Source organism: Hypanus sabinus, chromosome 30 (genome assembly GCF_030144855.1).
Source record: "Hypanus sabinus isolate sHypSab1 chromosome 30, sHypSab1.hap1, whole genome shotgun sequence".
Taxonomy (NCBI): domain Eukaryota; kingdom Metazoa; phylum Chordata; class Chondrichthyes; order Myliobatiformes; family Dasyatidae; genus Hypanus; species Hypanus sabinus.
The window spans coordinates 30,044,573-30,116,661 of NC_082735.1; the positions used below are offsets into that span (position 1 = coordinate 30,044,573).

Consider the following 72,089-nt stretch of genomic DNA (forward strand, 5'->3'; position numbering starts at 1 on the left):
CTAAGCAAAAATATTATAAACTAAATAACTGTCGTAAAGACAGCACACTATGTGTGGCCTCATCTTGAGAGGAGGCCATGGACAGACATATCGGAGTGGGCTTTTATGCTGTGGTACCGTTTCCCAGATAGCAGCAACTGGAACAGTTTGTGGTTGGGGTGACTTGGGTCCCCAATGCTCCCTCAGGCCCTTTCACACCTGTCTTTATGAATTTCCTGAATAGTGGGAAGTTCACATCTACAGATATACCACTCTCTACAGAGTCCTACGATTGAGGGAAGCACAGTTCCCATACCCAGGCAGTGATCCAGCCAGCCAGGATGCTCTCAAATGTGCCCCGATAGAAAGTTTTTAGGATCTGGGGGCCCACACCAAATTTCTTCAACCGTCTGAGGTGAAAGAGGCGCCGTTGTGCCTCTTTCACCACACAGCCGGTATGTACAGACCACACGAGATCCTCGGTGACGTTTATGCCAAGGAACTTATGACGAGCAGATTTAGGCCATTTGGCCCATCAAGTCTGCTCCATGATTTCATGATGGCTGATCCATTTTTTTCTCTCAGCCCCCAACTTCTGCCTCTCCCCCCGACCCCCATACTCTATCCCTTATGTGCTGACCAATCAAGAATCTATCAACCTCTGCCTTAAATATAAAGACCTGACCTCCACAGCTGCCTGTGGCAAAGAATCCCCCAGATTCACCACCCTCTGGCTAAAGGAATTCATTCCCATCTCCATTCTGAAAAAGACAGATATTGAACTTTCTGGTTAGTTCAAGTGCATTTCTAAAAGGACTCCTCTCTATTCTGAGGCTGTGTCCTCTGGTCTTAGACATCACAGCCTTTGGAAAAATTCCCTCCATAGCCACTCTAGTAAGGCTTTTCTCCATTCAATAGTTTGTGGCATTCTAGTCTGGAGACCCAGGATGATACAAGAAAACCAGGTGTAACTTATAGAGGACTATCTCAAGAGCAAAGGAACGATTCTGAATGAGATCGGTAGCGGAATGGGATGCACGTCAGCTTTGCCAAGGTTTGCAGGCCATAACTTCCTACAAAGCGAAACCTAATGCCATGAATGGCAGTGGTGCTTCACTCCCTGATGAGGTCAACACCTTTTATGGACACTTCGAAAAGGAGGATAAAACTACAACTACTGTTACGGATTCAAGCAACAATAAATATATGAGTGAGGCAGGGGTTTTTATAACAAATAACACGTTTATTAAACACTGAAAACAAACCCCCAAAAGTAAACAAATCACTAACCGGAAATCAGCTGCTGTGCGGCAGCTTAAACAGTTCTTAAAGCAATGTTGCAAAAACAGTTCTTAAAGCGATGTGCAAAAACAGTTCTTCAAAGTAGTATTGCAAAAATTCAAAATGCTTACAGTCCATTTAAGGAGAGACTTTTTAAGACGATTTAAATTCTCTTTCACGTCATATTGTTGCAGTTCCCAGTCGAACTACTTTTCCCACGAAGAATTTTACTATGATGATATATAATGGTTTAAAGGCACTGACCTTTCCTTTACAACACTGTACTCAATCCTTTCTGCTATTCACAGGGATTAACATGAGCACAGTCAACGAATTCCTTCCAAATGAGGATCAAACAAGGTCGAACCTGTTTCACCGTCAAAATCGACTTCCCTCGATCTTTTAACTCCTGAACTCCGATCTTCACTCTCCACTGATTCTTAACTAGCAGTATTATAAAGAAACTGCTGGCAATGACCTTTTAAACCTTAGGCATTAAATAAATCTCCATCTTTCAACTAAACTGCATCATAACATTAAATCACGCAGTGGCATGAAGTCAACATGGCAAATCCAGCCACGAACTGCCCCTCCTCACAGGCAGGGGTCCTCCTTTTATACCCTGTAAAAAAAACCTGTCTCTACTGGCGGGAAAATGACGTCACTCCACCATCATAAGACCATTACCTCAAGTCCAGTATAGATTCAACACCTGTCACGTGACAAGTACACCACTGTCACGTGTCACAGGTATGTAACACTTCCCTCCAAAAAAAACATTTTTTGTCTGTCAAGAACCAAAATTTTAACAATTATTTACAAGAAAAACAAATGTATAAATTTTATAACATACACAATATACAATACAGTATCATCATATAACATCTTACAACTCACAATACAGTAGGAGTGTTACAATTGTAAAAAAAACCACTCCATAAAAAAAATTACATTGTACATTCAACATCGAGATAGACAATTAGCAACCACATTATCTTTACCTTTAATATGAGTTATCACAATATTGTACTCTTGTAACATCAAACTCCAAGTTAATAATTTTCTGGTATTGTTTTTCATCTTACTCAGAAAAACTAAAGAATTATGATCAGTGTAAACAGTAAGTGGTTTTTGAGTTGTACCAACATATATCTCAAAATATTCTAAAGCTAAAACAAGAGATAACAATTCCTTCTCTATTGTTGAATAATTTCTTCGATGCTTATTAAATTTCTTAGAAAAGTAAGCTACTGGATGATCAACCTCATCACCCTCATTCCTTTGCATTAATACTGCTCCTGCAGCCTCATCACTAGCATCTACAGCTAATGAAAAAGGTTTTCCAAAATCAGGTGCCTTGAGCATAGGTTGTTGACATTTCATTGTTTTCAATTTTTCAAATGCTTCTTGACAAGGCACTGTCCACACAAACTTCACATTCTTCTGCAAAAGGTCAGTTAATGGAAGGGCAACATTAGCAAAATTCTAACAAAATTTTCGATAATATCCTACCATTCCCTAGAAACTTCTGACAGTTTTTTTCCCCGTTGGAGAGGGAATCTCTGAAATTGCCCGAACTTTTGCCTGAACAGGAGCTACCTTACCTTGACCCACAACATAACCAAGGTAAGTCACAGTGGCATGTCCAAATTCACTCTTAGCTAAATTAATAGTTAAGTTAGCTTTTGAAAGCCTTTCAAACAATTTCTCCACCGCAATAATGTGTGCTTCCCAAGTATTATTTCCTGTCACTAAATCATCAATATAAGCATCAGTATCTTTCAATCCCTGAATCACAGCGTTAATCATCCTCTGGAAAGTACCTGGGGCATTCTTCATCCCAAATGCAAGAACATTATATTCATATAACCCAGATGGAGTTACAAATGCAGAAATCTCTCTTCCTCTGTCTGTTAATGGAACACACCAATACCCTTTCAATTAATCAATCTTTGTAAGGAACTTTGCTTTTCCAACTTTATCCACACAATCATCTACTCTAGGAAATGGATATGCATCTGTTTTCGTTACAGCATTTACCTTCCTATAGTCCGTACAAAACCTAATACTACCATTTTGTTTTGGCACCATAACACAGGGTGAACTCCAATTCAAGTTAGTATGTCTAATAATATTATTCTCTAACATATATTTAATTTCTTTCTCAGCAAGTTCACATTTTTCTATGTTCATCCTATATGGGTGTTGTTTAATAGGTTTGACATCTCCAACATCTACATCATGTGAAGCTATAGTAGTCCTTCTCGGAACATCTGGAAACAAATCCTTATATTTAAAAATTAATTCCTTCATCTGCTGTTTCTGCTCTAACTGTAAATGTGCTAGTTTCTCATCAATATTTTCCAGAATGGTTGAATTTGGTAACCTGACAGAAACAATGTTGGATTTAGAATGAAATTCAGATGAATCATCTATCATGTTCCTAGTTAAATCAAACTCATTCTCACTAACCACAACAGTCACAGTATCAGATTGTTTCTCATAATATGGTTTTATCATATTTATATGGCAAAGTTGTGTCGGCCTTCTATGATCTAGAGTTTTTATCACGTAATCCACATCATTGATTTTAGACACAATTTCATAAGGACCATGAAATCTAGCTTGTCAAGGATTCGTTTGCACTGGGAAAATAATCAACAACTTATCTCCAGGCTTAAACATCCTCATCCTAGCGTCTTTATCATACCAAGTCTTCATTTTCTCCTGAGCCAATTTTAAATTTTCCTTGGCTAAGCTACAAGCTTTATGTAACCTGTCCTTAAATTTCAAAACATAGTCCAACAAATTAGTGTGTATTTCCTTACTAATCCACTGTTCTTTTAATAAAGCTAAAGGTCCTCTAACTCTATGCCTAAATACAAGTTCAAATGGACTGAAACCTAAAGATTCTTGTACCGATTCCCTTACTGCATATAAAAGTAAGTTTATACCCTCATCCCAATCACTTTCATTTTCCACACAATATGTCCTAATCATATTCTTGAGGGTAGAATGAAACCTCTCCAAGGCATATTGCGACTCTGGATGGTATGCAGATGAAGTGATTTGCTTAGCTCCCAATTTATAAATGTAAAGGGGATTTCTTCTTTTTCTTTGTTACTGTGTATGTAATCAAAATGGCTTCTTTGTTTTGTTAAAAGTAGGAATGCTTCTTTGTTGCAAGAGAGTGCTGGAAGCTTGTTTGGGTTAAAATTTACTGATAACGAGAATTGTATTCCTTTGTAAAGCAATTGGGATTAATGTTCTTTCTTCTGAGTCTGTAAGCTATTGTTGGCGGGCTTTTGGGCAGATCGACGCGAGGGGGTGAGAGAGAGAGGACGCGATGCTGTAAACTGGGTGAGGAATGGACCCGGGGGGGTGGGGTCCAAGGCCAGGAGGTACCCTGAGGAGAGGAGACGACGATAGATGTACTTGGTTGACCACTTCGGATGGTCCTAAGCTGCGAGTCGAGGAGTTCAGAGGGGATTGAATGGTAGCCAGAAGACTTCAGTAATTGAGCTCCAACGGTTGTGCATGAAGTGGTTTGGACTTTGATAAGTTTGGTGCCTTTATTTTTTTCTTCATATATACTGTATCGTTATTAATCACTTAGTTATAGTAACCTTTATAAATTGTACTCATTTAATCGCATGTGGTGTATTGTCTGTTTTTGGGCGAGGCAGGGACATCACACAGCATCCACACCAGCTGATTACCCAGTTTGGCGGGGCCGAAGGCTGTTCCCCCTAGACGAGAATGAGCTGAGCGAGCCTGAGGCGACCCAGGGGGTTACATGAACTATCTGTTGAAACAATCCAGACTTAAAATTACTGCCTTGATCAGTTTGTATTTCCCTAGCTGATCCAAAATAAGTAAAGAATTTTATAAGGGCCTTTGTCACAATTTTAGCTTTTATATTCCTAAGTGGTACTGCCTCTGGAAACCTAGACGAAGTACACATGATAGTCAACAAATACTGATAACCAGCTTTTGTCTTTGGTAATGGACCAACACAATCTACAATAACTTTAGAAAACGGCTCACCAAATGCTGGAATAGGTTGTAATGGAGCCTCTGGTATAACTTGATTTGGTTTACCCACAACTTGATAAGTATGGCATGTTTTACAAAACATCGCCACATCTTTTCTTAGACCAGGCCAGTAAAAATGTTTTAAAATCTTGTCCACAGTTTTCCTTACCCCTTGATGTCCACCTAAAGGCACACTATGAGCTAAAGTCAAAATCTCATTTCAATAAACTTTAGGGACAACTACCTGGTAAACAATATTCCATTCATCACTTGCAGGAACTGTAGGTGATCTCCACTTCCTCATCAACACTCCTTTTTCCAAGTAATATCCTACTGGCACCTTCTCAATTTCACTATCTAGTAGAGCTTGTTCTCTTAATTTTATAATCTCAGGGTCTCTATTCTGCTCTGCTATCATCTCCTTCTGAGACAGAGATAAATCTTCATAGTCAGACTTACTCCAAGATTCTTGTTCAAACAATGAAGGTAAGAAAGTCTCTGACACATCCTCAAAACTCGAATCCTGAGTTGAACAGTCATGAGTAACAACCTGATTCTGCGCATCAATCTTTTTAGCCATAGCTCTAGTCACAACACAGGAAGAATCTGTGTTAGAATCCATCTCTGACTCCATTGTCAAATGCGCTTCAGGAAAAACTTGTCCACCTGCCAAGTCATTACCTAATAATAAAGAAATACCCTTCATAGGTAAGCTAGGCTGTAATCCTACTTTAACAAATCCTGTAACTAACCCTGACTTTAAATTTACTTTATGCAAATGTACAGGCATAAAATCATTCCCGAAACCTCTTATATAATTTACCTCACCAGAATCAGACTGTTCATTAAACTTCAATACACTGTCTAACATCAGTGATTGAGAAGCTCCAGTATCCCTAAGGATTTTTATTGGCACCAGAATAGATCCTTCTTTCAAGGATACAAACCCTTCAGTTATAAAATGATCATATCCCTTTCTAACTTGGTCAGACTCTAACAAAACCTCATTTGTGTTTATCGAACCCTGTAATTTTACAGGTGCTTCAGTGTGTTGCACACAAGCATCTGGAACTGCTTCCTTCCCTTTCTTTTTCAATCTGAAACAGTTAGCTATTACATGGCCAGGCTTCCTTGAATAGTTACAAATAAGACCAAACTGTCTTTCCCTCACAGGTTTTCCTTCCTCCTTACCTTTCTCATTAACTTCTGATTTAATTTCTGATTTACCTTGAGTCTCCATGTTATTTTTCCTCTTAAAAATTCTGCCCTGAGGAAATTTATTCTTATGGATTAAAACATACTCATCAGCTCATCTAGCAGAGTCCTGCAATGTATCAGTATCCCTCTCATTTAAGTAGGTCCTTACTTCAACAGGGACGCTTCTTCTAAATTCCTCCATTAAAATAAGCTCTTTCAATGTATCATAGTCCTAATTTACTTTTTTAGAAGAAACCCATCTCTCAAAACACACAGCTTTATCATAGGCAAATTCCACATAAGTCTTTTCCACAGACTTCTTCAAACTTCTGAATCTTTCTCTATACACTTCTGGGACCAATTCATATGCTTTTAAAATATGCTTTTTCACAATATCATAATAAAGTGCTTGCGCAGCAGTTAAAGCTGTATAAACTTGTTGTGCTTTGCCTTTAATTACACTCTGTAACAACACTGACCATTTATCTTTCGGCCTCTCTGAAATCTGAGCAATCGTTTCAAAATGTTGGAAATATCTTTCCACTTCTGTTTCACTAAATGGAGGGACCAATTTAAGTTCTTGACTAGCAACAGTTTTCTAGAACCAGAAGACTGATTCACAGACCTTAATTCCGTCATTGCATATTCAAAATCCCTTTTTTTCTGATCAACTTCTAACCTACAACGCTCCAACTTCATTTGTTTGATTTGCAACTGCATCTCCAGATTACGTATTGGAAACGACTCTAAAATCAATTAATCAAAATCACCTGAATCCACATATTGTGACGCAATTTTTCTCTGTATTAAACCCTTTGATGTAGTCTTCAAAATACCTTTAAGTTGCAATCTACTAGCTATCTCAGACACTTCAGTTTTTTTCGCCTTTGCTAACAACTCCGTGTCTGGCGAAGCCAGAAACTCATCAATATTCATTGTTGCCGAATACCACTCACAAGCCAATCAAACAAAAGAATCAAGTATTCCCCTTTTCCAAAACACCAATTCAAAATTTAACACGCATTTAAACTCAAATGATCCAATCCGGACGCAGCCCCCATATTTATGTTACGGATTCAAGCAACAATAAATATATGAGTGAGGCAGGGGGTTTTATAACAAATAACACATTTATTAAACACTGAAAACAAACCCCCAAAAAGTAAACAAATCACTAACATAACCGGAAATCAGCTGCTGTGCGGCAGCTTACACAGTTCTTAAAACAAGGAAGCTTAAACAGTTCTTAAAGCGATGTTGCAAAAACAGTTCTTCAAAGTAGTATTGCAAAAGTTCAAAATGCTTACAGTCCACTTAAGGAGAGACTTTTTAAGACGATTTAAATTCTCTTTCACGTCATATTGTTGCAGTTCCCAGTCGAACTACTTTTCCTATGAAGAATTTTACGAAGATGATATATAACGGCTTAAAGGCACTGACCTTTCCTTTACAACACTGTACTCAATCCTTTCTGCTATTCACAGGGATTAACATGAGCACAGTCAACGAATTCCTTCCGAATGAGGATCAAACAAGGTCGAACCTGTTTCACCGTCAAAATCGACTTCCCTCGATCTTTTAACTCCTGAACTCCAATCTTCACTCTCCACTGATTCTCAACTAGCAGTATTATAAAGAAACTGCTGGCAATGACCTTTTAAACCTTAGGCATTAAATAAATCTCCATCTTTCAACTAAACTGCATCATCACATTAAATCACGCAGTGGCATGAAGTCAACATGGCAAATCCAGCCACGAACTGCCCCTCCTCACAGGCAGGGGTCCTCCTTTTATACCCTGTAAAAAAAACCTGTCACATGATCTCTACTGGCGGGAAAATGACATCACTCCACCATCACAAGACCATTACCTCAAGTCCAGTATAGCTTCAACACCTGTCATGTGACAAGTACACCACTGTCACGTGTCACAGGTACGTAACACTACGATGATCCCTGCAGCACCCAGTGGCCCAGCGACCTCTGTCTCAGAAGCCAAAGTCAGACTGCCCTTCAAGAGGTTGAACCCTTGCAAGGCAACAGGCCCTGATGGAGTACCTGGCAGGGCTCGGAAAATCTGTGCCAACCAGCTGGCAGGTGCGTTCAAAGACATTTCCGATCTCTCATCTCAGAAGTTCCTACCTGCCTCAAAAGGGCAGCAGTGCCCTACTGCTACCATACCAGTGCCCAAGAAGAGACGGGTGAGCTGCCTTAACGACAATCAAACAATGGCACTTTATTGTTGAAGTGATGAAGTGCTTTGAGAGGTTCGTTATGGCTAGATTTAACTCCTGTCTCAGCGAGGACCTGGATCCTCTGCAATTTGCCTGCCACAATAGGTCTCTGGCAGATGCAATATTATTGACTCTTCATGTGTCCTTGGATGAACTGGACAATACATATACCTGCATCAGGATGCTGTTGATTTACTATAGCTCAGTGTTTAATAGAATAATTCCTGAAGTTCTGATTGAAAAGCTCTAAAACCTAGGCCTCTGTATCCCCCTCTGTGTCTGGATCCTTGACTTCCTAACCGGATGACCACAATCTGTGCGGATCAGAATTAACATCTTCACCTTGCTGGCAATCAACCCTGGCACACTGCAGGGGTCACACACAAAATGCTGGAGGAACTCAGCAGGCCAGGCAGCATCTGTGGGAAAAAAATACAGTTGACATTTTGGGCTGAACAACCCTTCGGCAGGACTGGGAAAAGAAATTGAGGAGTAGATTTAAACGGTGGGGGAGGGGAGAGAAACACAAGGTGATAGGTGAAACTGGGAGGGGGAAGTATAGGTGAAGTAAATAGCTGGGAAGTTGATTGGTGAAAGAGATACTGGGCTGAAAAAGGGAGGGATCTGATAGGTGAAGATGGAAGTCCATGGAAGAAAGAAAAGTGGGGGAGGAACCCCCGAGGGAGGTGATGGGCAGGTAAAGAGATAAGGTGAGAGAGGGAAAAGGGGATGGGGAATGATGAAGGAGGGGGGGGGGGTTGTGGGTGTGCCATGACTGGAAGCTTGAGAAATTGATGTTCATGCCGTCATGTTGGAGGCTACCCAGACAGAATATAAGGTGTTGTTCCACCAACCCGAGTGTGGCTCTCATCACGACAGTAGAGAAGCCCTTGGATTGACATATCGGAATGGGAATGGGAAGTGGAATTAAAACGGGCGGCCACTGGGAGATCCTGCTTTCTCTGGCGGATGGAGCGTGGGTGCTCAGCAAAGTGGTCTCCCAATCTATGTCGGGTCTCACTGCTATACAGGAGGCCACACTGGGAGCACCAAACACAGTAAATGACCCTCAACAGACTCACAGGTGAAGTGTCACCTCACCTGGAAGGACTGTCAGGGAGGAGGTGTGGGGGCAGGTGAACCATCAGGATGAAGATCAGTGGGGAGAGATGAATGCACAAGGAGCGTAGGGAGCGAACCCTGCAGAAAGCCGGAAGTGGGAGGGGAGGAAAAATGTGCTTGGTAGTGGGATCCTGTTGGAGATGACAGAAGCTCCGGAGAATTACATGCCGGACGTGGAAGCTGGTGGGTGGTAGGCAAGGACAAGAGGAACCCAATCCCTGGAAGGGTGGTGGGAAGATGGGGTGAGAGCACACGTGCGTGAAATGGAAGAGAAGCAGTCGAGGGCAGCATTGATGGTGGAGGAAGGGAAGCCCCTTTCTCAGGGGTAACACACAAAATACTCAAGGAACTCAGCAGGTCAGGCAGCATCGATTGAAACGAGCACAGTCAACGCTTTGAGCCAAGACCCAGTCCTGCCAAAGGGTCTCGGGCCGAAACGTCGACTGCACTTTTTTTCCAAGTCAGCTTACTCATCGGTGTAGAAGTTTGCCAGTCTTTGGTGACACACCAAATCTTGTCAAACTCCTCATGAAGTTTGTCCTAATTGTATCAATGAGTTGGGCCCAGGATCGATTGCCTGAGATGCCCATCTCCAAACAAGAACAATTTCATCACCAGCTGTAGGGTGATGACTAAAGACTAAAACAAACCTGGAACAGTAAACCATTTCCCTGCTACAACTAGCCTGCTACTGAGATATCTTAAACCAGGTACTGTGGTCAAGGTGCAATCATCAGAAATTGTTAAACGTTTGTCTTCAGTGAGATACGAGGGTGGCCGAACACACCGTCTCATCTGACTAACGATGAAGTCGTTTAATGGTTTGGAAGTAGATCAAAGACATCTTATAGTATTTCTTGCCAAGAACCACAAATTTGCAAACTACTTCATTCAAGGCAAGATCAACCACTGATGATAAAATAATTCACTGCTCTTTTTGTGGAGCCATCCAGCATAGAATAGCACCCCCCCGCAAGCTAGGGATGGTTTTGGGAACTATGAGAGGGGAATTATGGGCAGATTTGGGTTCATGGACAGAATGCGGGGGGAGGTAGGTGGCAGGTTGGAGCCTAGGCCTCTGCTCTGCACTCGAAAACACAAGGGCAGGTGATTCCTCAGGTACGCGAGTCGCCGGGACTGGTGTTTAAGGCCTAGCATTCTGGATCTCTGTCACTGGCAAGTCTCGAGTGCGAGGTCTGCAGTTTGGGGGTCCTCATCCAGGGTCCCCCTTCGTTATCATCAGTGATACCAAAGATTGAAGCCCGATAGGTCGTTCGTAAGTTGTGAGCTGTTGGCTGAACTCCTGAGGCTGCGTGTCCACTGGGGAAGTCGAAGGCCCAACGCCTGTGAGACCGCTGGAGGCTCGGAGAAGGCCTGTCCTGGGGTTGTGTGTGTATATTAAACAGGACTTGTTTTGCTGTTGGTGTTTTGTTACTTGTTTTGATTTGCGAACGTGCTGGGTGTACCACGTTGGTGGAATCTGTTTCTACACTTGCAGGCTGCTCCCCAACACATTGTGTACAGTTTTGGTCTCAAGGGTTAAGGAAGGACATCCTGGCTGTAGAGGAAGTGCAGTGTAGATTCACGAGGTTAATTCCTGGGATGTCTGGACTGTCTTATGCAGAGAGGTTAGAGAGACTGGGCTTGTACATGCAGGAATTAAGGAGATTGAAAGGGGATCTGATTGAAACATATGAGATTATTAAGGGATTGGACAAGATAGAGGCAGGAAATATGTTCCAGATGCTGTGAGAGTCCAGTACCAGAGGGCATGGTTTGAGAATAAGGGGTAGGTCATTTAGGACAGAGTTAAGGAAAAACTTCTTCTCCCAGAGAGTTGTGGGGGTCTGCAATGCACTGCCTCAGAAGGTAGTGGAGGCCAATTCTCTGGATGCTTTCAAGAAGGAGCTAGATAGGTATCTTATGGATAAGGGAATCAAGGGATATGGGGACAAGGCAGGAACCAGGTATTGATAGTAGGTGCAGGCTCGAAGGGCCGAATGCTCTACTTCTGCACCTATTGTCTATTGTTACATGATGTTGGCTTTTCAAAAATCAGAGAACTTTTATTATCAAAGTTTGTATGCAGTACACAACCCTGAGAATCGTCTTCGCCACAGACAGCCACGAAACAAAGAAACACCATGGAACCCGTTCAAAGAAACATTGATACAAATGATGTACCTTCTCTGTTTTGATGCGGATGTGGCAAAGGAACTTGAATTTAAATCTACGAGTTGTCAGTTGACTCCTTATCCTGTTCTTTACCACTTTCAAAAACAACGTTATCTTTTGCATCACAGGGTAACTCAGCAGGTCAGACAATAGAAGAACCAAAATCAGTGGAGAAATTAAGGCCAAAAGCATTAAATATAAGTACTACCAAGCAGTAGAAAATGTTCATGACATTAGCATACATGCTCGAAGAAATAGTGTTTCTTGAACGCAAAATGGACCACATTAGATTAAAATGTGTCAACCCTTGCAAAGTGAGAAAACCAACGAGCCTGTCGCCGGGTTACTGCAATCGCAAGCCTTCGGCTTTTTCCGTGGCACGGAAACGCGAGCTTCGGCAGTTTCCGCGAATCGGAAGCACCATTGTGACGTATCGGGTAAACCGGAAGTGAGCGACTGCCTGCTCCGGCAGCCCCTCCATAGACGGACAAGATGGATGCGGGGTTTTTCCGTGTAAGTAAAAGTACCTGCCAAGCAAAGTGCCCTAACCGAACAGCGGTCTGCGGGCCGTCTGTTACGGTAGCAGTTCAAACGCTTTATCGAAGTTCCTTGTGTCTTCTCGGGCTTGTTAACTGCGTGAGATGGTTTATTTTATCGCGGATTGGGCCTTAGCAACCGTGTGGCACGGCAAATGGCGGCGGACAGGCGGGCGGCAGCGACGGGAGAATCGTGTGTGAGCTGGGAAATCTGGGTTTTGTTTAATCCCTCTACATTGCGCCCTTATTTTCGTGCTGTATATTTTTGGCAGCTTGAATCTGTGGGCGTGTGGTACATGCCGAAAGTAAAGTCTAGGCAGATACGGTACACATTACATTGCTAAGGAATTGGCTCCAGTGCGGCAGGAGGTGGCGGCCAAGGCGGCGAGAGAAACCAGCCAACTGGCAGAGCAAATGTCTCAACGGCGTGGTTTCTAATGACAGGAAACCCATTTTCCACATTTGAAAACTTCTATTGTGTTTTCTGAATTATTTTAAGAATTTCTATCTTGGTACATTAACGGCATAGTTGTAAACAGGCTGGTGCGGTTAAACGCTTGGAAAATAGGCCAGATCAGCAACAACTCACGAAAATTTTGTGTTTACTGTACTTAGCTTAAAATGCAATATATTGTTCAAGTATTATTCATGATACATTTCAGATTGGAAAAACCTCTGAAGACTTTACATTTTAGTTTTAGTGTAAAATATGCCGATAACTTGGAGTGAGTTACAACGTTGAAATACATATTGGAATATTCTAAATTTCTTCATTCGAGATGATTCAAAAGCGAAACATTCTTAGCTTTATTTTATACTTTATATTGACTTAGCTTTTTGTTCTGAAATCAGATTGGAAAACTCATTATGAATACTCGCGAATTACACTTCATAAAGTTTTTAGTAGCATTTAAGAACTATTTTCAGAATGTGATACTATTTTTGGCTTAATCCCAGAATTGCACACATTTACATTTCTTGTCATCTCCACTCATTAATATTACTGCATCGGGATCAGAGTTAAGATTTAATATATCACTGGCATATGTTGTGAAATTTGTTAAACTTTGCAGCAGCCGCAGTACAATGTAATACATAAAGAAAAAAACGAATTGCAGTAAATATATATTTAAATAGTTAAATGATGCAAAAATAGGAATTAAAAGAAAAAGTAGTGAGGTTGTGATCATGGGTTCATTGTCCATTCAGAAATCAGATAGCAGAGGGGAAGAAGTTGCCTGTGTGCCTTCTGTACCTCCTTCCTGATGGTAGCGATGAGAAGAGGGCTGATGGAGTCAAAGTACATTTATTATCTGTTATATAACCATGAGATTTGTCTGCTTACCACAAAGCAAGAAACCAGAAAGGACTCAAATTTAAAAAAAAGGCTAACACTGTTGAGGAGGAGGAAAAAACCCACAAATCATGCAAACAATAAATGCAAGCCTTAGCATTCTGAACCAAATTGAGTCCACAGACCTGAATCCTGGAGCAACCTGAGTAGGCCTAAGCCTTGATCTCATTTGATTGCATAGTGGGGCAAATCACCATGAAGCTCACAGGCGGGAAGCTGGAGCAGTCTCACAACCTCTGTGTTGTGGAGAGAAGACTGAACATTGCGGAAGAGCAAGTGGAATCTGCCTGACCCTTGCCTCCGGTCCTGACATCCCGCCTTTGCAGTCTATCCTTAATGATGGACGCAGTCTTTTTGAGGCAATGCTCCTTGAAAATATCCTGGATATTACAGAGGCTAATGCCCATATGGGGATGATTAAGTTGACCTTCTTGAAACTCTGTTTTGTGTATGTTGGAAATCAACGGTGTAAAGGACATGCCCTTGAGTAAAATAATATTTTGTGTATCTTGGTGGGTTAACTTTTAAATAGTGTAGAAGTTGATGACCAAAGCTGGCATGGGTAAATAGCAAAATCAAAAAGTTGTAAGGAGGTTGACCCAAAGCTTGGCTAGCCTAATTTTGGAGATGGTTGTAATTTACTACAAGTTTAGAGTAGGGATATATTTTATGGAGATTTTAAATAGCATTGTTGGTAATTGAGAGTCCTTGTGAGTTTGGAAAAACCGTGTGAAGAGGTGGATGGCATCAAGTGTGTAAAGGAATGAGATTTGGATGAGCTGAAGTTCGAGCGTGGATTATGGGAGACCTGCTAGGTAAACACTAACAATTTTGAATCTAAAGGTGAAAGGTTGAATGTGGGCAGCTAATGAAATGTTATAGAATGTAATCAAATGGACTAAAAATGTTAGTCTTTATATTAAAGGAGTTGCTTGCAGTTCAAAATGTTGGGAAATGTTTCTGAAGTATTCTATTTGGTTTGTAGAACTGTTACTGGAAGAATATTTTTGTTACATTAGATCATCATAACAGGTTTTAAACACTCCAGTTGAGACCATTTTATTTCTATTTCCATAAGCTTGTTCTAGGTCATCTTGCATGTGAAATCATTGCTAAAGGCTGTTTTTTCTGCTCTCTGATGTAATATAAGCAATGTGACAAATGTAAGAGTTGTACGTTGGTAACTATTTACCTAACAACCAACATCACTGCAGCGTATTATATGATCATTACGTTTACATGGAAGTTACAGCACTCATGCGGTGCTACATCTCAGGAAGAGGGCATTAGATCTGTGGTGGCTGGTAGAAGGCATACAATCCCATTCTGCTTTTCATTATTTACCTACATATGTACACAGTATTCTTACACACACTATCCAGCCACCTTTCTTTTGCCTTAAATCAATGCTGAAGGGCAATTTACAGTAGACTGTTAACCTACAAGCATGTCTGGGATGTGGGAGGGAACTTAAGGAATTATGGAGTGACTCTATCATTAAACACAGATCCCTGGAATTGTGTCATAGTAGCTCCGGTCAGAAGTAACTGAATGCAAGTTTTTTTTTGGTTAGACAGCCCAACTTGCACTCAGTTTGTTTAAGGTAATTAATATAATTCATAAATATTTCCTCTGCTTAAACAATGGAGACCAAATGAAATACTTCCACATAGGAGAGTGGAAATTTGGAGCTTCCACTCAGTTTGTGAATGAATTGCTATTTTCAAGGCTGAGATAAAAAAAATTAGAGAATGAAGGGTTAAATGGATCTCGGGAACAATTAACCCATTACTTAATTGAATAATGAATTTTTGGGTGTTACGATCATTCACTTTTCACAATCTGCAGGCTGTTTGTAAGGCCAGCACGTATTGTCAAATCCTAATTGCTTTTGTGAAGTTTGTGTTGAGCCGCATATTTGATATTTTGCAGTTGTTCTGATGGAGGTGCCCCCACTAAGGTGTTGGTGAGGCCGTTCCAGAATTTAGATCCAGCAAGGATTAAGAAGCAGCAATGTATTTCCAAATGAACATGACCTACAAGTGGTGGTGTTCTATAAGTTTGCTACTTTGGTGTTGATGGTTGAAGTCATGGAAGTGCTTTAGATGAGTATAGAATTGCATTTTATAAAAGTTACAGTGATGCTTAGATTATGAAAGGGATCCTAGTCAAAGGTTGTTTGTCACACATAGTGCTGATTTACCAAGATGAATGCACCTCTGTACAAGTGATTATTGCTAATCAGCCGCTTGCTGCAGAATACCCAGTCTGTTTTCTGCTGTCTTAGCTGTGTCACTGACATGGTATTGGGGAAATAGTTAATGAATCTTCAGTTTACAGCAGATTGAAAAGTGTCATATTTATTTCACCTTTCAGCACTGGTCCCTACAATGCTGAGTAGTCAAGAGATGGTGGAAGTGTGAGTTATAAGTCAAAATATTATTAGAAAATAGAACAGTACTAAGCATTTGGCTTACAATGTTGTGTGACCCTTGATGCTCAACACATCCCTGCTCATGAAATATATTCTGAAAATTAAATTTATCTATCACTATGTGTTGAAATGTTTCAACAGTTGGTTAAGCCAGGTGTGTGGCTACAATGGTTAATGAACCCTCAAAGAATTTTGAATCTCTAATATTTGTAAACATAAATTACACTCATAAAATGTTAAAAAGTGACTTATTAATACCAGCCAATGAGTTAATGTATTTATATTAACTCAGTTAATTAAAAATATAAGGACCTGTAATCTGCTTATCTCCCTTGATGTAATTGCTCTTTGTTGAAATTGTCTATTTGAATCTGTGCTGGAATTTGGCAGTGCTGTTATAGTCTCAGGGAGAATTTAACCTGTGTTATGTACCCCGTAACTGGGTCACTTGCTGGCAAAGATAGAGAGGTTTGTTGAAGTCTGATGGTACTGTTTTTAACAGTATTTATTGATAAAAATACACAAAAATAATATCAATGCAAACATACAGATAATATACATTGCCAATACTAAATCTAAAAGCGTGGATATAATAATAATAATAATCAACAAGGAATAGCTCTGTCATTGTCTAGGGGATAATGTATTGTCCAATGGAAATATAAAAGTCACTTTAGTTCATTCAAGCTGCAGCTTTCTGGTTGGAGAGAAAGACGGGTTAAAACTTGCCCATTTCTTTTATGATGTCAATCCTTCGAGAGTCGTTGGGAGTTGATTTCCCCATTGTTAGCTAAAAACTGTTCTTCCGTGGTAAAGGACCACCGATTTCGGGGCAAATGGAAACGGACGCACGTGGCCTTCTCACCGGCTTTCGCTATTACGGGATCGCTAGCGTTTCTTCTGTTGCGTCTGAGGGGCTGTTCCCACAGACCCTCTTTTATCCTGACTCACAGGGTCTCAGATGTCAATCAGGTTGGGATGATGCAGTCCCTCCACCAAGCAGCCCACTTTGCCTGAGGGCTTCCACGAAGCACAGTACTTTAATACACAGTTCTGTCTCCAAGAGACAATGGCCGTTTCCCGTAGCTTTATATCGCGGGGGTGGGGGGGGGGTCAAGACATTCCAAACGTCTCTCTCTCATTTCCTGGGTCTCCTGACCCAAATCAATAGCGATCCTGCGATTCTCAAAAAGGAGGGGGCTGCAGGGGTAACACCGGGAAGCAGTCAGAATATGAGCACTGAGAATCACTATGGATGTTTGGGATTTATGTGATTGCATAAATGATTTGGATTGTCGATCTACCCTTTCCAAAAAAAAATTGAAACATTAGATCAAAAGCTGGACGCCAAGGATGGGACTTTGTCTCCACAGGTAACAAAATGAATGTTTGAAAATAAGTCATTGACAGTTATTGATAATGAATGATAAGAGTAGATAGTAATCTCCATTGTCATTTTCATCTATGAAGGTGACACTTCTATAATTCTCTTGAGACTGATAAGTTATGCTTTACTTAAAAAGCTGTCTTTAATATAAAAGAACAAGGTATTATAAATTCAGTAAATTGTATTTATTTAGTTCTCTATAATAGACCATAAGATATTGAAGCAGAATTCAGCCGTTCGCCCATCAAGTCTGCTCTGCCATTCCATCACAGCTGATTTATTATCCCTCTCAACCCAATTATCTTCTCCGCATAACCTTTGATGCCCTAGATAATCAAGAAACTATCAACCTCTGCTTTAAATATACTCAAATGACTTGGCCTCCACAGCCGTTCATGGCAATTCAGTGCCCTCTGGCTAAATAAATTCCTCATCTTTTTGTTTTTCTATTCTCGACCTAGACTCCCTCACTTTAGGAAACATCCTCCCACATCCACTCTAGGCCTTGAATTTCAGTGAGATCATCTCCCCCCCCCCCCCCCCCCCCCATTCATTTAAACTTCAGTGAGTACAGGTCCAGAGCCATCAAATGCTCCTCATACATAGCCCCTTTCAGTCCTAGGATCATTCTCTGGAACCTTGCCTGGACCCTCTCCAATGCTGGCACATACTTTTAGATAAGTGGTCCAAAACTGCTCTCAATACTCCAGCCTGACCAATGCCTCAACATTACATCCCTGGTTTTATATTCAAGTCCTCTTGAAATAAATCTTAACATTGCCTTTGACATTTGCCTTCATTACCGTAAGCTAACCTTTAAGGAATCCTGCATGAGGACTTCCATATCACCTAAATGCATGACCATACACTTCCATGCACTATATTCCATCTGCCACTGCTTGGCATTGCTTGATTAAATAATCATTTAAAATTGGGAAATAGTCCCTTTTGCTTCACTTTTCAAGAAATGTGATAGGGATAACTGAAAGTGACATGCACCACTGTAGATCTTGGGATTTGTTCTGAGTTGCACTGTGCTGATTTTTCTTGAGGTGCTTTGCCTGAATCCCACCCTGAAGTTATTGACGACAGGTGTGTGTCGTTTCATAAGTCCAAATCTACTCAAAAAAAGCAGCTACATCAACAAGTGAATGCAGGGATCCTTACGGGACCTTTATAAACTCTTGATATTGAAATAACTAGCAAGCTGAAGACTTATTTACATCAGTAATTGCATTTTTTCAGCAGAATAGATTCTAAAGAAACAGTGAAGCATGAACTTGGTATGTATCATGCAGATACCCTAACTAGTCTTTCAGAATTCTCTTGATTTGAGAGCCATTTAAAATTGCCTGCTATTCAATTTCTTAAGAAAGGAGATAGGGATAAACTGCAGTTATACACCATCCAGCCTAACACCTATTGTGACAAAATTACTAGAGCACATAGTTAAGATCGGCAAAATTAACCCTGATCAAAGAGCTTGTATTCATCAACAGTCAGTTATGACTGAAATGTGATTTTTTTTTTGGAGTAAAGAATAAACATGGTAGAGTGAATTTTGGAAACCCCTTATGCAAAATTTGGAGCTTCTTGGTGCTAGGGCATCTTTAAATAAATTGATAGGTTATTGATTAAAAACATCACAACTATTGAGTCTTTTTTACCAATGCCCATTACCTAAAGATGTATTTCTTTCACTGGAGACCTTCAGCTAACAATCTGGACAATTATTTTTCTTTGTTTTCTTTTCTTCCAGTTCCGATTCATCTGCTGGATGTATTGTTAATGTTTGTAATCACTGCTTAATGTTACTCTTTGTACTTGGCAATTTTGATGCTTTAATCCACTTTTAAGTCTACATATATTGGGTGAATGTTAGATAAAAGAATATAACTGCTGTGACTGGTGACAGATAATTGCAGTTGTTGGACATTTAATCATCCATGGTGGTGTGATATTTTTTCAGGATCTACTGTAAATAGTCCATAGGTAAAATCAACAAAGGATATTCAGCTGAACAATGAAACATTTATTTGTGTTGCACTCTAGCCTCAGCCTATCCTTCCTACTCCATCAGCACAACACTGGATTTTGTTCTGCATAGGTTTTATGGTTTATTGCACTTACACAATTTGTTGTAATGAATTTAACAGTTTGAAAGGAAGTTTCCTCTTTGAAAGGAAGTTATTTTCTGAATTAAATATTTGGCATTTAGTTTTACTGTTCACGACTTGATTTAACAGCAAGTTTGTTTTTACATAGAGAATTTAAATTCAACAGGACTTACTAAGGTGTTCAGCTGAGGAATATTAAACAGCATGTAACACCAAGCCATATTATAAAGTAATTAACTTTTAAGATCATAAAGGAAGGTTATAACAAACATTTTAAAGGAAAAATAAAGTGAAAAGTTTTAAGTTTAGAATTCCAGAGATTTATGGTAGTTGAAAGCAAACTCCAATTGGAGCAGTTAAAATAGGGAATGATTGGGAGGCCTGAACTGGAAGAGGGTCATACAGCTGCAAGAATAAGTTTGTGAACCCTTTGCAATTACTTGGTTTTCTGAATTAATTACTCATAAAATATGGTCTGATCTCCATCTAAGTTGCAAGAATAGATAAGCACAATCTGCTGAAGCTAGTAACACAAAAACAATAGCACTTTTCATCAATACTGGGTATGCCATTTAAACAATCATGGTCTTGGTTCAGAAAAGCATGTGAGCCTTTGGGATAATGTTTTCAATGAAAGCTATTCGGAGTCAAGTGTTCCAATCAGTAAATGCTAAAGGAGGTGAAAAAGAACCTGAGGGTAATGGCAGAAGACCTGCAGAAATCTGTGGAACTTGCTGAAGTCTCTGTTCATGTGTCCACTATAAGAAAAACATTTAACAAGAATGGTGTTCATGGGAGCAAAACTATTGCTCTCCAAAAAAACATTGCTGCATGTATCAAGTTTGCAAAAGACCACCTGGATGTTCCTCAACGCTTCTGGGACAATGTTTTGTGGGGAGATGAGACAAAAATTGAATTTATTGGCAGAAATGCACATTGCTATGTTTTGAGGGAAAAGTGCACTGCACACCAACGACAAAATCTCGTCTCAACTGTGAAGTATGGTAGAATTTGATTTTGAGGCTGCTTTGCTGCTTCAGGGCCTAGGCAGCTTGTAATCATTGAGGGAACAATGAATTCAATATTATATCAAGATATTTTACAGGAGACTGATAGGATAGTGGTCCATTACCTAAAGCTTAATGGAAGTTGGGTGATGCAACAAGACAATGATCCGAAACAGAAGAGTAAATCAACAGAATGGCTTAAAAAGATGATTTGTGTTTTGGAATAATCAAATTGAAGTCCAGACCTTAACCTATTCGAGATGCTATGGCATGACCTGAAGAGGACTGTTTATGCAAGGTATCCCAAAAATATTGGGATAACTGCAACAATTTTTATGGAGGAAATGTCTAAAATTCCTCCTCACTGTTGTGCAAGTCTAATCAGCAGCTACAGGAAACATTTGGTGTAGGTTATTGCTGCTAAAGGAGGTTCTATACACTTTTCCCAGCCTGGACTGTGAATGATTAAATGGTGTGTTCAATAAAGACATGAAAAGTACAATTGTTTGTTGCTTATTAGTTTAGGCAGATTGTGTTTGTCTATTATTGTGACTTAGATGAAGATCAGACCACATTTTTATAAATAATGCAGAAAATTGGGTTATTGCAAAAGGTTCTCAAACATTCTATTGCAGCTGCATTTTGGAGGTTTATAGGTGTGGGCAGAAGAGTTTAGGATGTCCGAAAGTTTATGTAGAAATGGAATGAAGGAATCTGGACAGCTGAGTGTAAGAAATGTCAAGTCTTGAGATAAGAGATTTTAATGGGAACATTGGCAGGAATGGAATTTCATTTTGTTAAAAGAGGACATATACGGTTATGTTGTCAGAATCTTTTACTCCATAAGATATCTATTTGCCTCTCTGGTTGACAGTCCTCCAACCTTTTAACAAGTATGTGTTGTGTACTTATAAATTTTAAACTGATGAGTATCACCTTGTCAGTCTGATTTTTGATTCTAGAGCAAATTCACTGTAACATATACTTTGCCAGTGTTCAAAGTTGGATTTTCTACTGTTGTTACGTCATTGCACATTAAAAGTGAACATTTTGTTAAAACTCTTTCAAATTACTTTGTACTGATGTACAAGAAAGGGTTGTTAATAGATTGTTAACTTGATGGTTCCAGTTGTTAAAATATTTCTAGAGAAAATAAATCATGTTGAAGTTATTCCATGGCACTGGTGGAAGAATTTATAACAATATTTTGGAGTTGAGTGTCTAACTTTTATTTCCAGCCATTAATTGTAAATTTCAGATATGACCAAACTGATGGTGATTTCTCTTCAATTGAAAATGCCACAGTATATCTAAATTTCACTAGCAGTTGCCATTTGTGTAATAGATATTTCACAATAGATAACATTAAAATAGATAACATTTGGGCAGCCACAATGTTTTATTTAATTAGTGACCTTGTTTGATATATTATGATTCAGTAGCAGGTAGGATATACATTTTTGACAGGGCATTGGAATGGAACAACTTATGCATGCTGCAACTGAACGCTAGTAAGTAATGTTAAGAGAATTGGAGGTTTGAGAGAAAGTCTGGACCAATATTATCTGCTTAACGAATGTGATTTTATGAATGAAAAAGGAGAATGAAGGAACTTTCGATAGGTTATAAGTAAGAAAATGGCAAGTTTTTGAACATCATGGAAAGGATAAGATACAGTGTGTGAAGTAAGTGGTATAAATTACAGTACTGTGCAGAAGTCTTAAGCACATGTAAAAAAAATTCTATAAAGCAAAGATGCTTTCAAAAATAATGAAAAGTTTATAAATATCAAAGAGATTACAATAAAGAGTAGTAAACAGTAAAAACCTAAATCAAATCAATATCTGGTGTGACCACCCTGTGCCTTTCAAACTGCATGGAAAGTCGATATGTGGGTTGTATATAAGCATCTTGGAAAACTTCCCACAGTTTTACTGTCTTGCTTGCCTCTGTCTCCAGGTAATTCCAGACAACCTTGATGATGTTGAGATCAGAGTTCAGTTGAGACCATATTGTCTGTGCATAACTCTATGTTCATTTCACTGAAGATAGTTCTTTATGACCTTGGCCATGTGTCTGGGATCATTGTCCTGCTGTAGAATTAAGTTGGGACTGATGGTATTGTGTGATGGATTAGAATCTGCTTGCAGTTAGCATTGAGGATTCCATTAATTCTGGATCAGATCGCCAATTCTATTTGCAGAAACGCAGCCTTAAACCTGGAGAGAGCCTTTGCCGTACTTCACTGTCGGTTGCAGGATCTCATCCATGTAGCATTCTCCAGCTTTTACACAGACAAAGTGTCTCCTGTTCAAATTCAGATTTTGACTCATCAGCACAGAGTTCCAGTGATTCCTTTGTGTTCAGAGCTGATAGCAGTGCTGGACTTCAGATTTAGAAGAGATATCAATTTGATGTATGTCTCATCTGTAGTTTCTGTGGCCAACCACTGTGTTTCTGTCCTCAACCTTGCCCTTTTCTTTCTGCTTCTTTAGAAGAGTGGACAGTTCATCTTAAAACTCGTGTCTTCTGTGAAACTTCTGCTTGGGAGAGACCTTGCTGATGCAGGATGACCATCTTGTGTCTTGTTGCTGTGCTCATTCTTGCTATAGTGTAAGAATTGATGATTTGAAGGCTAAACTTGTCACATCGGCAACATCCTCATCTTTTAATTTGGTTGTCCTTCACCAAGTTTAATTCCTCCTACACCTGTTCGTGTTTCAGTTAATCAATTTATTTCATTCAATTCATTATGTCATTAATTATTAGCATCCTGTTATCTTTGTTTAATCATGTGCTGGGCAATAAATCTCCAAAGTAATCAAGTTTTTATTTGGAAAGTGGTCTGTTATTTAATAAGTTGCTCTCTTTAATGAAATATAATCGGACTACCCCTGCGGATACCAAAAAAGGAGGATGTTCAAGTCCCTTATTTAACCTGTCTCAGTGTGGTGGACTTTAGGATCAGGTGGTGCCCTGAATCCACAGTGTTTTTGTTCACGAAAATAATCAATCTTGATTGAAAATAATGTAGAAATAATAGTGATTGGAAAGAGGTGATTGGGAAAGCGTCATTGGGAAAGCGTTAGGCTACAGTCGGTCAACGATCGGAACAATTTTAAAGGATAAAGTGAGCAAAGCCCTGCCCCGATGAAAGCTACAATTATTACTAAGCAACGCAGTGGTTTAATTATTGAAATATGTACATTTCTTAAGTGTTTTTTGTGCATAGAAATGTAAAATATATACTAAGACAAACGTTTGACTAACTGACGCTAAATAATACCAGATGTACCTGTTCCGACTTACTTAGTAAGAGAACTTCTGGTTTTTTATCAATCTCAACCCATGGTAACCTATGCACATCCTCCTGTATGCTTTAAATCATCTCTAGATTACTTACAATACCTAATACAATTGTAAATGCTATGGAAGTAATAGTTATACTGCATTGTTTAGGGAATAATGACAAGAAAAATGTCTGTACGTGCTCAAACAACAAGTGCTTGAAAGAGAACTGGGTTTTCCTAATCCGCTGTTGGTTGAATCTGTGCATGCGGAATCCACGGATATGGAGGGCCGACTGTATGCAAATGCCTCTAACACTTAATTGTTTTTGGTAAATTAATGTTTGGAAATCTAAAATTTGCTCTTTTCTACTGACACACTAAATATAGAAGACAAAAAAAAAACAAAATTTATATGGATAATGTAGGGTGCCTAAAACATTTGGCACAATACTACAGTAAATTGGGGTTCAAAGTTTTTAATTGATTTTATCAATTGAATTTGTTGTTTACCTATTTTGTTGAGCTCTCCATCCAAAGAGGAATTTACATTTCTCATATTAAAAGTTGAATTGTTGGATTTATTGATATAAATCTCTGTCTAAAGATAAGTGCATTAAAGATAATTGTCAGCTGACACTTCGTTGCAGTACTGAGGAAGAGCTGCATTACTGATGGGTACTATCTTTTGCCATTAAACATTAAATTAATGTTTTATATACTTAGCTGGATGTTGCTGATGCTGTGGTGCTGTTTTGAAAAACAAGATACCACCTATATCTTGGCCAATTCTTTCATTTAACATTTATTTAATCATTATCTAAATGCTGCTTGTAGTTTCTTGCATGCTTATTTATTGTGATTGCTGTGTAGCTGTGACAACACTTATATTTAATTGGCTGTAACACTGAAGTATCCTGAAAGTGGTATGAAAGGTTCAGTGCGACTTCTGTCATTCCAGAGGTTTGAATTTTCACTGAGATTGAACTTAGAATTTCTAGGCAAGTCTGGAATTAGTGAAATAAGAAATAGAGGAATTGAGATATAATCCAACTTTTAAAACAAATTATCTACAAGGCTCTTTATTTTCTGTTTTACAGGGAACCAGTGCAGAACAAGACAACCGTTTCAGCAACAAGCAGAAGAAACTTCTAAAACAGTTGAAATTTGCTGAATGTCTTGAGAAAAAGGTATTGTGTTCCAAGCTTATTCAATAACAGTTTTCCTTAATGGAGTATTTGGTAATGGTAAAACATTTCAAAACACTTCATTAGATCACCATCACATAAAATGTATCTCTTTGTGACATTATTTGAACAGATGGTAAGACCTGGATAAAGGTAAGTTTTGATGATATGTATCTGATGTGTGATGATGACCTCAAGAGGTGAGATGATTAAAATCAAGAATGCAAAAAGCACCCGAGTTGAAACGGTACTGGGACTTTGAGTTTAGCAAAGCTATAGAAAGATTAGAAATTAAGGGCAATACTTTGTAAATTATGCAACTGAATTCAAGGTGTCGCTGGCAGCAGTGATTGAATGAGCTCAAATTCATGTGGAGTGGGAGTCTGGTCAAGTCAGTATTGGGAGTTGGTCTGAAGGTGACATAGGCAAGGGGGAAGCTATGTTTGAGGCAGTGATGGAACTGATGAAACAGGTGTTGGAAGAGTAGCCTAAAGAATAACAGTGATGCTGTTCTTTAATGGTCATAATTTTATCATTTGCCTAAGATGGAGGCTGTTTGTATTCGTGTATAATTGGATGTTAAGCATGCAATATGAAAAACCATTATGGTGATAAGCTAGATAAAATTTTCAGCCTATTAGTAACTACTTAATCAATTAAGAACTTAAATCTATCAGGATGTGATGCTACGTTTTTGTTTTGAAATGACAGATGATAACTGTAGCAAAGATAGGTAGTGAAGACCATAAATTTTTAATTGGGATAGAAAAAGATTTAATTTTTAGTGTTCTACTTGGGTCTCCCAGAAGTATATACAAAATGACAGAAAATATAAAAAGAAATTCAACTTGTATACTAGTTGAATGGCTTTAATATTGGGGTTAACCTCTAAAAGAGTTGAATAAGTAGAATAATATGACATAATGGCAGCAAATTTGTATGTTCAAGATAGTTTGCTGTGTAACATAGTGTCCCAGTAAAATTATCAAGTATAGACAGTTATAAGAATGGAATGGTGCATGAATGCTCATCTAACAGTGAACTCTATATGATTTTTTTCCCTTTACTTCGGTGAGATGATGCAGAATATCTATAGTAAATCATTGAAATTGGTAATGTGTGAAACAACAGGGAGGTATTTGGGAAGGAAAGAATGGGAGAAGTTTGGAACAGTTTTGCAGGTGTGCTTTAGAGCATAGCGAGTTATCAAATTCAATCGTGGATATCAAGGGATACGTGGCAAAGGAGACTTTAATTACAGGCCAATCATGATTGCTTTTCGAACACTAGAACGAGTATGAGAGGTCAGGTGGTCTACTCTTGTTCCCATGTTCAAGAAGTGAATATCTTTGCACTTTTGATTTGAGTTCTATTTTCCACAGTTTTACCCATTTGTTTATTATTTGAATCTTCACCCAGAATTTTCAGCTGTTAAAACTATTTACTATACCATTTAACTTTGTGAAACTGTTTGCTGTACCACTTTCTGACATTACTAAACTTGGACAAAGGAAGAGAAATCAATTTATCTAAGTTTAAAAAAAAAGTAAGACTCCATACTTCCAATTTCAGGGTGGTCATGTCCTGTTTTCTGTCTCCCAGCAAGTTCTGTGTTTGTAGAAGTATATTGTCTCAAATTCCATATATTCATTTTTAAGCAACACACAAAATGCTGGAGGAGCTCAGCAGGCTAGGCAACACCTCTGGAAAAGAGTACAGTTGACGTTTTGGACCAAGAGGTCAACTGTACTCTTATTCATAGATGCTGCCTGACCTGCTGATTTACTCCAGCATTTTTAGTGTGTTGCTTGGATTTGTAGCATCTGCACATTTTCTCTTGTATCAAAGTTAAACTAGGTTTGCAAGTCATTACAACCCTACTTGGCTTTGTATCATTTTGTGCATGTGATCAACTGTTTTATGGCTATTAACATAATTACTTGCATTTGGTGTTGAGGTATAATATTAAATCTTTTAAAACCAACTGATTTCAGGTGGATATGAATAAAGTGAACTTGGAGGTTATCAAGCCATGGATTACACAGAGAGTGACCGAAATGCTTGGGTTTGAAGATGATGTTGTCATTGAGTTTATCTTCAACCATCTTGAAGAGAAGGTAATAATTGGAAACATGAAAGAGTATTTTAAAAAGTTATTGTGATGTGGTTTTTCACCTGGACTTACGGTGAAACAAAATTTTGTAAAACTGTCAGGTCTGCTTATTTTCTGCACAGTTAATATTGACAGTAAAAAAAAAAGTGGTTTAAAAAGCTGCAAGGATAGCTATAAATGTGGCAGGATTCTTTGTGGGCCATTCAGCACTTTTAGCTATTTTCACAAGGGTACATTGAGGTTCATGTCTATTTGGAAATCAATTTGGATTCTAAAATGGAATTTGATTGTCAGGGCAACTGGCTAAGTAGTCTCCAGAATTTAGAAGCTATATTCAACTAGTTTAGGTTGGTACTGTTATGTTTTTCCCCTCTGAATTCAAGGTAAAAATTGAATGTTGAAGAATTTTGTTTTGAATGCTGAATCAATTTGCATATACAAAGTTGAGTGCTCTTATTGAGTGCTTAATATACTTTTGTGAAACAGTTGAAGATATTGAATGACCCATCAGTTAGCCCTCAGGTAACAAAAAGAAAATCCATCTTGTATGTATTCTTACTTGTTTTATTGTATAATAAGCGCCTTTGACAGCATTTTTCTAATGATCGTGTGATTTATGATTTAAAAGGCCTGAACCAAAATGGATGTTATTCCGTCTGAAGTATAGCACCATCACCTTGTTAGGTCACAGCAAAGTGAATTCCAATGTCGCTCTGACCCTCCTCCCTTGATGATGCAGTGTGTGTTTGGAGGTGAGTTGTGTAAAGTGACCAGACGAAAATCCTCATGCCATTCAATGAAGAGCACTCGGACAAAACTTTACACTGCTCAGAAGTAACAAGTGGAAAGCAAAACAGTAGCCAGATTAGATGAGGAAAAATGTGCCATTACAGATAAAAATTGTTTTTGTAATCTGAATATTGGATATGGCTTAATAGTGAAGCTTTAGGCGTATTAATGACCAATGTCCAAAAACAATTGTTGTTTTCTTGAAACTTTCAACTAAAACTCAAGATGTTGGAATATTTTTGAAGGGCTCATTGTTTTATTAAAAGAAACTACTCAAAACTTCAACTCGCCACTGCAACCAAGGGATAATGAGACTGTCTTTCATTTCGGGGGAAAATGCTTAGAAGTTATATAGAAGGAAAGCCATGTTTGATGTTGAACTACAAGTGCTATATATGGAATTTGTATAGCCCTGAGAATCTATTTTCACATGACTGCAATGTATCCTCAACATTTAAATGTGTCTGATCTAGTTTGTCCAAGTAGAATTGTTCAGGTTTTTTTCCATTTGATGTACAACAAAAGAGCATCTATATTGCTAGGCAGAATGTTACGTGAAAGCAAGACGTTCATCTTGAGGGAAAAGTAAAGTAAAATTGTCCTTTTCATTGTGCTTGAAGTGTACATCTTAAAAGTGACCAACGAGTGGCAACAATGGTGTCTGGAAAGTTTGTAGCCCACACCATTCTGCGTGCATCTTGCCCCCTTTTCTCATCCCCACATACCCACGCACCATTACGGTAGGATGAAAGTAGTTTGCAAGGAAGGAAATAGTTTAGAGATTAGTGTTAGTCTGTAAAGTTGATAGTAGCTGTGTGTTTAACATTACTTGCAACTCCATTTTAGCCCTCTGAAACTTCTGGAAGGTTCAAATAACCATGGATCATATTAAAATATTCTTTGACAACTTTCTAAAGTATGCCATATACCAGCATGCTGTTTACTAGTGTTTAGATTTGGACAAGAGTAATGCTGGAATATTTCTATAAAATATCTAATATCTTTAATCTGGGGTAGACTTGCAGGTCTGGCTTCCTTTGCAGCCAGTATTTACCAAGTAGTTAGGTGGGTTTAGATATCTTTATTGCAAAAACTACAGTCAATTAAACAATGCTATCTAGGGTAGATTAAAATTCATAGTTTGAATCGCACGTAGAGTACCATTAGTAGCCGTGTGCTAGATAATGGTTTAGGATTGCGCTAGCTAAGATTTTGGATTACAATCAGTGGAATGCTAGTGTGTATATTTTCTATAGTCCATTATATTAGCACATTGTAACTAGTTCAGGAATTTGCATGTTAATATATAATATAACACTCAGATCTGGAGAGGTAGGACAGCTCTTTCATGGAGCATGAAGGCAAGTTTTATTTAAGCAGATTAAGCCAAAGTTTAATATAAACTGTTCATTTTTCTTTTATGTGGCTGTTTACTCATTATTGCTTGTTCGTCTCTTACAATTTAGATAAATGATATAACATTATACTCAAGGTGATTGAGTTGCAGTAGGGAGTCGGAAGCAACCCAAGGGAACATCTTTCTCTACAGGGGACTTGGAACTTTGGGTTCAGGAGTCGACCAGAAGAAATTGAAGACCTCAGGACTCTGTACATACTTTGTGGTGTTCTGACACGTTTGTGTGTTTTTTTTACTGGACCTCGTTGCTCTGGCAACCTATGTGCAGTATCAATTCATAAAACTCCAGAATGCCCATTGGCTATTGTCAGAAATAGTGAGAGGCAGACTGGCCTCGTAAATGGGATTAAAATGGATTGTTCATATTGAAATCTTAAGATGAAGCTGATATTCAGCCGATTTATATATAGGCTGATAGTTCAGGGAATTCTCATTGATGATGAACAGCATAGATAGAAAAGCTATTAACGTAATTTACCATTATCTAAAGTATTGCCTCTGTCAATTTTGTCTTTAGAATTTTGAGGTAGATTGAAAGTATTAGGGTGAATTGCTTTTGGATTTTTCCATATAACCTCCCTGCCTTCATCTTGTGTCTGTTGCAGAACCCAGATGCAAAGCTGATGCAGATTAACTTGACCGGGTTCTTGAATGGAAAGAATGCAAGAATGTTCATGGGGGAGTTGTGGCCATTGCTGTTGAGTGCACAAGAAAATATTGCAGGAATCCCTTCTGCTTTTCTGGAACAAAAGAAAGAAGAAATCAAACAGCGGCAGGTAATGTATTTGTATTCTGTGAATTTAATGGAATTGATGTTCGAGGGCAAGATCATTTATGTAGAGTGTTTGTTACAGGAATTGTCCTTTGCATTTGTGGATGAGCTGGCTGGTGGTGAAGTGGTATCTGCACTGGATTTCAAGGCAAAGGATCCTTGGTTTGAATCTGGCCGGCTCCTTGCACACTTTTCATCCATGCTGGGTTGAGTGTTGAGTTAGCAATTCAGCCTCGTAAAAAACAGACAAATAGAAAGGTTGCTACCAATGTGCACAAAGAGCGGAGAGGAACAAGTTGCGGATAAAAAGTAGTTTTGAGTAGTCTTCATGATTATCCGCAGCTCTCTACTTGCTTAGGGTATAGTTCAGCATAATTCTTGTTTCTTGATGTATCTTGATTGATGTTTGTGTATCAGTTTTTTGTCTTGAGAAGACATCTACTGCTTTAGGGTATGGCCAGCTGACTTGTTTTGGCTTTCAAAATCTTTTCTAATCCTTGACTTGAGGTTGAATTGGGATAAGCAGATTTTTTTCAAAGAATAGCTAATTTTGGTCTCATCAGGCTAGGCAGCATCTAGGGCAAGAGTAAAGTCAATGTTTCGGGCCAAACCCTTCAGCAGGACTGGTTTCCTTCTGAAATGTCAACTGTACTCTTTTCCTAGATGCTGCCTAGCCTGCTGAGTTCCTCGAGCATTGTGTGTGTGTGTTGCTGAGATTTCCAGCTCCTGCTGATTTTCCCTTGTTTGTGGTGGGGTGGAGATAAGTTTCTACTAAAGGAGGTGTAAATCCCTGCTTCCCTTTGCTAGCCTGCAGGTCACCTTTGGGCAAGGTGTAGCACCTGCTTAGCCTCCAGATCAGGTTCACGTGAAGCCGTGGGAGCAGGTAGTGGATGGCATATGAGTAGCTGGTGCATATCACAAGTCCGGGTTATGCAACTACTGACACCAGGAAAAGTACTGATAATGACTGGGGTCACCCGCCTTGTAAAGGCACTGACCAGAAGAACGCAATAGCAAACCACTTATGTGTAAGAATTTACCAAAAACAATCATGGTCAGAGACCATGATTGTCTTCATCATACGACACGGCACACGACGATGAGCTAATTGTAAAATCTTGGGTTCCTTTAAAAGAAATGGGTTTTGAAAACACAAAACCCAAATTGAACCATCTTGGCCGTCGGATCCCTGGTTTTGCCCACTGGATCGTAGTTTCATACATCCCAACTTGGTATGGCACTGACTTGTCCTTGACCTGCTTCATCCATCCTGTCCGTTAACTGGAATCAGGAGTAGGCTGAATTATCAAGTTGATGTCAGAATAAATCATGCATTATAGGGCTGCACTTGCGAGGGTCTCTGAGCAACGAATAAGCAATCACTTTGAAATTTGAAGAACCTGTAACACAACGTAACCTAGGGTTGGGGTGGGCATCAAACCTGTAAACTTAGATGCTTGTGTCCCAGTGGTGATAAACCATCTTCAAGTCCTATTGAATGTGGAATATTAGTGGTGGGTTAGAGTTGCATTGACTGGTGGTGTGTATACAAACCATTGAGCTTTCTGTTGCTAGTCTAGGAGGGAACACAAAAAAGAGGATAGGGAAGTGATCCCAAGTTGTCTGCATGCCTAACAGCAAGAAGGCATGCATTGAAGATGATAGGGGTGGATTCAAGACATTTGGATTGGCACATGTAATGATGGAGGGCTATGGACATTATGTAGGTAGAGGGATTTGTGTTTTGGTGTTTTTGATTTGCTTTTTAGCTGATTTGGCCCAACGTTACAGGCCAAATGGCCAGTTTCTGTGTGGTACTGATCTAGGTACTAAGATGGGAAGACATCTGTGGATACTTGTTATAAACTGCTATACAGAGTTTGCGTTCAGTCAAACAGCACAGAAAAAGGGTCCTGTGGTCAAACTCACTTAGAGACTCACATTCAAGGACTCAGCAACTCCTGTGCTCAGTATTATTTTTTATTTGCATGGTTTGTTTTGCCCATTGGCTATTTGTTAGTCTTTGTTTATGAATAGTTTATTCATAAATTCTTATTGTTTATTTCCCTGTAAATGCCTGCAAGAAAATGAATCTCAAGGTAGTACAGTGGTGCTAGAAAGTTTGTGAACTCTTAGTTTTTTCTCTATTTCTGCATAAGTATGACCTAAAATGTGATCAGATCTTCATGTGTATCCTAAAATTAGATAAAGGAAACCCAATTAAATAAATACCACAAAAACATTATACTTTTTCATTTATTTCTTGAGAAAAATGGTCCAATATTGCACGTATTTGTTGGAAGAAGTATGTGAACCTTTGCTTTCAGTAACTGATGTGACCCTCCCCTTCCTTGTACAACAGTAACTTCAACCAAATGCTTCCGGTAATTATTGATTAGTCCTGCATCTCGTCTTGGGCTTTGCGTGAACTGCTTGCTTCAGGTCCTTCTGCAACAGTTCTATAGGATTTAAGGTCAGGGTTTGGACTCGGCCATTCCAAAATGTGAAATTCCTTCTGCTTTAACAATTCTTTGGTAGACTAACCTGTGTGGTTAGGGCAGGCATGGGCAAACTGCGGCCCGTTAAGCTTTTTAATCCGGCCCGCAGAACTTGATGAAATTATATTAATAAACTTTGTTAACGTTTTTTCCCCGCAATTCTGGCGTTTTCCCAATAGATGACGCACTCTATATACATTGACCTTTGTTGAGGTGCAGCATATAACTCCACATTTGCGCTTTACTCTTTGTTCGGCTTGACCTATTTGTGTGAACGGGCGTTCAGCGTCATGAACATCAACAAAGTCAGCCACAGATCCAAGTTAACTGACCAACACCTCAGATCCATCCTGAGAATCGCCACGACAAAACTAAACCCAGACTTTGATGCGCTGGCTAAAAAGGGAGACCAACAACACTGTTCCCACTGAAATTAAAAATAAGTTTCTTCGTTGTGTTATGTAAAAAATGCATTTGAAAATACTTTTTTCAATAAGCCTTACATGTTGCATGTAATTTCTGTTAAGTGATGGACATGAGTAGTGCGCAGGTGCACGTACGTTCTCAAAATAAAAAATGCGCTCCAGATCAAATAACGCGCTCTGCATACTGTCGCGCTGTCACTGTTCTGTCCTTGTGCTGGTCGTTGTTGAGTTTTGGCACAGGGGACAATTGAATAAGAAGGAGCAGGACAAGTAGACCTGCATCTCCTACCGTTTTTGAAATAAAGACAGGCAGGAGGAGAGTGATGATGATAATATCTTGAAGGATAACAGAATTTTCAGTGCTTTAAAATAATAACTGTTACTATTAAAAAAAAGCTTTATTTTATTCATTTAATTTTCAGTGTTTTAAAAAGTCATTTCAATAAATAGCTAAATACCATGGGACTTCAAAGACAGATATTTTGTTGTCATGCTTTTGTTCATTTTCAATTGAAATTAAAGCACATGTTTTCTACATATCCCATGATATTTTATTTTCTCTTATGAGGTGTATTACCAAAACACTCCGTCCATCTGCTCCTGGTCCGGCCCCCCTGTCAAATTTTAGAACCCTTTGTGGCCCACAAGTCAAAAAGTTTGCCCACCCCTGGGTTAGGGTCATTGTCTTGCTGTATGACCTATATCCTTTTGAGCTTCAGTTCACGGCCTGGACACTTTCCCGTAGAATTTGCTGGGACAATTTAGAATTCATAGTTCTATCAATGATGGCAAAATGTCTGATCTACACTAGGAAATCAGACACAAGCCATGACACAGCCATCACTATGCTTCACAGATGGGTTGAGGTTCTTATGCTGGAATGCAATGTTTGCTTTTTGCCAAACATAATGCTTGACGTTTAAGCCAAAAATTTCTATGTTGGACTCATTTATCCACAGAACATTCTTGCATTATCCTTCTGGCTTATCCACATGGTCTTTAGCAAACTTTAGATGTTCTTCTTGGAGTTTGGCTTTCTCCTTGCAATCCTGCTATGCACACCATTGTTGTTTGGTGTTTGCTTGATGGTAGACTCATGAACACTAACATTAGCCAATGCAAAAGAGGCCTGTAGCTCCTTAGGTGTTACCCTGGGGTACTTTGTGACCTCCTGGAATATTTTGCATCTTGCTGTTGGAGTGATTTTTGTTTGTCGACTACTTCTGGGGTGAGTAACAACTGTGTTGAATTTCCTCCATTTGTATGCCATCTGCCTGCCTATGGATTGGTGGAGCCCAAACTCTTTAGAAATAGTTTTGTATCTTTTTCCAGCTTGGTTAGCATCAGCAACTTGTTTTCTGAGATTCTCAGAAATCTCTTTGATCAAGGCAAGGCATACTTCCAAAAATCTGTGTGGTGAAGATGAAACTTTGATAGTGAAGACCCAGGTTGCTGCTACTTAAATCGGGCAGAGCCTCGCACACTGTCACCTGGTTGTCATCTTGTTGATTGAAAATTCACTTTAATTACCCCTTTGAATGAACTGATAGAATTTGCTAGTACAAATCAGAATGCATAATTCCATCAATGATGGCAAGCCGTCCTGGTTCATATACTTTTTCCAACAAATGCATGTAAAATATTGGGTCATTTTTCTCAATAAATAAATGAACAAATATGTTTTATGTTATTTATTTAATTGGGTTCTTTTTATCTAGTTTTAGGACTTGCATGAAGATCTGTTACATTGTAGGTCATATTTATGCAGAAATAGAGAAAATTCTAAAGGGTTTGCAAACTGTATATGGTAACATGTACTTAAATAATAAATTTACTTTGAACGGTGAAGCTGATCCATGCTGATAAATCAATAGTCGACTAAACTCGTCGAAATGAACTATAGCTTGGTGCGATAATTCTAGTAGTCAGCATCGTTGGGCTTCTTATGGGCCCTGTAATTATAGGTTGTTTGGTGTCCAACCTGAGCTAGACATGTGTTGGGTAGTGAACGATGTATGATGGTTGCAAGTGAGACACATTTGGGTTGGGTTTTAATTTTTTATATCAACAGCACATTGTGTACTTTAATTTTTATGACCTTGATTGCTCATGACATTTTGGATTTTGAGTAGTGGGGGCGAGGAGAAAAGTGTGAGGAATTTGGGTCATATTTTCATGCAATCCAAGATTGCATCCAGAATGTTCAGTCATTTACAGTGTTAAATGTTCAGTAAATGGGAATTATCTTTCTTTAATTTTAGGAATTCTTGGCCATAGATGAAATTGAATTGTGAAATATTTGTTATGGAAACAATGTTGCTGTTTTATAACTGTACAAATTAATTGTTGCAGATTGAACAGGAGAAGTTGGCTACCCTGAAGAAGCAAGATGAAGAAAAGGATAAAAAGGATAAAGAAGACAAAGAAAACAGAGAAAAGAGGGACCGCTCCAGAAGTCCAAAGAGGTTATTAAGAATCAGTACATATTTGGTTACATTTTAGTGTAGTGCTTACAGTTTTTGATAAATTCATGTTTTGCCGAAGACGTGATGTGTAGGCAGCTTTGCACAGTGTCAGCTGCTGTTTTCAGTTTTTGTAGTGTTTATACCATGCTAAATATTTGCATTTATATGATGTATTCTCCCTATCTTATTACCATCCCAAAGCTGATAATGTTTATGTATCCAAATATAAGAAGGCTACTTAATTTATGTACTGTATAGTGTGTATTAAGAAATTCCAAATTTAGGTTGTAAATATATGTTGCTGGCTCTTCTAGAAACATACAATTTTATTTGAAAATACTGCAAAAATCTTGCAGATTTTAACAATTTTGGGAAATAGCTTAACGTTTTCAAAAATGTAAAATTTTTGGTAACTCTTTTATTTAGCTCTTCGTATTTCTTCTGGCTAATATGATTCTCTCCTATGATTAAACTTCCTGTCTTGCACTTTAATATTTTTGGAAGGCATTCTCTGTCTTTACCTTGTATCCATACTAAGTCCTCATTATTCGCATAGAATAAGGGCACAGAATTCACATGATTTACGGTTGCCTCTAAGGCCTTTCATTTGCATCCTGTACACATTTAAATATGTCATATAATGTTCAACATACATTGATAGATATTTCAAAACACTTCAGCACTGAAAGGAAGTAATATTAGTTAACAAGTTATTTTAATTAAATACTTAGAAACATTTGTTTTGAATCATAAGGTTCAGCTATGTTAATTGAGGCATTTCTTATTGTCACGGTGCCCAGTAGTCAGTAAGTAATCTGATACAAGCACTTTGAAAGCTAAGCATCCTAATATATAAAAAATGACTGTCCTCTTCTGTGTACATATTTTTAAATTTGTTCAAATAAAATTAAGATGGAGATTGTGGCTGACATTGAGTCTGCAGACAAGTCAGTAGATAAAAATTGGGTGTGTTTATTCCTCTTTTCAATCCTAGTCCTTTTAAAATTCCTTTTTCAAGTGTTGCTCACTCATTTTGAGTTTTGACTGTGCCATAACCTGGGCTATCACCTTAAGAGAAATTTTAATGAGAGTATGGAAGCTAGAAATCTGAAATATAAAACTGGTAAATTTTAGAATACTTAACAGGTTAGGTAGCATCTGTAGAAAGAGAAACAGAGTTAATATTTCATGTCCTTTGGCAGAACCAAATTCTGACCTCTGTCTTTTCGACATATGCTGGATGTTTATAGTGTTTCCTGTAATTTTGAACAGCCAGCCATCATTCTTTTTCAGTATTGATGTATCCTGTTACGTTGAGCATTTCCAGCGTGCTTTTTATAAAAATAAAAACTAAGGGTTTGCAGCAACTGGCTTTATGGTATTTCCGCATTGAGCATGTTAAATGTAGTCAGCACTTTTTAAAAGGCTCATTCATGAAATCCTTGTGTCAGTGCCAAATTACTTCAGTATTATAGTATTTGGACTCTGAAGTTCCTTCCTGAAAACTGTATATATTGCTTTTCTGTTTTCAAGAGATCTTAAATTATTGCCAGCAGTTTTAGTGTGAGTGTTCAGACTTGCTGATGACTTAAAAGAATCATGAAAATGATTGAATCATTAACTAGTGAATTGAAAATCATTTATACATTAACTTTTCAGATGGTGTAGCAATTTTTTTTATCCAGTGTGACGTTTTTCCCTGATATATTTATTTTAGAATGGGTGGGCACAACAGTTACTGAGTTTTCATCATCAGAAGTATGTCAGCAGTTGTTCATGGGGCAAATATTGCTGGTCCTAAAACTATAGAACACAGAGCATCGAGTAGTAAATGCCCTTTAACCCACATGATGTTGTGCTGACCACAATCAATTTAACCTTTCCCTCTGACAAAGCCCATAATCCTCCAATTTTCCTATACTTGTGTCAACCTAAGAATCTCTTTGATATCCCTACTGTATCAGCCTCTACCACCAACCCTGCAAGTGCATCCCAGGCACCTACCTCTATATATAGCAAAATACTTCTGGCTTCTCTCTTATCTTTCTCCACTCATATTGATGGTTTCTGGTATTGCGACTGTCCACTATTTGTGTCTTTCATGATCTTACACAACCGCTATAAAGTTACCTACTATCCTCCTTTGTTACAAAGCTCTATCTCTCATCCTGGTAGATCTCTGCACTTTAAAGCTCTCTTTAAAGCTTGCACATCCTTCCTATAATGAGGTGACTGGAATTGAACACAGTACTTATAAACTTATGTTAACTCTTACAGACGTAAGTCAAGATCTCCATCACCTAGGAGGCGATCACCAGCAAGAAGGGAGAGAAAACGTTCTCCTTCTAGGTCTCCTCGTCGCAGGACTAGAAGTGGGAGTAGAAGTGCTTCGCCACTAACTACAGCCAAGAAGCCAGAGCAGCTATCACCTGAGCCAGATCTCTCACTTAAAGAAAGAAAAGAATCTCCTGCACCGGAAGCAACTTCAACAAGGTTAGCTACTTTTTATTTAAGGCTTCCCTTATTGAAGGGGATACAATACTTTGTTTACACTGAGATATGGTATGAGTAAAGTTTTCAGAAATAGCCATTAAATTCAAGCCTAAAATCAAATCATCCAGCATGTGATGTGATGCAAACATCCCAGGTCTTGGTCTTACGGAACATCACTACAAACAACCTTTTGGGTACCTTAAGATCATTGGTTTTTGCTATGAAGCCATTTTTTAAAAATCCTGTTTGCTATTTTCCCTTGACTTCCATGAATCTACCTTGATAACTACTCATAGTTTATTCGAGTACTGTTGTCAATTCTCTGTTTAGGTCAAAACTCATGCTATTAACCTCATCTGTTTCATTGGGTATGTTTTGCACATTTAACTGAAATTCTTCCAGTTTAACTTGCATTGTTCATGTCACCTTGTACAAAGGTTTAAATCTGAAATTTAGCCATGCTACTTTAACCCACACAGAGTTGACATTCGTTTTGGAATTTATTCTTTTTTGAATCTTTGAATTAGTTTAAAACCCTATCTGTTCCGGTTATTTAGTTCACCAACTAATGCCAACGAAGATTAATGGAGCACATCTCAACACTGTTGAAGTGTCTGGTAGTGCTTTGCCCTGTAAATTAAATTGCTACCTCCCACTCAACTCTCAGCCATAAATTTAATGTCTTAGTTCCCATGCCAGTTTGCATCTGGATCAACTAATAATAGACATACTATTTGTGAAGTTCTGTATTTCAAAGTACATTTATTATCAAAGTATATATGCAGTATACAAACCTGAGATTCATCTTCCCCACAGACAACCACAAAACAAAGAAAACGATGGAGCTCATTTAAAGAAAAACATCACCCCCCCCACGTGCAAAAAAAACAAGCAAAAAACAGAATATCAATATAGTATGATTGTGATTACGTTGTGCGTCATGTTCTAATTCAGGTGTAGTCTTACATTAATTTTATTGGTAATTAAAGATGGTATGTCCTAGTGTATTATAAAAAGTAGCTGTTTGCTCTCAGTAAGGAAGAGAGATAGGGCCTGTGAGGCATTCACACTGGACTAGATCAAGAGCAGGCTATTATTGTGTTTACTTGTGGATAGCATTTTGTAAATTTAGGCGCTTTGTTTCACTGTTTTCCCTAAGGTTTGTAAGTTTGATTTTTGATGGACCTGTTAAACACCCTAGCATTAAAGTGCTAAGTGACTGCTGCCATTTTTTCTTTCATCATAACCCACGTATCTAATATTTTAATTTAAGATGTAGATGCTTCAAGTGGATGTGTTTGCATTATGTTGCGTTTCATGAAATTGTGGCTCTTCAGTTGCTTTTCCTATTGAACGCAGTGAAAATTATTGAGACACGTTTCTGTTTATACATTGTGTCATTATTTGCAATCCCTAAATTCAGAGAAAAATCTAACGTAATTTTCTGTTTATTTATAGTGATATTCTGAAGGAAATCAAACCCTCAACACCAGATGTTAAAGAGACTTTATTAGAACAGCCTATTAAAAAAGAGAAGGAAAGAAAAGAAAAAAATCGCCATCGCTCACGTTCACGGTCAAAATCAAAGTCTCGGTCCCGTTCACGTTCTCATTCACGGCCAAGGAGGCGCCCTCGGTCCCGGTCAAGGTGAATTATTTTATTTTATCCAGCATTGTTAATCTTTAAAACTGCTTTCCATCTTCTCCAGTTGCTATCAAGATTTTGTAATTTCAGGTCCTATTCACCTCGAAGGCGGTCTAGTCCAAGGCGCAGGTCTCTGCCTCGAAGGAGGAGTCCACCAAGACGGTTGCCCCCACCTCCACCACCCAGACACAGAAGAAGTCGATCACCTATTAGAAGGTATATCTGTTGGTTTTTCTGAAAATTATAAATAATGGACAGGATCTGGCTCCACTGGTAATCCATACATTTGCTTCTGCGGCTGGATGGAAGAGCAGAACCCGTTGGTGTTCTGCTCCCTTGAGATAGATAGCAATGACTCGTTGCTTGTTATCTGTGTTTGAAAGGTGATGCTTCAGGCTCAAGGTAGCTTTCATTTAAAGCTGCGAAGGATTAGAAGTTTTTAATTATTTAAAATATAAACGGAAGTAATAAGCTAAATCTAAACAAATTAAAAATGATGTACCCTTCTCCATAGTTTCCTAATGTTCAGCCTCATTGGGATTTTATGCCAGGTCTAAGCTTGGGTTGGATTTGAGTGGTGTTTCCAAACAATGCTGAGAATCCCAAATAATGGGGTCATTTATTCCTCAGACTTGAATGTTCCTATGTGTTTGTATGGAAGTCTGGTGTATAAAGGGCTGAATGCCAGTAGTTCAATTGGAACAGAACTCCAGCAAGCAGCAAGATTTTCACCCTATAATTATTCCTAGTTCAGAGAAGATAGCTCTTGATGTTTGTTTGCCTATCAAGTCTATGTATTGAAGATGGTTTGAGAGAAAGGAGACTGTAGATGCTTTGATCTGGAGCAATAAAAATATGCTACTGGGAATTCTGCAAGTCAGACAGTATCTGTGGAGGCAATGTGATAGATGCTGCCTGACAGAGAGTTCTGGCATCTTGATTTTTGCTTTTGGAAGATGAATATCAAGTTATAGATTTAATACTTTTGGAAGTAATATTATTTTCCTTGTGTTTTAGCTACTTTATCAGATCAATATTTCATTAAGCAAATTGCATTAATTGTATTAACTGGAAAACTAAACATTTTAATTTTAAAAATAAATCTTTATTACTACCTGGGGGTGAAGATTACATCTTGATGAACAACACATTTGCGGCTTTCCCATTTAAGTACTGTCCTGTTGACAAAATTGCAAAAAATTGTCATTTTGAAATGCACAATAACAAAGCAGGAGACATCCATGCAGGGCTTATCTATAATAACTGATAGAAAGGAAATCAGTCCAATCCAAATACATATATCTAAGAGCACAGAATATAGATGCAAGAACAGAATCACAAAATTCTGGCCCCAAAACTTGAGTAGAGACTTATTAACTATTCTGAGGCCCTTCCCGGTAAAGTCACCAGTTTAGTTTAAAAATAGCCTATAAATGATATGTGTAAAAGTTTGCATATTTGATCTTCTTTGTCACATTCACAGTTCCTAAATCAATCTTAGTTTTCATTATCCTGATTCTAAAATACAAAATTATTTCATCATAAAAAAACTTCAGTGTATAATATACTTTTTGGAATTAAAATTCCGCAAACCACTTTCAACTTATGCTGAAGTAGCCATACACTTATTTTTCTACTTATGGGCTTGATTTCTGAGTGACCAGTGCTAGAACAAAATCAAAATAGACTCAGCTTTCAATTCACTGTATGTGAAATATGGGATTGGTGCAGTGTTGCTTTGCAGAAGAAATATAATTGATTAGCTGAGGCTTTGCACCTTGCAGCCAAAAACTATATGGAAAAATGTCAGATCCTTAAGAAATCTGAATGTTTTGGAAAGGTTTGGCACAAATACTTTGAAGCTTGAAGTTCATTCAGTGTTTTTAAAGACACATTACTGTAGGACCTTGAACTTCTAAAGAAAAGGAAATCTCGGCAGTATTTTTTTTCCTTAAGGAATGCCTTTGAGTTCATGTTATTCACATAAATAATCTCAATCTTCATATCTTAGCTAATAACCTTCCATTTTATTTTGATATTTTGTGTAAATTTTTCATGATTTCATTGATCCATTTATTTTATTTCTAAACAGCTATGGGAATTAATTTGATATCTTGCTGCTTTTCAGTAATGGAGTGGGTAGAGAGTGGCATTTAAAATACAATTTTACAGTGTATTTCAACTTGATTCCCATAGGCGTCGATCTCCCTCAGTTTCTTCCTCGGGCAGTAGTTCCTCTTCCTCTTCCAGATCAAGGTCACCTCCAAAGAAGACAAAACGTATATCACCCAGTCCTCCCCGCAAACCTCGACGATCTTCCCCATCTCCTGCTACTCCTCCCAGGAGACGACATAGATCACCTGTGACTGTGACAAGTCCAGCTCATAAAGGGGCACGTTTGTCCTCTCCACATGTGAATCGTTCAAGGAAAGGTTATACTTCTGTTTCTCCTGCTAGGCCAGGTAAGTTTCATTGAAGTAAATTATACAGGTAATGTTGATTAGAATGTTTCTTGCTCCTACCTTGTTAATTGGTCAAATTAATTCCTTATAGCTAATGTGTTCACTGTTGCTGATTTTGCACTGTCACAGAAAACTTTCAGTGGTACTGTTCTTAAGAGCTAGAATCATGAACATTATGAAATTTTCTATTATTGGTTCTTATAATGGCAAAAAAAATAGATATGGTTCCATGGGGGTTCTGCATAATAACCCCTAACTGTAAGCATCTGCAGTATTTTTGTGGTGGCCAGGAAATGCTGTGTAACACAAGTAAATGAATAGGGGGAGAAAAAAGGTAGATTAATCAGTGCTCCTTAAGTGTGATGGATCTGGAAATGATGTCTTCAGAAATCAGGAATGAGCCACAAACCTTATTGCTATGGCCACTTTATTAGATATTCATCATAATGTTGTTCAAGCAGTGTCAGTGAAGTAAAAAATAACAAAGGAACTTGTCTTTGTACCCCCTTTGTACTGCAACACAGTCTAAATGGTTTAGGTAAAGGATTCTTCTGATAACTTATGCAAAGTTTTACAGACAAAAGCTACAGCAGCACCAAATGTATGACAAGTTACTGCAAGTTTAAAGACGAGTGATTATATGACCATAAACAAATGTAAAGATAAGTAAAACTATAGAAAAAAGGGAAAGCAGAAGTCTGAAACCTAACCTAACAAATATACTTGTTAACTAGATTCTTTAACTTGTTTTCTTACAGCACCAAAACGGAAGGGTAGTGTGAAGCATGAATCTGTATCTCCTCCTAAACCAAGAAGATCAGAGCCTTCAGATTCAGGTTAGTTTTGCGATACTTTGCATAACTACCACGATCTTTAAATGTGAAAGCCAAGAACCAAAATCCAAAATGCTATCTGTTAGCTTCTGCCAAGGAATATTATGCCAGAATCAGGTTTAATATCACTGGCATGTGTTGTGAAATTTGCTGTTTCGCGGCAGCAATGCATTGCAACACATAAAAGCAATTAATTTCAATGTGAAGTGTATGCATATAAAATTAAATGAGTTGTGGACAAAGAGAGGGGGAAATAATTGAGGTAGTGTTCATGGGTTCTTTGTCCATTTAGAAATCTGATTTCTGGAGGTGGGGGAAAGCTATTTCAGAAATGTTGAATGTGTGTGTTCAAACTCCTGTAATGCCTCTTTGATGGTATCAAAGAGAAGAGGGCAGGTCCTGGGTAATTGGGGTCCTTAATGTTGGATGCTGCCCTTTTTGAGGCTTGGCTTTTTGAAGGTGTCATGGATGCTGGGGAGGTTAGTGCCCACGATGGAGCTGGCTAGGTTTACAATTTTGTACAGCCTTTTCCAATCCTGTACTGTGGCCCCTCCATACCAGAAAGTAATGCAACCAGTTAGAATGTAATTTTGAGCTTTGTTACTTCCTTTGATGATTAGAATTCTAATACTAATTTCAACTTGGTTTTGGAGAATATTCAATTGCTTTAGTGCATCTACAAAAGAAAATCATTACTACATTTCCATTCTGTTCCTGGGCATTCATGGTGGATCAGATAGCTTGCATCCTATTTTGTGTTCTTGTTCTTGCCTTGATTTCTCTTCAATAGGTCTCAGTTATTTAATACTCATCCCTATATTTAAGTTCCTTCCTGGCTTTTCCCCTCCACAAAGCAGCAAACTTCCCCCAAACAGTAATAGCACCCTTGTGTTATAGATATTCAGGGAAGGCATTTTCACCTCATAGCTGGAATACAGTTCTTTTGTTCGTGTTTATTAAGATAAGTAGCTGGGAGATCTGAATGGAAGCCAAACTGAGCACTGGTAATCTCTTTTCTGGTGAGTAATTGCTGCTTCCCATCACCTTTCATCAAATTGCTGCTAATTAAGGCTATACTGATGGGGCAGTAATTATTAGGACTGGCTTTCTCCTTATTGTCAAGAGACCAAACTTGGGCAATTTCATGTAATTGGGTGTTGCAATTGTACTGGACCAGCTTGACTGAGGTGCCACAATTCTTGTGCTCAGATCTTCAGCATTGCAGCTCGGATGGTGTTTTGTGTGGAAGGATATGGACTATTTGTTGGAAGGCGAGATTAATCATGGGTGCATCCCCACTGACAGGCATGAGCCAAACAGCTATGTGACTGACACCATAACCTTTTAATGAACAGAGCTCTTAACAGTTTCTTGATAATCAATAAGTCTCAATATCTCTAACTCAAGGTCTTAAGAGGTGGAGGGTTGGTGGATGAGGCAGGGACAGATAAACAATAGTTGCAACCAGTTAGAGGCAGAAGATGATGGACAGGAGGAACTATTTGAGGTAGGGGTATTGAGATAGAGGCTGGTGGGTGATAGGTGGAAGCAATTCTGCCCAAATTTATTTCCATGAATATTTTCACCTACCAACCTCTCTCAATACTCCCTGCTCCCAGGCCCCACGTCACATCACTCAACACCATCTACCAGCCCTTCTTCACACCTCTTTATATCGGCTATCTTCCTTCTACATGCTCAGTCCTGATGCAGGTTCTCAACCAGAGACGTTGACTCTCCTTTTGCCTACATAGATGCTGCTTGACCAAACATATTGCTTCATGAGGTTTTCAGTTTTATAGTTTTGCTCCTTTCTGTGGGAGGGGAAAGGAATTAGTTTAATAACCCGCTTGAAAAGACAGTTAAAGCCAACCATGTGACTGTAGGACCCAAATCCGACTGGATAGGTAAGAAAGATTAGCTTTCTTTTTTAAAGGTTATCAATAAAGCTGCTTGAGATCTGTTTTCTCTGGATGCATTAAGAGAACCCTTCTGGCTTAGGAGTTAAATTAGCCATTCTGTCAAGTTGAAAGTGTATGTAATAGGTGGGAGCAATAATGAGATTGGCACTTTGAAAGCAATTATTAATTTTTGTATTGTTGCAGAAGATGATAAAGGCGGCAAGACTGCAGGAGTGGAATCAGTGCAGCAGCGGCGCCAGTACCGCAAACAGAACCAGCAGACCACTTCTGGTAGGACATGTTTGATTTTTACGTTCAGTTTTCAATATGATACCCCTCCTACAAGTATTAAACGTTAGAAGATTTAAATAGTGTAAGAGTGGGTGAACCTATGTGTTGATTCACTGTGAAGGTTTACTACAATCTGTCATTAATATCTTTTAATCATTGGATTGGAATTGTGGGAGGCAGATCCTTTAGAATGTTTGCTCGATTTATTCAAAATGAGCTCCACTAGCTTCCATTGATTACTTATGGTTTCATCCATTCTGAGAGATCTGCATTTCTGCTGTTAACACTTTATTACCACTGCTGACTGTTATCAATGATCAAATTTCCACTTTGGCTTTTGTTGCCTTTTTAATTGGCTGAAACTGGGGAACAAAAACCCCAAGCTTTAAAAGTATATATTCAAATTCGTGTATTGTTTATGAGCAACCAAATTCTGACGTATTTGCCTAGCTAATAAGAGAAAAGCTGTGAATGGTTTTGAAACCCATGCTTTACATTGTAAAATGGTATTACTCACATTTGAGGCTAGTCAGTAAAATCAAGGCTGTTTTCTATGAGGTCTGTATCATTAAAAGTGACATTGCTCAGTGACAATGCTTATTTCTAGTGAAGGTAGAAGGAAATGAAATTGAGGTATTGAACAGCTAGGGAATGAAACAAATACAGTGCATTCCATGGACAGTTGTTCTTCCAGAGGAAGATACTTCCTAAAAATATGGTTAACAACTAACTTTACATTTGCATTAGTGGTTTTGTTTGATGAGTTTAAATAACTGATCTTTGTCGTGCTAATTGGTTTAATTAGGTTAATATTGTCTTACATAGAGTCTGGATCTTCCTCCTCATCTGAAGATGAAGCACCAAAACGTTCAAATGCAAAGAATGGGGAAGTTCGAAGAAGACGCCATCGTTCATTGTCACGGAGTATGTCTCCTTCCCCTGCAATGCGAAAGAGGCACAAGGACTTTTCACCAAGGTAATGTGCAAATACCTGTTGTGCAGAACTTCTATTATGTAACGTTTCGATTCAGTATTCTGAAGAAAATGTGAAATTAAATTTTAAAAGACGCCATCCTGACCTGAAATCTATTCTCTCTTTAAGGTGTCTGCCTCACCACCATGCCTTGATTAATATATGGTTTACGTTTTTTGGAGGTTGGTGATCCTAGTCCCAGGATATTGCTACATGAGTTGCTTAGGGTTGATCTTCCTTCCAGCACGGGGTCAAAAGATTGCACACTGTTCAGTTCTATTTGGAACTCTGTATATGAGAAAAAACACTCTTTGCCTTAGTGCAGTAAGCAGGACTTCATATTTCTGCCAAGAGTGACCATCTCTAACAAGAGAGTGCATAACAACCTCCCAGTCACCTTTGATTCGGAGCTTTGGATTAGGCCAACCACTTAAATATCTTGACTATTAAAATAGACAAAAGTTTGTGTAACCTGTGACAGGTGCTGTCCTGACACATCTACAAGGCAAATGTGAGAAGCAGGTTGGAATGCCGTCCATTTGCTTGGCAGAGTTCAACTGTAAAATCACTTTAGAAGCTCTACATCCAGGATAGAGCAGTCTCTTTCAAGGCAACAAATGGTATCATCCAGAACAAAGCAAGTAGCTTTATCAGTACCATATTCACCAGAATAAATACTCTCTCTGCACCCCCATTCCATGCTCCACCTACAGTCTGTCATGATTGGAATGCGAATCATCCACAAAATGCACTAGCGGAACTTGTCCCAGCTATACAGCAGTATCTCCCAAACCCCGTGTTTTTTTTAATAACCTATGAGAGAATTTCCCAAATTTTAAATGATAGAAGTCAGCCATTTCTGAGCAGTGGACAAGATTATTTTGAAAGTGGGTCTTGCTCCATCTGGTACATTGATAGTTTTAAAGCTTCAATTATCAAGAGGAGTTACATTAAATGAGTTCTATAAATTTGACTTGTTCCTTTACAAAACTCAAAATATAAAATGAAAAAATGTGTCATTGCGAATGGGAAGATCCTCTTTTCAAGTATTGGTATCCTTTAGATAATTCATTAGAAAAACTTAAGTTAGTACTAGATGTTGTTTTAAGCCAAAAGCCAAGAGTGCAGCAGTTTTATTTTACTGATTGGTAATGCTGTTTTAAATGAGTGCTAGATTGGAAATTCCCAAATTTGGATCAGTTCCCTGCCAGGGCTGTGAGGGCAATAAATTATGCTGCTGCTCTTCCTGGCTACTCATCGTGGTGGATATTCTAAACAATGGAAGTGTGGGATACAATTGTAAAAATTGCATTGTAGTTATAAATTAAAATCTCAATCTACCAGAGTGGTACTGTCTGTATAAAATATTAGTTTAAGATGCTTCCATTAGAGGCTTATCTGTGAAAAACACAGCTTGGTTTTGTTTTCTCTTGCTATCAGGATGCCGCTTGGAAAGAGGTGGCACTTCCCAGTGGCGAGAAGGTTGGTTTGAAAATGAGTTGCTGTCTGATCACTGAAAATTTTAGTTTGCTTAAGGTTCTTTTAATTAGTAACCTCAACCCAACTACTAATTAATCATTGTATATGAGATTAAATGAGAAGATTGTGTTAAATCCAGCTTATATGGGATGCTAAAGTAATTCTTGTGCTAAACTTTAATTGAACTGGATGTGAAGAGCAGTCAATTTTCTGGACCAATGCTTGAAATTGATTTTCATTAAACTTTGCAAATAGAATCTTTAAGCATAAATTTTAAATACTAATTCAAATTCTTGATTAATTTGTTTTTGATTAATACTGCAAATACTTGGGAATGTATAAATACAGTGAAACCCACTTGTACCAATTTTATCATGTTTGGCATTTAGGGTTAGAAGTCTAGTACAAAAGGCTATTGCTCAGAATTGAAACTCCAGAAGTGTATTACAAGCATGACGTAAAAATGTTAATTTGGGTAGTTAGAATCAGATATGATCTATTTGAATTTAAGATTGTAGGTTCCATAAGTTTGTCATAACTGGGGGAGGTAGTGGGGATATGTTCCCACTACCTACTAAATGCTCCAACAGCCCGCATCTCAAAAAGCCTCTGACACCTGTCCTTCACATGTGGCTTAGCTGCTAAGCCTGATGGAACTGTTTTTACTGCTGGAGGAGGGGCAAAAGTGCATTGGTGGTGCCTTAACACCAGTCACTGCGTTGTGGCTTGTCCCACTCATGGGGAAGGCTTCAGGAGTAAACCCCAAGGAAAAACCCAAAGCTAGCCTCCCTAAGGCAGTCCTAGTTGAGTTTGATGCTGAGAGGCAACTCCTGCGATGCCGTGGGTGTCAGACTGTTTCGGTCACTTGTTCCTTTGGATTCAACAGCTGTTTGGAGACAGGAAGTCTGCTGCACGGGCAACAACAATTTCGCCATATTGTGCTGCCCTGGTTTTCATGTCACCTAGATATCTGGAACTCTGCATCTATGGTCAACACCGACCAATGGAGGGCCTCTTAAGATTGTAGCAGCAGCAGAAGGAACAATGTTTTCAACTCTGCTTGTCCAGAATCTCTAATTATAAAAGCAGTAATGTTGTAATAATATTGCTGCAAGTAGTTGTTCATTAGTTAGATGAGTTCATCCTGAGAGCATACTGTGAGATTTTTTTCATTCTTGAATATGAATGATTTCATTTAGTGGAATAGATGGTAACTGTGCACGTTCAGGCAAATTGAAATAGATTAAGGCGCAATGGGAAACATTCTGAAGGAAACCCAGTGAACAAAGAAAAACATGCTGGAAGTCCAAAACTTAAACAGAAAATTGTAGAAGCATTCAGCAGGACAAGTGGGCATGACCAGTGGTGTGTTGTCAGTTTTTTCTATTTTTGCATGCAAAAGTCAACAAATTCGACAGAAAACATGTGGTTTGCACTGTATTTGGAACCCCATAGTGGTGTCAGACAGCTTTATTTAGTGTGAACAATGCATAACCCATGAATTATAATTAAGTAAAATAACACCATGTCAGTAATGATATTCTGTATTCTCTGGCTTTTACTCAGTCTCAACATGATTTAAAAATAATAAGGACAGTTGATTTTGCTCAGCTGAGAAAATTGTATTATTTTAAAACAAAGTTTAAAACAAAACTCATCACATTTTTGTATAATTACCAAAATTATACCACTTTGAGTATACAAAAGACTCAACCTTGAACTTTTGAAGAAATGCACATGAAATTTGTTTTTTATTTGAATTAGAGTCATTTGCAGAGCACTTTTGAATATTCTTTAAATAATCAGGTGTTCTGCTTGTATCTTTGTAAGATTTCCTTCCAAAATATTCACATCTAATTTATACATTTTTAAAGACAACATTCTTTATTTTTTTTCTATCGATGGAGTCTTTGGATTTTTGGAGTAAAATTCCTTGAGTAGAATTGGCCCCCTGAATTGATGGACATTAAATCTGTTTGTACAAGTTATTGATAAACAGATTACCCTTAAGAACTTCCTTGCCTAAGTACACTAAGGCTAATTGTAGCATCTCTGTGAACATGGGCAACCAAGAATTTAAATTTACCAGATTATAGTTATTAATTATCCAAATACTATGCCAAAATTTCAATTTCTAGTTACAATTTGTACATACTAGGGCTTTTATTGCATCCAAATTTGAATCATACTTGTATTTTTTTTGTGTTCTGTTATACACATTTAACAACAAATGTAAGAATTAAATTTAGTACTCATTCTTTTTTTTCAATATGAAAAAAATGTGCTGGAGCTTGATAATTATTTGATAATTGAAGTATACAGAAAATCATTTAGTGGCTATTGTATAAGAGGAAACAGATGTTGTTTTCAAAAAGTTATTCTTGCCATAATTTCTAAAGGAATTAGATAAATTGCTTTAGCTAAAACAGTTTTATGCTTTGATATGGGTTTTTAATGGGGACAGGTGAGGGATCTATAACTGTATAGTTTGCACTGCTTCCTGTGTAAGTATTCACATGCTGATGTACAATATATAGGAGGAGGAGAAGTCCATCACCACCACCAAGACGCCGGCGTACTCCAACTCCCCCTAGAAGGCGTAGATCACCATCTCCACTAAGACGCAGGTTAGTAAATGTCCTGTTGCATTAACTGGGAGGCATGTGGATGAGGTGATAAAACAAATAAAATTTAGTTATAATGCATGTGGTTTTGATTCTTTCACAGTCCTATATATATGGGTGTTAATTCTGCATGGATCTTGCAATTTTGTCGACAGATCGAATTTAAGTTTATACAGACATGGAAAACATAGTAAAATTTATGCTATTACTGAAATAGCATTGAAATGTTTCCATAAAATTTCTTGCAGTGTAGGAAATGGTCTTTCTTGTCAGATCATGCCGTGCTTTTTAAATTAATAGTAGAAATTAAGCTACTGTAATTTATTTTTTCAAGGTACCAGTAAAGAACAAACTTGTCATTTCATTGAGCCTTGAGTTCAACATTTTGTAAACAGTGTGTCCATTCAAAACAAAATTTTTGCTATAATCATTACTTGTAGTTTGTGATTTGTCAGTCCAGAGCAACGTTGATTTAAGTTATGTGGCGATTTTGCAAAGTCAGTAATCAATTGCACCATGTTCATAAGACGTAGGAGCAGATTTTGGGCCGTTTGGCTGTCATTGAGTTTGCTCCAAACATTCGATCATGGCTGATTTATTATCCCTCTCAACTCCATCCTCCTACCTTCTCTCCATAACCTTCAATACACATACAGATCAAGAATCTATCAAGCAACCCACACTTTTAAATATACCCAAAAACTTGACCTGCATAACCATCTGTGGTTATGAATTCCACAGATCCCCCCCTCCCCCACAGCTAAAGAAATTCCTCATTTCTGTTCTAAAGGACTGTCCTTTTATTTGAAGGCTATGTCCTCTGACCCAAGATTCTCTCCCACTACTGGAAACATCTTCACATTCACTCACCAGGTCTTACAATATTTGGTAGGTTTAAATGAGATCTTCCTTCCTTCCATTCCTGGGATTATTCTCCTACGTCTTCTCTGGACTCCAATGCCAGCACAACCCTCACATCCTGGAATTGGGGCCAAAAACTGCTCACAATACACCATTATTCCTAATCTTTTCCTTTTGATGGTCAGACTATCTCCTATCCAAGTTGTTATCAGTACAGTAATACCTGTCTTGTTAGCAGTCTCATGTATGCCGTATTGTCAAAGGCCAACTGAAAATCCAGGTAGACAATATCCACTGATTCTCCTTCGTTATCCTGCCAGTTACTTCCTCAAAGGACTCCTTGTCAGGCAAGATCTCCTAAAGAAGCTATGTGGCTTTGACCTATTTTATCGTATGTTTCCAAGCACCCCCAAACATTTTTAAAAATGGGGTCTAAAATCTTACTAACCACTAATGCCTGGCCTATAATTTCCTGTTTTTTTGTCTTCCTCCTTTCTAAAAAAAAAGTGGGGTGACATTTGTAATTTTACAGTGCTCTGGATCCATTACTGATGCCAGTGATTCTTGAAAGATTATTAATGCCTAAGTGATCTGTAACATTGCCTTTCTTGCATGCTTTCTTTTCCAGTTGTAGTTTGTAACCAAGTCCTAGATTGAAAGGAATAGTCAGTGAACCTGCAAAGGTCAGATCCAATAGTAAGAAAAGTCTAGGACCAGAGGGGACGGCCTCAGATTAGAGCATCTGTTTGGAACAGAGATGAGAGGGGAATTTCTTTAGCCAGAGTATGGCGAATTTGTCAAAGTCATTGTCACAGATAGCTGTGGAAGCAAGTCATTGAGTTATATTCAAAACAGAGGGTGATAGATACCCAAAGCAGAAAAATGAGGTTGGAAGGGAAAATAAATAAGCCACAAACCACTGGTGGAGCAGACTTGATGAGGCAAGTGTCTTAATTCTGCTCCTATATCTAATGGTTATGGTCGTGGGGACTCCTTGGAGACCTATATATAACCCCCATTAGGTTTTTTTTTAACTCTTACAGTTTCTAAGCTCTACCCAGAAGGATTCTACATCGGCAAGGATTCACTTCTTGCTTAGGATTTGATTTCTTTTTTTTAAACCAACAGAGCCATGCCACCTGCTCTTCTCACTGCTTGTCTTTTCCATAGGATGTGTATCCTTGATGTCCAGGTCTCAGCTGCAATCTTCTTTCAGCCGCGACTATTGTCCACAATATCATACCTGCCGATTTCTAGCTACACTATGTACTCATCTACCTTGTTTCGTACACTGTGTACAATCAAACATAACCGCTTCAGTCCTGTATTTACCATCCTGCTTTTCAGGTTTCCATTTGCTTTCAAAACAAATGGGGTTATTTGCAACTATATTTGCCTTATTAGCTTATCTGAAGCTTATAATCCCACTTTGAGTTTTGTTTATTCAGTCTCTTCAAATTTGGAAAATGCCTAGCGGCAAAAACACATTGTTATACAGCACTGAAAAAAATAAAGGGATCTGGGGAGCTTTTAGGTTGACTTATACAATGTTTTTAAAACATTTGAGGTGCAAAGAGAACTAACATTGTTTTGATTTCTGAGTATGTCTTTGTTGAGGTATCTTACTTTGTTTTAGTGGTACCTTTGTTCTAATGGCATTCCCTGCTCCTTCAAGTCCCCTTCACCCAGTGTATTTACCTTTTCTGCATTTCTTCCTTTCTCACATGTTATGTAGTCATTAATTGCTCTCCACTGAGACGTTTGGTTGGTGTTTTCTTTGCAGTATGATTAATGTAGTTTAAATTTCAATCTTTTTTGTTTTCTGTATTCTGATACGTCTTGTCTAATAAACGATTAGAGCTGTTATCTTTCCAATTTAAACTCTAGCTCCTTGTTGACAGCTCAGCTGCTTAGATTTCACCCCAGTATACCTTTAAAATAGTATTCATGTTATGTTTTGAATTATTTTTTCATTTCTATGGCCAATAATTCTTATTTTCATGCACTCTTAATGGAATCAGAGGTTTGTACTTAACAGAATGGACTGTCAAAATAAATTGAATAATTAGAACCACATGAATGTAGTTGCTGCAAACAGTTACTAATTTGATTTTTATCTGCACTTTGCTTTTAGATCACCATCACCACCCCCACGTAGACGTTCAGCCTCACCGAGGCGCTATTCCCCTGCAATTCAGAGGAGGTATAGTCCTTCACCACCACCTAGGAGACGGGCTTCTCCATCACCAGCACCAAAGCGTCGTAGTTCTCCCTCTCCCTCTTCTCGGCGCAGGAGAGGATCACCACCAAGCAGGTCCAACAGAGATGTTCGCTCACCACCACACAAACGGCATTCACCATCTCCACGGCCTAGGCCAATGCGTGGATCCATTAGTCCTCCACCAGCACGAAGAGTATCAATCTCACCACCACCACCACAGCGACGTCATATGTCCCCATCCCCCAGTAATAGGCCTATCCGGCGAGTTTCACGCACCCCAGAACCGAAGAAACCTAAAAAGTAAGGATGTTATGTATTAAGTATTAATAGTGTTTTCATTATGAAAGTATTGGAATTTTATATTATTGTCTTTATAATTTTGATTAAATTTTTAAAAGGAATGTACATTCTCACTTTGATAGTTTGTGGTATTTCTAGTTTAATATTCTGAGTTCAGAAGTTACTTACAATTAGAAAATTTCTTTGTAGCATTTTCCTCATACATAAATTGAAGCAAAGTTAATTTACTTGTGTTTATTTTAGTTGCTGGTATTCTTCAACTTTAGTAACAACCTCTCTGTTTTCGCTCATGATATGTTGTTACTTCATCTGCACATTAATTCAATTCATTTCATATCTTATTTGCTATTGATTCTAATAATTAGACCATTTCACAAATGTTGCTTTGTAATATTTTTTGAATTTTAGTCACATACTCGTTCATTAGAATAATTGTTGTGGTGGATACAATTCATAGATTCTATAATTTTTGTGAATTTCTCAGGATTTCACCAAATCTACAAGTTGTGCGGAGGGCTACATCATCCAGATCCATATCTCGATCCCCTGAGCCTGCTCCCAAGAAGCGGCCAATGGCTTCAGTCTCCAGGTCACAGTCTGGTAGTAGATCACCAACGCCTCTTCTTCCACCACCTCCAGTTAAAAAGCCAAAGAGTGCTTCTGTTAGTCCATCTCCTCTCAAGGTGATATTATATCTCAATACTCTGCTTTTGGGGTGAATTGTGTACAGAGCTAAGCAGGGAGTTGAACAACTTAGCAAAAACCACCCGAGCAGAAGCTTTCTTCAGGGTTTTTAATGAGAAAACTTTATGAAAAAAGATATTGTTGTTTCAAGGAGAAATAAAGAGTGGGTGTCTTTCTACCACATTTACTCCAAGTTGAAATCCAAATTAACCTGGGCAGTAAATGATATTAAACAACTTACAAACAGGAAGCAATGTGTGTACAAAGTGAACTCCATACAAAACTTAAAGCCTCTAGAGGCAGAACGTAAGGTTTTGTAAACAGTGATCTAGAAATGGAAGAAAAATGATTCTCATTAATGAAACAAGCTCCACAACTTTAACTTTGAATAGAGCATATGTGTATATATATATTTTCTAACTTGTCCTGTTCAGAAGCTTAGTTTTCATTATTTGTTATTGGTATAAATTATATCTTGCAACCATTGGTGCCCATTTAAATCATGTAAAATGTAAGTACAGAGGGTTCGCACCTAGCTTCTTGAAATAATGCTGTCTTTTGTCTTCAAGATTTCTGACCAAGAAACTGGAGGAAAGAAAAAGAAAAAGAAGAAGGACAAGAAACACAAAAAGGACAAGAAACACAAGAAACATAAGAAGCATAAGAAAGAAAAGGCTGCAGTCGCACCAGCAACAGTTGAAGAAGGAAAAGTTGAACCAGTTGAAGCTCCAGTAAAATCACCTCAGCCAGAAGCTTCAGAACCCACAAAGGTGTGTTTATATCTAAAGGTTGAAATCTTTGATGAAAATACAGTACTCTAATTTCTCTGCTCATAATTGCAATAGACTTCATAATTGTACACTTCAGAAATGGATGCCCTTATTGGTTTGTACACATTTTTAACTTTATTGCTTGTCTGGGGTTGCTGTTCCTTGATAACCAGTGGGTTGAAGAGCATTGATTGATGCCTTTAATGTGGATTAAATTTAGGTAGTAATGGCTGATTAATGTTTGTGAAATTCCTAAACTCAAATTGCAAATAAGAGGGGCAAGAGGAGCTCTGTAAAGTTGGCTAGGAGTAAGTCTGATTAATTTTGTTGATTCAAAAATTTAAAGTACATTTAGTATCAAAGTATGCATGCAGTGTACAACTGTGAGATTCATCTTCCCACAGTCACGAAACAAGCACTTTGGAACCAACCCCTTCAAACAAAAATGCCAAAACACCTTCCCGCGCCCCTCCCATGCAAAAAATTGCACAAACAGCAACAAAAAAAAAAGAAAACAGACTAAAACACAAAATCAGAAGGCATATTTCAGTACAGTTCAGCTCATTAGGACTCATTTGGGAAGTATATTTATAGATATTTCTCTGGAGTGACACAGTCTCAATCTCTGTTTGGCCCCTGATACTGTTGGGTGGTATTTGCATATTCTTAACTGTGACTGTACAGGATTTTCTCGGGTGCCCCCATTTTCTTTCACGTTGCAATGACGTGGATTGGTACATTAATTGGTCTCTTTTATAGATGGTAGAATATGGAAGGAGTAAATGGAAGAGGGGAAGAATAAAATGGAATCAGTGTAGGAGTACTATAAGATGGATCTTAAAGGGCAGTTTAAACTCAGGCTGAAATCTTATTTCCTTGATGTATAACTATCTAAACATTGCTATTCAAAAAAACTTTACCTGTATCTTTTATTATAAAATTTCATTCTATTTAAGTTAAACCTTTGAGCCTGGAAGCTGAATATATTTTCTCTGTCAAAAGTAACATTGTAAAGTAATTCCTCATGATTAATTGATTTTTACAGGAATCAGAAAGTGAGGAAGAAAACCTAGATGATTTAGAAAAGCATCTCCGAGAGAAGGCTCTGCGGTCAATGAGGAAAGCTCAAGCTTCACCACCATCTTGAAAGAGTACTGAAGTAAACTAACTTAAGGAGACTGAATGGATTAGGCACAAGGGCTTTGTACATTTTAAAATTGGCTGCTATAATGACTCCAGTACATTAAAGCATCCGCCATACCATTCATGAACACTGACACTGCCTCTTACCAATACTAGAATTATATTTCATAAAGGTCAGTCATAATGATTTTGTGTTTTATCACAGAACAAAATTCTTCAGCTTTGATTTTTCACAGCTGTATCTTTCTTTAAACGTAATATAATTTGGAAAGTCTTTTGTCTCAATTTGTTGGTGGTTTTGATCCAAGAGCTGCAAGTTGCTGCACTTACATGAGATTTATTCTTTAGCATCTGGCACAGCTTTTTGAAGAATAGTGTTTCCACTATTAACAACAAATCATGGTTTCTGCCAACAGAACATGGTCTTAGGAGCAGAGCCTTAGGGAAGTTTGTGGCTCAAGGTCTTCTATCTCCTTTCTAAGTGGTCTGCTTAAGATTAATAAGTCCATTATGTGCATTTGATTTTATAAAATCACTTTTTAAATAGAATAAATTCAGTAAATTTAGGGTGATTCAGCTAGATTTATGCTGAATTGACTAAATTTATGTTTGCAGCTGAGCTCTGAAAGGGTTACATTTTAAAAATTACTTTGCAGTTCTTGTCATGGCTATCATTATGTAATGGTATTTTGTCACATCGTTTATGTAAGTGTACAAGTCCTTTGTGTTTAATCCACTAATATGATCTGTTGTGTAGTTTTTGCAGAGTTTGAGTTTTTCTTGAGCCGTTTGATTGTCCACAATATTCTTTACAAAGAGCTTCACGTGAAAATGTGCTGTATCTAGAACACTGGAAGTCTCTTTAAAAATGAAAAATGTTAATAGGAAGAGGAAGGTACTGCCGGGATCTGAAGGATTAAAGTTTCCTGGCTGACAGTAGCTTTGGATTGTACTTTGCTTTGTGTAACAGGTTGGTTTCATCCAAGCTGTTCGTGTCTTCTACTGTTAAGGTTGTTCTGAAAGTAAAAACTTGTTTAGATGCTGTTCTTTTGTGGGAGCTTAACAAATCTGTAATGACTATTTTGAATTTGTCATCTTTTGACTCAAAGGGTTTTGTTTTTTTTATAAACGTTGAATTATAAAGCTGTAAAAAGCTGGAGTAATAAATGGAAATTAAATTTCTAAATTCAATTTTCTTCCAGGCTTTTTGTTTTCTTGCAGAGTTGTAGTTTTCAGCAAGTGAAGCGCACTCCTTTTGTGATAAATTGTGCTATTACTATTTTGGCCAAAATTGTTTACAGCAAAGGAATTTAGCCCTGAGTGTATGAAAGTCTTAATATCTATAGAGGTTTTTCCCTGTACAAAGTTTCTGGGACAATTGGGCAGATATGTGGGTCAGAAAAGGATAAATCTGATTAGTGTTGCTAGGCATCACAATTGGCATGGATGAGCTTTTATTTATTTACCAATACAGCACCGAATAGGCCCTTGCAGCCCTTTGGACCACACTGCCCAACATCACCCCTGATTCAACCCTATCTTAATCACGGGACAATTTACAATGACCAATTAACCTACTGACAGGTATGTCTTTGGATTGTGGGAGCAAGCTGGAGCACGAGGAGAAAACCTGCAAATTCCATGAGGAGGATATATAGGCTCCTGACAGGTGCCGTCAGAATTGAACTCCAACAGCCCGTTCTGTGATTCTGTTGCACTAACCGCTGTGCCACTGAGACGCCCATTTCTATTCTACACCATAACTCTTCGTATGTTATTTTTCGACCCTTTATATTTCAGGAAAATGGGGGCAAAATTTTGAAATGTTAAGTGCTAAATTACCCAAATTGGTTAACTAATTATCATAAAGGACTTGGTGTTTGCTGCCATAAAGGGATAAGTCAGAGGTATAGGTTTAAGCTGTTCTCCAGAAACTTTGACCTAAAAGTCTGGGCAGTGCCATACTGAGGGAGGTGACTTGTCTTTTCAGAGGTGATGTATTAATCTGAGGTCCTGTCTGTCACTGGTTCAATGGTTACATTTACTATCAGGGAATGTATATAATATACAGCCTGAAGTTCTTACTCTCTGCAGAGATCCTCGAAACAGAAAAACCCGAAAGAATGACAGAAAAAAATGTAGGAACCCCAAATCTCCCTGCCCTTCTCTCATGCATAACGGATCCCGAAGAAGAACAGCAGGGGAGTGATTCTGAGGAGAATTAGATCCATAAGGCCATCAAGTTATTACAGGGTGCTTCAGGTGTGAAAATTACTAGCAGCAATTTCAGAAGGAAAATATTGAAATTACCCATCAGTGGTTAATTGTGATTCTCCATGTTAATTTGTAAGTTAGTCGTGTGCCCTTTTATGTCAACACATAGCCTGCCCACAGCTCCTAACCCTAACCGCCTGTCTGGAATGTGGGAGGAAACGCACACGGTTACAGAGGGAACGTACCAACTCCTTACAGGAAGTTGTAGGAACTGAATCCCTTACTAGCCACGCTGCCCTGTTACCCTCCTCCCCTGATTTATTGCCAAATCAGCAATGTAGCTTTATCAACACAAGGCATAGATCAGATTTTGCCAGTTTCTCACACCGTGAATTAAAAAAAAACTGCAGGCTAGAAATTACATTTTTTTTATGCATTCAAACACTTTAAACAACCCAGATAAGAAAGGAGAGAGATTTCTATAGATGCTTTCACATCCATATACTTAATGTGTGCTTAATAAGCAAACACATTGTTTCCATATATCAATGTCTGTAATCAAGGGTAGCTGGTGGTTTGCCAGAGTGTCCTACAAAGGGCCCTAAGATGAATGAACTTGTAATCTCGGGTGGAAACAGGAAAGATGATTGCCTAGGTGCCCTAATGCAATTTGTGTGAGAAATACTAGTATGCATTTGAGCAGGTAGATTAGAAATGGCAGCGCGGTACCGTAATGGTTAGCTCAATGCTTTAGTTGAGCTAACAGTGCCAGCAACTCGGGTCCAATTCCCGCCACTGTAAGGAGTTTGTACGTTCTCCCTGTGACCTTGCGGGTTTCCTTTGGGTGCTCCAGTTTCCTCCCACAGTCCAAAGGCACAAGGGTCAGTAGGTTAATTGCTCATTGTACATTTTAGCGTTAAATTTGGGGTTTCTGGGCAATGTAGCTTGAAGGGCCTATTCCACTCTATATTTCAATAAATAAATTCAGTGGTTGGTTTAAGGTTGAAAAGTAGCTCATGGTGGTGCAACATTGTAAAGAATTTTATTTTTAATTGTTTATATTTTAAGAGTGAGAAATGAACTCTGTTTCTTCAAACTCTATATGAAATTACTGTTACTGATCCGTGGGTGGCGGTTAAGATTCAGATAATAATTTCTCTGAAAAAGTTGTTTTAATTTTATTAAATACATTGTAAAAGAAAGTGGTGTTGGGCCATCACTTTTTACATTATTCTTTGCTGCCAAAATCACCACATCGAAAAAACCCTGTGTCTCAGAAAAACAGGACTCAAATGCGCCATTCACTTTGGACACCAGGACCAGGATCATTTTCCACATTGACCCAGATTTTCTGGAGACTTTTTTTGACCTGAATATGAAGACTGAACTCTGGTCAGCTGACTGAGGTAGCGTTCTGAAGAGTTCTCAAATGGAGCCTGAACTTGTAGCTAATCAGCAACATGCTGAGGGAATCTGGTTAAACAATCTGCTAGTTTGCACCTGGCACATGGGCAGTTTTAATATTTACTTTGATAGTTTCAAAGGACCAAACCATATGTTATTGTAGATTTATGAATTGTCTAAATTACTTTTTCCCTTACCTTTGAATAGTTTAAAGCTATGTTTAATTGTTTTAGAATGTCAAAAATGTGATTGCAAAGAGCAATGGCCAAAGTGTCTATCAGTTATTTTCCAGTTTTATGAATGGGGCTTGTTCTGACACCATTTGACAAAGTGCCACATAAAAGGCTGGGTTTTGCGATTAGAGTTCATGGTGTTAGGGGAAGTGTCCCGGTATCAGTTGTGAGCATAGGTGGGTCTGCGTGGTAGAATGTAGTTAGGGAGTATTCCAGTTGCAGTTCTTGGTTCTCTACAATTTACACTCAGTGGCCACTTTATCAGCAAAGGAGTGAAACCCGATGTGGTCTTCAGTTGCTGTTGTCCAGCTTTAAAGTTCGATGTGACGTGCATCCAGAGATGCTCTTCTGTACACCACTGTTAAAATGTGTGGTTATTTCAGTTATTGTTGCCTTCCTGACAACTTGAACCAATCTGGCTATTCCATTCTCTCAAATTATCAAAGTATTTTCCTCTGCAGAACTGCTGCTCACTGAATGTTTTGTTTTCCAATCATCACTTTTATTGTCATTTCAACCATAACTGCCAGTACAGTACACAGTAAAAATGAGACATTGTTTTTCAGGACCATGGTGTTACATAACACAGTACCAAAACTAGACTGAACTACTGAACTATGTAAAAAAAAACAACAGAGAAAGCTACACTAGATTACAGACCTACACAGGACTGCATAAAGTGCACAAAAACAGTACAGGCATTAACAATAAATAATAAGCAGGACAACAGGGAAGGTGTCAGTCCAGGCTTTGGGTATTGAGGCATCTGATAGCTTGGGGGAAGAAACTGTTACATAGACTGGTTGTGAGAGCCCAAATGCTTTGGAACCTTTTCCCAGATGGCAGGAGGGAGAAGAGATTGTATGAGGGGTGCATGGGGTCCTTCATAATGCTGTTTCCTTTGCGGATGCAGCGTGTAGTGTAAATGTCCGTGATGGCAGGAAGAGAGACCCCGATGATCATCTCAGCTGACCTTACTATCTGCTGCAGGGTCTCCCGATCCGAGATGATGCAATTTCCAAACCAGGCGGTGATGCAGTTGATCAGGATGCTCTCAAAACAACCCCTGTAGAATGTGATGAGAATGGGGGGTGGTGGGAGATGGACTTTCCTCAGCCTTCGCAGAAAGTAGAGATGTTGCTGGGCTTTCTTTGCTATGGACCTTGTGTTGAGGGACCAGGTGAGATTCTCTGCCAGGTGAACACCAAGAAATTTGGTCCTCTTAACAATCTCTACTGAGGAGCTGTTGATGTTCAGCAGGGGGTGGTCACTCTGTGCCCTCCTGAAGTCAACAACCATCTCTTTTGTTCACATTAAGAGACAGGTTGTTGGCTCTGCACCAGTCCGTTAGCTGTTGCACCTCCTCTGTAAGCTGACTCGTCATTCTTGCTGATGAGACCCACGACAGTCGTGTCATCAGCGAACTTGATGATGTGGTTCGAGCTGTGTGTTGCAGCATAGTCGTTGGTCAGGAGAGTGAACAGCAGTGGACTGAGCACACAACCCTGGGGGGCCTCCATGCTCATTGTGATGGTGTTGGAGATGCTGCTCCCGATCTAGACTGACTGAGCTCTCCCAGTCAGGAAGTCTATGATCCAGTTGCAGAGGGAGATGTTCAGGCCCAACCCCAACCCTAACCCCTCACACCCAGATTAACCCTTGCTAAACCCCCACAAACTGGATATCCTATGTCAAGAGGGGCAAGATTCAAACTGCAGCCAAACCTCTCCCGGCCAAACGTATACATCCACCAGCCCTACACTCAAACCTAATCCTAAAGTCCAAAAGGGGCACAAACCCTAGGCACTTCCCGACTAGCCCTGGCTTCAGCCCTACAAACCCTAAGCACACCCAGATTGACTCTTGCTAAACCCCCACATACCCGATATATACCTCCACCAGCCTAGCACTCAAACCTAATCCTAAAGTCCAAAAGGGACACACACCCCCACAAACCCTAGGCAGTCCCCAATTAACCCTGGCTTTGGCCCCACAAACCCTAAGCACACCCCTATTAAACCTTGCTAAACCCCCACAAACCGGGTATCCTATGTCAAAGGGGGCAAGATTCAGCAAAGGCAAGTGTTGGACCTGGTTAATGAAGGCGTGGGCCAGATCAAAGTGGCAGGGTCACGTGAAACGGAATCTCAAGTGAGGAGATCAAAAATCACAAGAGGGCTTTTTCGCCCACTGCCCGCATAATTGCAACCTAACCCTATCCACACACACATACCTAATCCTAAAGTCCAAAAGGGGCACACAGCCTTACAAAACTTAAGCACACCCCGATTAACCCTTGCTAAACCCCCACAAACTGGATCAAACCTATATCAGTTTCTAAGGGATGATTGTGTTGAATGCTGAACACAATGTTGAATTTCTCACAGCATTTCATATAAACTCTGGTGTCTCTTGTGAGTGAAAATCCCAGATCAGTTTCTGAGATACTCAAACCCCCTCATCTGGGATCAACAATCATTCCACGGCCAAAGCCACTTAGGTCACACGCCTTCCCCATTCTGATGTTTGGTCTGAACCTCTTGACCATGCTTTTATGCATTGATTTGCTGCCACATATTTGGCTAATTAGATATTTGCATTAATGAGCAAGTGTTGCTTAATAAAGTGGCTACAGTGTAGATAGTAGATGTTTTAGTTGCAGGGTATTCCTTGTACATAGATTTCAAATATTCAAATGCAGCAAGTGATTAGGAAGGCAAACTGCATATTGGTCTACATTGTAAGGGGGTTGGAATTTAAAACTGGAAAAGTATTATCACAGTTATGTTAGGTACTGGTAAGGCCACTGTGTACGGATTGGGTCTCCTTACTTAAGGAACTATATATAGGCATTGGATGCAGTTTAAAGGACATTCTCTCGGCTAATACCTGTGTAAGGAGGATTGTCTTCTGATAAAGAGGGCTGTTTTGCAAGAGGCTAAAGAAATTAAGTCTTAATATTGGAATTTAGAAGAATAAGGGGTGATCTGGACAAATGAGAGCGGGTAGGTGTCAAGATGTTTCACGAGAGAATCTTGAAAAGAAAGACTTAGTTACCAGATTAGTGATGGTAATTTAAAACTGAGTTGCTCTGAAAATTCTGTCAGGGTAGTCTGGAATCCTTCAAACTGAAGGGTTCTGGAGGTGTCTTTAAAGGGGAAGTGGATAAATTTTTGAAAGATCAGGGGTCGTGGTTACTGAGGGAGATCAAATCTGAAAGACATCATTTATAATTGTATAAAATAATGATATCAGCTTAATGTGCTGAAGCCTACTTTTTATGGTCTTGCATTTCTTGGACTATTCTTATGAAGATCAGTGCAATTCTCTTGAAGTATATAACTAAAATGTTTTATTATATCTATGTAATTAAAATTTAAGTGCAATCACAAACTGAAGATTGAAACATTGTGATCGGAATCTATAATTATTTTTCCCTGACAAAATAATTTTCATGGATGTTCTTTTAGGGTAGGGGTATATTCCGTTTCTTCTACTGCGACCAACTTCTACTCACTGCACTGTGACGTGAATTTCCACTGAATATCAAGGAAAAGATTAATTGACTGTAATTATTTTGGTCACTAAGCCTTTCTGTACTTCTGATGGTTGAATTTACATATATATTGGTTACAATTCTGTATTCTCTCTGTCCCTTTTTCTTTTTAGGTCTGCTGGTTAATGTCAATGTGGCATAGTTGTTTTAAATTAATGAAGTTAAATTAAAAGTAAACTGAAAAATTGTTATATTTTAGTAAATATGGCAGCTCTAACCTGAACTTTCCTATCTATCCTGCTTGTGCAAATATAACTGCCCTGTGTTTGAACCACCCCTTTGAAGGTTTCCACATCAATTATTGCTACCCAGCCCTCTTGATGGAAGTCCCAGTTAACTTTGCAAACATCTGCATTAAGGCATGGTGGGACTGTTCTCCCTAGTGCTTCCACCAGCCTGCAGCTGCTCCAGTGAACAGAACCGTAAGGAGTTTGTGCGTTCTCCCTGTGACTATATGGGTTTCCTCCAGGGTTCTCTGGTTTCCTCCCACAGTCCAAAGCTATACTGGTTGGTAGGTTACTCAGTCATTGTAAATTGTCCCGCGATTGGGCCAGGGTTAAATCGGGAGTTGCTGGGCAGAGTGGCTCGAAGGGATGGAAGGGCCCGTCTGCGCTGTATCTCTGAATAAATAAAATCAATAAACAAACAAAAACCCAGAGGCTTTCCGCTACTCTTCTGAGCCTGCAAGTTATCCTGGCTTAAGTTCTACAGTCATGCAAATGGAGGACGTCAACTAATTAAACTAGTCTTATTTGAAATGATGTTGAGTGTGAGAATGATTTCATATAATTCTTTTAAATTGACATTAAATGCCAGAAGAGATTGTTACGGACTCAGCAACAATAAACATGAGTGAGGCAGGGTTTTTATAACAAACAAAATGTTTATTAAACACTGAAAAACAAACCCCCAAAAAGTAAACAAACAACTAACGTAACCGGAAGTCAGCTGCTGTGCGGCAGCTTAAACAGTTCTTAAAGCGATGTTGCAAAAACAGTTCTTCAAAATAGTACTGCAAAAGTTCAAAATGCTTACAGTCCATTAAAGGAGAGACTTTTTAGACGATTTAAATTTTCTTTCATGTCGTGTTGCTGCAGTTCCCAGTCGAACTATACTTCTCCCACGGCGAACTTATGAAGATGAAAATGTAGCGGCTTAAAGGCACTGACCTTTCCTTTACAAAACTGTTCCCAATCCTTTCTGCTATTTCGCAGGGATTAACACAGGGACAGCCAATGAATTCCTTCTGAATGAGGATCAAACGAGGTCAAACCTGTTTCACCATCGAAATCGACTTTCCTCGATCTTTTAGCTCCCGAACTCCGATCTTCACTCTCCACTGATTTTTAACTGGCAGTGTTATAAAGAAACTGCTGGCAATGACCTTTTAAAACTTTAGGCATTAAATAAAACTCCATCTTTCAACCAAACTGTGTCTTAATATTGAACCATGCAGTGGCATGGAGTCAAAATGGCAAATCCAGCCACGAACTGCCCCTCCTCACAGGGAGGGGTCCCCCTTTTATACTCTGTAAAAAAAACCTGTCACATGACCTCTACTGGCGGGAAAATGACATCACTCCACCATCACAAGACCAATACCGTAAGTCTAGTATAGCTTCAACACCACTGTCACGGGTATGTAACAAGATTTATTATCACCCAATAGTCTGACTACACTGATAGTTGTCGAGGAAGGTTGTTAAAGTGGTAACAATCTCCAGAGTCAGGCTCCCAAAGATTTTTTCCAGAAGCCAAGTTGGATCAAATAACAAAGGACAGGGGCAAGCACACAGCAATTATGAGATTATAGGAGATTCCTTCCGACTCCTGTAGCTCAGATCTCTCTTAGTGGAAAGTTTTCATCACCCTCTGTTCACTTCCCCAGAACTAAAACCATTTTTTTTACGGCAGTGAAGATGTTGGTTCAAGAAGTTCTCCAGTTCGAAGTTCTACTCCCTCACTACATTGTGCCAGCCCTATTTAGGTAGAATTTCTACATCGATAATACTCTGCATATCTCAGGATCAGGGTGAATATCACCAGCATATGTCCTGAAATTTGTTGTCTTTGCAGCAGCAGCACATTGTCCTTCATAATAATGGAGAGAAAAAAATGTGGATTACAGTTAGAATATATATTAAATTGTGAGATGAGTGGTGCAAAAATGGAAATAAAAAAGTAGTGAGGTAGTGTTCATGGGTGCAATGTCCATTCATAAATCGGATGGCAGAGGGGAAGAAGCTGTTCCTGAATCGTTGAATGTGTGCCTTCAGGCTTCTGTACCTCCTCTCTGATGGTAGCAATGAGAAGAGGGTACGTCCTGGCTGATGGGTTCTTTAATAATGGCATCACTCCTTGAAGATCCCCTGGATACTAAGGAGGCTAGTGTCCATGATGGAGTTGACTAAGTTACAACTGCTTCTTTCAAGCCTGTACAGGAGCCCCCCACCCCCATCCCCCCATACCAGACGGTGATGTAGCCAGTTAGAATGCTCTCCATGGTATATCTAGAAGTTTATGAATCTGCAATTTGGTTACAAATTTAATTCTCTTTTTCCTTGATGTTACATGCAGATCTATGGTATCCACTAAATTATTACTGAATGTAATTGGCTGTACAGATTCTGCTGTAGTGACCTTATTTTCAACTTGGAGAGAGAATTGTGCTACTATTGTCTCGAAATCAATTCTGCATCCTCAACCTAATTTCCTCATTTGGGGAATGCAGACATCAATGGCAATCGATGCAATTATTGGCCCATCCCTGCTACCAAAGACTTAATTGAGCTAGATACACTTTTATCTCAGACAGGTTCCTAATCATTCATTGTTTCTGCTTTACATTGCGATTTTATCTCTTCAAATTTCATTGAATTTGGGGTTGGATTTCAACTTTGTCTGAACCAGAAAGTTGGACTGCTTAGTTGTTAGTCTAGCTGCTTAACCATTATGACATCCTGCTCATTTGACTTGGTGCTACTGAGACAGCCTAATCCAGGGTGTAATCACGTTGATCGAAGTTGGACCCACCTAAAGTCCCTCTCAGTAATGCACAATGCTCATCTTTTCTGAATCATTTGATGATAGGAATATTTGATCTCAAATTGCATTGAGCCATATTTCTAATATTACCTCATATTGTAGGACCATGTACGTACTCTTAAATACCTTCAGCTCACCAACTTCATTTATCACTGTATGTTCATCAGCTGTGCACCTTATCTGATTTTTTTTAAGCTACTATGTCGGGACAGTGTGTCTCTCTCAATATACCGCTCCTCAAAATGCTTCATCCTGGCACTTCTCCCTCTGCCAAACACCATTCTTGTTTATTTATTTACTAATTGCCATGTAGTGTGTAATAGGCCCTTCCAACCCTTCGAGCTGAGCCCCAATTTAAACCAAGCCTAATGCCGGGACAATTTACAATGACCAATTAACCTACCAACTAGTATGTCTTTGGACTGTGGGAGGAAGCTGGAGCACCTGGAGGAAAACCCAGAAGTTCACGGGGAGAACGTCAAACTCCTTGCAGGCAACTGCGGGAATTGAACCTGGGTCATTGGAGCTCTGAAGTGTTGTGCTAACCATTACGCTAATGTGCTGCTCCTGTTCTGATGTAAAGTTCTTTCTGTTTTTTTACAGGGAGGCTCGTATCTGGATACAATTGATAATACGGTCAGCAGAAAATGGCACCGCTGTTGAGTTGTGCATCCCACCAAAAGTGGATGGTTACTTCATCAACCTACTTCAACCCCGTATCTTAAATATGCCTTTCTCAGTCAATTTGCTATGATGTGGCTCATTAGTCTGAAAAGAGGATGGGGCTGTCAAACGAACAATATAATTCTCCTCCTTACCGATCGAATCACACAGTATTCTGTGAACTGAACTATTGTGATATTTGGGTAAATTTGTCCTTCATGAATTTGACTATAATTTCTTGTCAACAGGACCTCCTGTCTAACGTGGTTGGAAATAGGTTTTTATGTATTATTTTTTATTTAAAGATACAGCTTCTGGGCCAATGCACCATGCCAGCCAGCAACCCATCTATTTAACCCCACCCTAATCACTGAATAATTCACAATGAACTACACTGGACTGTGGGGGGCAACCAGGGCACCTGAAAAATGCCTCTCGGTTATGGGGAGAACATAGACTTCTTACAGACAGCGCTGGAATTGAAATCCAAATAGTGTGGCCTCAAGCAGTAATAACATTGCACCAACCTTTGTGCTCCCGTGATGCCCCATGTACACTTGGGGGGAGTAAATCTCACATGTACATAGACTGGATTTTCCTGGATTTCAGTCCAGGACTTCCAAAACTCCAGTACTGTGCAAAAATCTTAACACATGTATACATATATAGCTAGTCTACCTAAAGCCTTTGGACAGTACTGTATTTGTTAACATGGAGCAGAGAGTGAGTTTGTAAATTTGGTGAGATATTGGGAACTATGAGGGTGAGGCAGTGCGGGAGGCAGGTGGCAGAGAGGGTGTGCCAAGGCAGAGGAGTGGTGCGTGTGCAGACACACCCAGCCCAGAGACACCAGGCAAGATCATTAGATTCCAAACAATTGGTTTATTGATCTTTATAGAATGTCTCTCTGGTGCTTCCCACACCCTCCCCTCTCCCTTCCCTTTTTGCCACCATGATTCCCCTCTCCTTGCCCCCCTTCCCACTCTCAGTCCACAACAGAGACCCATTTCAGAATCAGGTTTATCATCACTCACATCATGATTTTTTTCTTTGCAGCAGCAGTGTAGAGCAAAACATAAAATTACAACAGTACTGTGCAAAAGTCTTAGACACCATAGCTATATATATCTATAGGTGTGTTTGTCCATGGCCAAGTGGTTAAGGCATTCATCTAGTGATCTGAAGGTCGCTAATTCAAGTCTTGGCTGAGGCTGCGTGTGTGTCCTTGAGCAAGGCACTTAACCACACATTGCCCTGTGACGACACCGGTGCCAAGCTGTATGGGTCCTAATGCCCTTCCCTTGTACAACATCGGTGGCGTGGAGAGGGGAGACTTGCAGCTTGGGCAACTGCCAGTCTTCCATTAAAAAAAACCTTGCCCAGGCTTGCGCCTGGAAACATGGTCTATCGAGTCTAATGGAGGCCTACATATATATAGGTCAAGCAGCATCTTAATGTCTGAGTAGTGGTGTTCATTCTCGTTTTCACAGTCCAACAATATAATAACTGGTGCAGACCAATCTGCAAATGGCCAGATGTTAAACAAGTTCCTAGTCATTGTTTTTTGAATAACACCTTGAGGTCTCTGACTGAACAACATCGAGATCTTTAACCTCGTATTTTTGTCTCTGTATTTGGAATAGAAGCCAAGCCTACTACATCTGAGTTAGTAGTGAGTGTGCATTTAATAAGAATATGCATGCTAACATTGGAGTGTGGCTGATTTCACTATCGGTATATTCAGGGACTTCCATTAACCTGTAATTCTTGGTAACAGATAGTCTAGCCCATCAAAAGATCTAGGTTTCAAAGTTCAAAGTGCATTTATTATCGAAGTATGTATGCTATATACAACCTAGGGATTCCTCTCCTTACAGGCAGCCACAAAACAAACAGACCTATTCAAACCCATTTTAAAAAGACCGTCAAACACCCAACAAGCAAAAAAATGTTGGCTGGCATCCGTCTGTCTGGAAGGACAATGGGTGATGATGATCATCACAAGCCTGGGTGAAAGGAATGGAGATCCTGAGATGCCCAGTTGTCAAGATCCCTCTCTCGGCCTCACCAGTGTAGTCCAAAGGAAAGCTTATGAAGTAATATGTTTGGCAACAGCTTGGCTGCAGGAGCTGCCGGAAGGACGTTCAAAGAAGTCCAGCTGCCTTCGGGGCTCCAGTCTGGATCTGCTGTCTGGGTTTGCTCCCATAGCACTCATCTCTCCCAAGGCTGGCCGCAAGGCAGTAGAGCTATTTACCCATAGCTGGGGACCTGGTTCACGAGCACCAGTGAGCGTCCACACGCACTGGTGGGCCTGCGTGCTATGTGTGTAGTGGCCAGACCTCCTCCCCGTCCTCTGTAGTTCAGTCTGAGTCCAAAAGGAGTTCCGTTTCCGTGTGTCACCAGCGAGGAGGCACCACGTGAGGCTTATTGTTGAAGTGGCTGTGTACCGGCAGGGAGAGACTTACGTATTCAGCTCCCCTTTTCGCGAGACTGCTAGCCAGAGGTGGAAGCTGAAAGTGAGAGCGACAAGCACCGTCCACTACACTCCCACACTGGACATGTCACAACCACCACTGTGACACCAATACTGCAAACAATAAAAGTAAGCAAATAGCGCCAGAACTGAAGTTCATGGAAGTGAGTCTGCAGCCACAAAGACAGCAGCTGATTCAGGAGCCTGCTAGTTCTAGGCCACAGCCTCAGTTCAGCAACTTGCAGTGAACAGGCAGAAGGTGGAGGCAGTTCTAGGGTGTTCCTTCTCCTGCCTCTATTTCAAGAGCACTTCCTGTCTAATAAATAGACCTTTACTGCCCCTCATTCCAATACTACTTCCTCTTCATCTCCAGCCTTTTTGCCTCCCTTTTCTCTCTTGCTCAGCAGTTAGCCACTGCTACCGCCTACTTGCAGAGATTGCTGAGGTTCTGTTTGGCTGGGATGCCCAAATCCAAGCCTCCGTAAAGTTAGTGCAGAAGCAGACCAGAAGGCCAGCTACCTCTGTCTAATTCTGTCACTATTTTCTTCCACCCAATTTCTCCTTGATTTCAAATAACTAGCTCAATCGACACCAACGCTCATGTTCAAAATGTTATTTTGTTCCGCGCTGACCCCGCAATTGAGGCTCGTGACCAACATGTGTCTCCCGTTGACAGAAACACCCTCTAATCCACGCTGCCAGGAAGTCAGGGCATGAAGGGATGGGGGAAAAGGCAGGAGATCGGGGCTGAGAGGGATAATGGATCAGCCATGATGAAATGGCGGAGCAGACCAGAGGGGCCGAATGGCCTAATTCCCCTCCAATATATTATGGTCTTATCGGAAGCATCAAGATCACAGAAAACACCTGAAGCAGCAATGAGGTTCAAGTGTTTGTCTTTGCATTGAGAAGGATCCTCAGTTTAATAAATTGAATGGAGAGCATCAGACCTATGTCATCTAATTTGGAAAATGTATTCCTCCATATATATGGTCATATCGGCAGACAGCCTGGGGCTATGCCTGATTAAACTGTGGTTGTAGTAAGCAGGCTTCATTTTTAAAACAATGATCTTCAGCCCTACTGAGCTAATGGAAATGACTCAATATTTGTTCAATACTGAAAGGCCCGTGGAAGGTCAAGTTGAAGCTAGAAAATCTCCCGTTGTGATTGAATAAGTGACAACATAATTAAAGTGTTGTTACCACTGAGGTAAATGTGTGTGTGTGTTCAGGGATAAAATTTCTGCTTTCAGTTTAGCAATTTGTCATAATGAGCAGTGTTAAAGTTTCATTTCCAGTTCACACCAACTCAGATTGCGAGATGAAATGCATTTATGTGCCTCTGCTCAGTTTCATCATGCAGTGTGACCAAAATTAAATCCTTCCAATTCTGCCGATGTTTCTCATTCCCTGTAACCAGTAATGCATTTTGAGAGTTTTATTTTCATTGGATTCTTCTGTTCAAGTTCAATTTAAATTACTGAATCGAACCCCCAGTTACTTTTCATCACATCACTTTCGAAGTTCAAAGTAAATTTATGATCAAAGTACATGTATGTCACCATATACAACCCTGAGATTCATTTTCTTTCAGGCACACTCAATAAATCCATAATCGAAGAATAACCATAATCGAATCAATGAAAGACCACACCAACAGGGCGGACAAACAACCACTGTGCAAATATAAGAAGAAAGAAATAAGAATAATAAATAAATAATCAATGAATATTGAGAACATGAGATGAAGAGTCCTTGAAAATGATTCCATAGGTTGTAGGAACATTTCATTAATGGGGCAAATGAAGTTGAATGCCGTTATCCTCTTTGGTTCAAGAGCCTGATGGTTGAGGGGTAACAAATGTTCCTGAACCCAGTGGTGTGAGTCCTGAGGCTCATGCACCTTCTTCCTGATGGCAGCAGCGAGAAGAAAGCTTGACCTGGATGGTGGGGTCCCTGCTTTTCCGCGACAATGTTTCATATCGATGTGCTCATTGGTGGGGAGGGCT

The 72,089-nt window shown here is 39.0% G+C and overlaps 1 protein-coding gene across 5 annotated transcripts; it reads left to right on the top strand.

Annotated features, from left to right (window-relative positions):
• Positions 1 to 12,455: 12,455 nt before the first annotated feature.
• On the top strand, positions 12,456 to 57,681 carry srrm1 (serine/arginine repetitive matrix 1). Of its 5 annotated transcripts, none has more exons than XM_059954530.1 (18): positions 12,456 to 12,536; positions 25,246 to 25,335; positions 27,327 to 27,449; positions 30,257 to 30,427; positions 35,699 to 35,811; positions 38,089 to 38,304; positions 39,763 to 39,951; positions 40,039 to 40,164; positions 42,145 to 42,410; positions 43,169 to 43,246; positions 45,349 to 45,435; positions 46,261 to 46,411; positions 47,849 to 47,890; positions 50,425 to 50,514; positions 53,507 to 53,893; positions 54,378 to 54,576; positions 55,147 to 55,347; positions 56,393 to 57,681. In XM_059954530.1, exons 1-18 carry the CDS (start codon positions 12,516 to 12,518, stop codon positions 56,492 to 56,494), a joined length of 2,652 nt encoding a protein of 883 aa, XP_059810513.1. In that variant the 5' UTR covers positions 12,456 to 12,515; the 3' UTR covers positions 56,495 to 57,681. The 5 variants fall into 5 exon arrangements, with proteins under 5 accessions (XP_059810513.1, XP_059810514.1, XP_059810515.1 ...); XM_059954531.1 differs by having other exon boundaries at positions 45,352 to 45,435; XM_059954532.1 differs by lacking the exon at positions 47,849 to 47,890.
• The last annotated feature ends 14,408 nt before the right edge of the window (positions 57,682 to 72,089 follow it).

Excerpts from the sequence above, each read along its gene's own strand:
- srrm1 (XM_059954530.1), top strand. The coding sequence starts at position 12,516 with ATGGATGCGGGGTTTTTCCGT. Across the intron at positions 30,428-35,698 it reads AAGAAATCAAACAGCGGCAG|ATTGAACAGGAGAAGTTGGC; the intron begins GTAATGTATTTG and ends TAATTGTTGCAG. Across the intron at positions 45,436-46,260 it reads GAACCAGCAGACCACTTCTG|AGTCTGGATCTTCCTCCTCA; the intron begins GTAGGACATGTT and ends TGTCTTACATAG.